Here is a 71,423-nt window from a genome sequence, read left to right on the forward strand (position 1 = left end):
TATTAACCTGTTCCTAGTGAGCTTGTTATTGACCTGCTCCTGGTGACGGGGCCCAGGGACAGCCCTCCCGCAGCTGCAAGTCCCTGGGGAATGGAAACGAGCTCCGATCCGCTTGGATCTCTTTGTCAACGAGAAGTAACAGAGCGTCTCCTGTTGTGAATTCGCAGGAGCGCTGCAGCCTCCTATCAGCAGTTACTGCTGCTACTACAGTCTGGTTCTAAAATTTCACTGTTTCCAGTCAGCGTCTACTCTCTTTCCCTTACTGCTTTTCTGATCATTGGTAGCTTTTCAACAGGGAACATCAAGACCATTCCTGCTGAAGTGAAACCTTCTTTGTAGTTAAAGCAAAGTGCATGTAAATCCTTGAAGCTTGCAGTGCTAATGAAAGGGTGGATTTATTCACAGGAACATTTTTTTTCTTGCCCTCTGCACAAGAAACAACTTTTCTTGCATTTGTAAAGCTTTTCTGGTCCATTTTCTAGTTTCCATCACGTTTTTGCTCCTGAGGTATGATGGCACATCAGGAAAAACCAACACATGCATCCTTAGGAACAAATGCTAATATAGATATTGAAATTAGACATTTAAATCTGCTGATATATTTGATGTAACTCAATCTAGCCACTGGTTTATTGTGCCAGGCTGTAATCTATAAAAGATACGATAGTTCTGTTATTCCAAGTTGTTTTCTATATGTCAAAAATATACTGTGTATTGATCAAAAGTTATTTTTCCTGTTGCCAGCTCTGCATACCCAACGTGTCCATCTGTTTGCCACCTTATTATCAGTCATGTCAGAAGTGGTGAGAGATCTCTTGTGGGGAACAAGCCTGCAAAGTCTGTAGAGCTGAGGGGAAAATAAGCTTGATGTGAAAGGAGTAACAACTAAATAAGCAGAGACATTCAAATAAGGGGCAGCTTCAGGAGAAGATGCAGATTTTGTTAGCTTTTAACTATACCCCATTAATACTAGTCAGTGGAGATTAGCCTGTTACTGTTTTTTTTTTTTTTTTTTTTGACTTTGACCTGTCACTCGATCGCAGGAAATTAGGGTATATTCTTAAAAGCTGCAGCATGTTAAGATGAGGTTATTGTGTTAAGTGCCTTGTTTAACATGCTTAGATCAGATTAATCACCATTCACACCGACTGCTTCATACTGTGTTTTTATAATAGTGCAAGTTCTATTTTATCACACTATGTGATAGTGAAAGATTTTTGGGAAGGACTGTTGCTTTCATTTGTATTGTTTCAGGGTTAAAATTTTCTTCTCCTAAAGGGCTGACGTATTTTGCAAGACTGAGGTGAGGCGAAGTGGACTTCTTCAGTTTATGTACAGTTTGCATAGTTGCTCTATGTTTACATCTGTTCTTTTTTTCCCTTCTTTTTCCTTAGTCCTGGAGATCGACTTCTCGGAGCTTGTTCTGGAGGAAATCATTGGCATAGGGGGCTTTGGGAAAGTGTATCGAGCTGTATGGGTAGGAGATGAGGTTGCTGTCAAGGCAGCTCGCTATGACCCCGACGAGGACATCAGCCAGACCATAGAGAACGTCCGCCAAGAGGCGAAGCTCTTTGCCATGTTGAAGCACCCCAACATCATCGCCCTCAGGGGGGTGTGCTTGAAGGAACCCAATCTCTGCTTGATCATGGAGTTTGCCCGCGGAGGATCCCTGAACAGAGTGCTGTCCGGGAAGAGGATCCCGCCGGACATACTGGTGAACTGGGCCGTGCAGATCGCAAGGGGCATGAACTACCTGCACGAGGAAGCCATCGTGCCCATAATTCACCGTGACCTCAAGTCCAGCAACAGTAAGTGCCATTCAGTGAGCAGCCAGCATGCTGCTGGGGTAGGATTTCAGAAGGGAAGCGTTCAAAGGATAACAGGAAGTAATGTTAATTTAGAAATCTGCTTTTGTGAACCACTGTATCCTCTAATCCATTCCCATGGGGGTTTAGTTTTCTGCAATATGGTGTTACAGACTGCAGGATATAAAAATTACTACAATGACTGGATGCCAAAGCAACTGTAATTGGACCATGCTTCTATAGCAGTTAGTATATGTGCAGTATCTCAGTTTTACTGGCTTCTCAGCAGATTCCTGTATGTTTAAAATGCAGATTTTCCTTTCCTCACTTGGAAGGATAGATGCTTCTTTGGAAAGATAAATGCTCCTAAGCTTAAATTTGACTTGTTAAATCCTGGTGTGGAAATGTAGGCCTGTTGTCCTTTCTGTAAAGAGTTTCCTTACCTCTGCATACATGGATCTTCTTTCTACTCTTCACTGAGCTGGTGTTGACAAAAACCTTAGCTCGGGTGCCAAGGAAGTGGTGCTCTGTATGGGATGCAGCTGACCCATTAGGCCATGGAAACTAAAACTTTCTAGAAATAGTGCTGAATCCTTCTGTAACACTGATACCAATGTCCTCTACATTTTGGTTTTTTTGTAGTATATATATTTTCCCAAACGAGAACTATATTGAAATCAAAAGCATACTTAGAGCCATATTTAAGGGTGTGGGACTAAATTGCTGCATGGTTTCAAGACTATTATCTTTCTCCCTGATGTATGTGTCCAGGTATTTGGCCTTTCTTTCTGCTTGTCCCTGCCTGGCTGGCAGACACGGGCATGGCAAACATGTAGCTTCAGTGGTTTAGTTAGGTGTGTAGATGAGTTCATGCAAGCTTGTTTTTATTTATGGCTTGAATTAGTAACAAGTGCTATGAATTGGGTGAATGGAGGCACATGTTTACTGCCCTCAAAGCACAAGGGAGCATCCTGCAAAGAGGTGACAGATGTGAGTTATTATATCGTAAGTAGGTCCTTCAGAGCCAGAAATAACTGTTACAGTGTTAGATATTTCTGTGCATTTCCAGTCCTTGTTGAACCTCCCGGCTTCTTCTTGGCTCAGATTTTGTGGCAGTGAATTTGCATAGTTGCACTTTGCTGTGGGAGGGAAGCAATGTATTATGAACTCTTCTTAATGAAGACAGAAATTGTGGGAGTTTTCAATGTAGTTTCTGTACTATTCAGGTTTCTTTTTTGTTGTTGTGGTTTAATAATGGAAATGTCTTTAAAATTTCTTAATACAAAACTTTTGCCTTCCCTTACAGTAGGCAGTATATTTATATGCATATTGATGAACAGTGATAAGTAAATTGATTAATGGATAATTTTAACTTCATTTCTGGAGAAAAAATAAATCAGTCAAGTATGGGACCTTTTCCCCTTCTCTAAGAAAGCATTTAGTCTTACTGATTTCATAAAAGGCTGCTAATTCTTTATTTTTTGATACTATCTGAACATATGTGCAGTTCAGAATGCAAGCTCTTTCTAAAATATGAATTACCTCCTGGTATTTCACCGTTTGTTTTATTAAGAAGCGAGAGACTGCTAGTTTGAACCAGAGTTCACGCCAACCTAGAGAGAGAAGCAGATGCAAAATGTCACTGACCAAACCCCATAATGGATGCTAGGAAACATCCATACCTTTAGCAGCAAGAGTAAATGTCTCTTGTCACTGTTAATCAGTTGTATACAACATGCACAGTACTGTAAATTGTCAATGAGAAGCTGAGAGTTTTGCTAGAGATAAATATATTGCTAGATTTTTGTTTTCTTTGGAAGAAAGCAATAGAGAATGAAGGGGAAGGGTGAATAGGAACAGCTGTGAGCAGTAAGGCAGAAGAGTTCTAAGTTTTCCTATGTTTGGGGTGGAGAGACATTTATATGGTGGTCTGGACCAAAGATGCTCTTAGGTCAAGTACAGAAATAGCCTGTATTTCTTTTTCTTCGGCTTTTCTTCCAGCCCAGCAGTGTCTGCAGAAAGGAGTAACACGGTTGAGAAATTAGATAAATGTAGCAATTAATATTAGAGAGAAGGACTCCAGTTCATTTTAAGTGAAACTTGCTGGCAAGTCTACTTTGAAATAAGACAAATTAATAGCCTCAAGCCTGAACTCGACATACTGCAGCTACTGTTTACTTCAGTTTATTAACATACAATTTTTCTTTCTGTTCTGTGTGGTGAATGAGAATTTTTTGAGGCTGGGGGGGAGAATATTCAAATATGTAGTATATTTATAAAACGAGTATCAAAGCTACCAGATTATGACAAAGATAAGGATTTGGGGGCTGGGTGGGAATCAGGAAGAGGAAATAAGTACCCTGTCTATTATCTGTATATGTAGATAACCATGACTTCAATTAGTCTCTAGAATAACAGCCTTGGGCTGCCCAAGTTGCATCTTTCCTGAGTTCCCTGTTGTGCTTGTGTCTCTCTTTCTGTATCTTACTCATATCTTGGACATGTTTCTGCCCTGTTTGCTGTAAAATGCTTTCTGTAAGTTTTGCAAAAGTGAATAGACTAAATATGTTACTGCATCCCTATACATATATATATACACATATATATAAAACCTTGTATTTTTTTGAGTGTGTTTTGGGGTTTTTTTTTCTGTACTTAAGTTTCTTCATTACTTTGCATAGCTGAGAACTGGCTAGTATTAGTCCATTTGTGACTATAGATTTCACATGTTGTTACGTGCCCTTTGCACCCACCACCTGAAAAGCAGTGATGGGTCTCTGGAGAAGTAATAGCTCTTGCATGCAAGTACCAGGGCAAGATTATTGCAGTGATGCTGCTTGTTTGTTAAACACCTGCAACTACTGTGGAGCAGTCATGGGAGCGTCAGTCACATCGATCTACTCATTTTTGCTGTCCAGGTTGATTAATAGGCAGTGAATTCTCAACTTGTCTCCAAGAACCAGGTAGCTGAGACCTGCACTATCCATCTGAGGAGGGGAACAAGGTCAGTTTGGAGCTTAGGAAATAAGTTAGGGAAATGAGAAAGAAGAAGGCTGCCTTATATTTAAAACCAAGTTTTCGAGTACTACAATAATAGCAGAAAATCATGGAGTTTGAGATGTCCTCGTATTTTTAGGCAAATAACCATATAGGCAAATAGCACTACTTAATAATGAATCTTCTAAATTGTCTTGGGTTATTTTGCTGTTGAGGATGTGAGTCAAATCTTAGCACAATTCTGAGAACTTACCCAATGATGTTTATATAAGGATTTGAAATATCCTTTTAAATGTGAACTGTTGCAACTTGGTCTGTGGACACAACTAAAGGGGCCAGAAAAAAACATCTCAGAGTAGGTCTCCACATTTTGGATGGCATAATAAAAGCACACAGGCTTTGATTGGTCTAGGAAGGTAACTTCATTTTGTACAGAGACTGAACTTGGGTGGATTATTTTGAAGATTTTGGGAGATTCCTTGAGGTTTTCCCAGTAAGAAGCACCCTCTAACACAGTTGTTTGTTTCACTTCATTTAGCCAAAAAGCATCTTGCTTCTATAGCTAGGTATCTTAAATTTAATGCTAATGTATTAATAGTATAGAAAGTATCTTGTAAGCTTAAAGTACTATGTTAATTTGAGGATTATGTGGGGAGATCTCAGAGGTTCTGTGAGCTGCTTGTTTTCATTGCTTTGTGGATGTTACCAGAAAATGAGCATATACAGACCTTTAACAAATAAATTGTACATCTATAATTTTTATGAGCCTGCGATCTATATTTTTAGAGACTCTGAAGTACTTGCTGAATTTCAGTTCAATTGGCAGTCAACTTAAGTCTGGTAGGTGGGTGTTGCGCTGGATCTTTCAATTGGGTATGCAAGTCCATCTGGAAGTATCAACTTGCAAGTCAGTCATGTAACTAACACAAGAGACTGAGGATAACCCAGCAGGCCTCAAATACCAGAAAAGCAATGTTGCCCTATTGTGCAAGCAGATATTTCTTCTTTGCATTTGATGGAAGAGACTGGGATTTTGTGCTATATAAAGAATTAATCATATCGACAGAATAGTCTCTGGCCTCTTTTTCTTCTCTTTATTTATTGATAATTGCCAGCCTTGGCTTCTATAGCTGCATGTTGGTGCCTTGCTGGGTGTGTTAGGTGATTGTTTATAGATTTCACCCAACAGGAACGTTGCTGAATAATCTAAATGTTGAAGCAACTGGAATGTTTGCTGAGGTTGACATCACCATGTAGTTTAGAACAGCCCTTGGAGTTTGTTATATATATAATATTTTATTAATATCTTTTTATATGTTGTTATTATTTTACATCTGTGAATCTGTATGTCATTTCCGGCCCCAGGAAGGTTTTTGGTATGTCGTGCTTAGGAAGGGAAAGTTTTTTCCTTTTTTGACTCGTCAGCGAATATGGTTATTCTCTGCACTACATTAAAAGGTTTTGTGGAAGATGTTCCTGACAGTTAGAAAAGTGCTTTTTAGAAGTCACTATGTTTGTTTTCCACAAAGTGGCACAGAAGATGAGCAGCAAAGTGACATGGCCAGTGTCAAAGAGTGAGATGAGAACAGAGATCAAAATAAAATCCAGCAATGCCAATACAATCAGGTCAGTAGTTCTTCCCTTCTGGTTCTTTGAAAATGTTCACCTCTCCTACTTTTTGGAGCACAAAGCTAAGTCTGAAGTATCTTGAGATTCAAAGCTCTAGCTTTCTAAAGACCTCCTACCTCTGCTACTCTTATTTCTGTTAACGCTGTTCAGAGGCCTTTTTCCTTTCATAAAAGCACTAATATAACTGACTTTTTATGGTTTCTGGACAGTTGTTCCTAGAACTTCCAATGTTCCTTACTTTATATATATATATATATATATATATATATATATAAAAGAATTACATATAAATATAAAAATATATATAAAATATATATATAAAGTACAGGCAGAATTTAGAAGCATGGGTTTCATACAACTAGTTCAAATCCAAATCAAGGGCAACAGAACTTGAATGCTACATACTACTGTTGATAATCTACAGTAGTGATGGTCTTTTTTGGCCCGGTCCCGTTCCTAATTCCTTTGTAATTGACCATTTCCTTGCTGGTCTCATCGAAGAAGTGTGAGAACTTTCTACAGACTTCTTGCCATCTCTGGCAATGCCACAGAAAAAGAGAGTTCTTTCGGGTCTGGTTAGAGCACCTTGGCAGGACAGTTTGAAAATCTGCACCGTGGTTGCTACTGCTAGTACAGTAGGGTAATTTGCTGACTAACTCCAGTCTTGCACCTTCTAGCACAGGAGATTACCTTTGTGCAATTAAGTAAGTGACTAGCTCTTCATGTAATGTAGAGTGAAACTGTTTAGGTGGCATCTAACTTCTTTACGCTATGAATTACTTGATGTGACCTTAGCTGCATGTTGGGGAACAGTGATGAGAATGTGGTTTTTCTGGACGACCATGGGAAGGTTGATCTCATGCAGATGTTTGCAGGCACAGCTCAAGGAGACCTAATCAGTCAAATTTTGTTTTCTAATAATTAGAAAAAGTTTTTCAGATAGCCTGAATGTTTTCCACAAGTCGATTAAAGCTGATATTTTTCAGGTTCTGCCCTTAAGCAATAATTTGGTACTATGGGTTTGCTATATAATATTGCCAATGGTGCATAAATCCTAGTTCTGATTTCTCTGTTTCTTCCTCTGTTATATGAGGATGAAGTTCCTGCTAGTAATGAGAGGCAGAGGCTTTTTGTTGAACCCAATGCAATAAAGTATTTTCATTTCATGTGTTATTAGCCTAGAAGAGGTAGGTGGCTTGAGGAATTATACCTGAAGGCAGTGTTAACTTTTAAGTGTTGAAATATTGGGAATTCACAGGAGTAAGGAGACAGTTTACTTTGTGTTTGTTCTTAGCTTGTCTAAATTAATGTAACTACTTTTCTGTCTGAGAGACTTGACAGGTGCTTTCATATTGCAGTCTTGCTATTCTGAGTAAGTGGTAGTAGATTTGTCGCTTGCAGGAGGTTTGTTTTCATTTTGGAAATGGTTTGTTTCAGTTAAATATTAATTGATGGGCTCACTGTGAATGACAAGCCAAAAATGGAAAGACTTCTTGCAATAACTTTGATAGTCACAAAAATGCTTTGAACCTCTCTGCCTGTCTGTGCTTCCTTCCCTCTCTCCCTCCATCCCTCCCGCTCAGTTAGCAGCAAGGCAGTGTCATGAATGGAGTCCCTTAATTTGTCTAGGCAAGAATAAAAGGAGTCCATTTTGTATTTAAGTAGTAAAATTATGTGTACTACTTTATAGTGTCGCTAGTATTCTTTTCATGTTTCTATGTCTCTGCGTATATTTTTCTGCTTTTACTTTTTCTCTTCACAAGAAAAAAAAAAAAGGTGTTGTGACAGTGAGCTCTCTCCCAGTTGCATGTGTGGAGAAGAGCGGATACCAACAGACTTCACCACCACCATGTGGGAAATAGATGTAGACATTTATGTGCTTCATCAAAGCCTTCACTGTGTGAGCATCAGTGCCAGAGCTCTGACAAACCTGTGTGATTTTCCTGAAATTTCAGTGCAGTAAGTCAGCAGTGAGAACAGCCTTGTGGCATTTTCAGGAAGTTGGAGTAACTTTTTCAACTGCATTTTGTTTGTGTGTTGCTCCCACCTCAGTAACCTGGTGGAATTTCAAGAGACTTCTGCAAGTAGCCTCATTTTTGCTTTCTCATCAACACCTCCTTTTGGATTTTGACATATCCAAAGTAAACTCTTTGCACAGACCAACTCTTGAAGCATCAAAAGTTAGGTGCAATCTTGCTCTTTGAAGTCATGCTTCATCACCCAAGATGATTCCTTAATTTTAAGCAGTATCTCATTCTAAAGATACCCCTTTGCGGCAAGATGAGGAAACCCTTGAGTTGTTGGGAGGATCAGAGACTATAGCACCTGATTTAGCAGCTGCTTTTGGGGCTGTGTTTACTTTCTGCTCCTGGGAGAGTTTCAGCTAGACTGATGTGACTTTGTTTTCTGAAAACTTGCCAAAGTAGCCTGGGATACTTGACAACAGCTTAATAGTCAGCGTGCTTATGGAAAACTATTCAGCCAGCCTTGCTGACCTGAGCTTTTTCCGGACAGGAGGCAAAGACAGGAAAGAGGTAATGGAAAACTCATCAACTAAGAAGAGAACTTATCAGCGTGTATCAGGATTATAATTATGCTTTTTTTTTGATTTTGTCAGTGTGTCCCTGAAGATCAGGGAGAATAGGGCTGACACAGTAGTAAATCTGAGTAGTAAATCTGCTTGTGCCAGCCTGTAGAAGTGTCATGGTGGTGATAATAGTAGCATGGTGCAAGACTGTTGTTTTTTTCCAAAAAGTAGGAGTCAAGGGTAGATAGCCTTCCCATAAGCTCTTTACGTGATTGCCATGAACAAACCTTTCTTCTCCATTCTACAATTTTTGTTAACTGACATAGGCATTTTTATAACACCAATTGTCAAAAACAAAGCCCAGAAAATCTTTAGCCAGTGCAGATTTCAAATAATCTCGGCAATCCTGTACGTGCTTTGCACAATTTCCCGCTTCGCCCCTGGGTGCTTTTCCGCACTGCCAGGCAGGCTTGCTGGTTGTGCAACCTCTTGCTCTGATGCTCCATCAGATAGACCTTTGGAATTTGGGTTGGCCCTTGAGAAACACCACTAGATTTGCTGTCTGTGTAAGTGCAGACCTTGGCTAAGGCCTGAGCGTGGCTCCAGCCCTGCAGACTACTCGGGCGCGTGGCGGCCCTTACAGTAATAGCCCGTCCATAAGGGTTTGCCAGCGCAGCCCTTCCTGCCCCCGAGCCGGGGATTCCTGCCGCCATCCCGGGAGCCCCTAAGGAAGCGGGTAAGCGCTCCGGAGGCGGCGTGTGTGCGCGCGGCGGGATGTGTGCGAGCGAGGCCGTGTCATCCGTCCGCTCCACCTCCCTGTGCTGCAGGATTTCCTGTTGTTTCTCCCCCAAGCGTGTGATTATGAAAAGGGAGCAGGGAGAGCAGCCGTCAGCGTCCTGTGACTCTGCATTGTGAAAGGACCCTGGAAATAAGGAAACTTCCGTAATTTTAATTGCTAAGAGAACTTGGCATGCCCAGTGCTGTTTGCTGGAGTGCTCTTTGTCTTGCCTTTGGGTTTATTGGTTTGGTTTTTATCATGGAAGTTAGCAGTCACATACTGTGTGCCTTTGACATGCTTATGGCCATCTGGTAGCTGCGGCACATTCCTCATGTGTAAGCAGGTACTTGTAGTCACTAATATTTTTCTCAGCACAGGCAAAACTGGTTTAGGGGACTACCAGAAATCTTAACACATCAGAAAGCAAAAGTTAACAGATTTCTGCTAGTTTAGCTGCATAAACTGTTATCTCGTATGGAATTTGATGCACAGTAGTATAGATCTGCTTTTTTTTTTTTTTGGGCTGGCTATTTGACCTATGTAACTATATCTGCTGATTTTTCTTCATGTTTGTTCAAAAATCTAATTGATTAGAAAGAAAAAAAGTCTGGTTTGTGCTGCTGCCCCGAAGAATCGGGTAGATTTCAAACCTACCAAGAAAGAGTAGAACTTGATGTTAATTATTTCATGGAAAGGCCTTAATTGAAACACAGGACGTAAAAAGTAGCACGTGGTTGTTTTCCTTTGGTTTCGTGTCTGGAAGTGGCATTGTTATTAATTTTCAGGAGGTCTCTTGAGCAACAATTAACATAAATGCCATTCGTAGGATGCTACTGTCCCTGCTCTGCCCTTTGCTTTTGCCCAATACTGTTTTTATACCTGAATTCTTACAAACCTTCAAACTGATAGGATTTGGCAAAGCACTGAGTTGGGTACAGATCTAATTATTTTTTTCCCTTGGAGCATTTAACTGATTATGAAGAGTGAAAGAATCCCCACCCGAGCGAGAAGGTTGTCCCCGCTCGCTGCACGAACCGTAGGCACTTTGCTGGGATTTAATCTGCCGCCAGAGCTGAACAGCTCCATTTTTCCAGGAAGCCGACTTGAATGTTCTCCAAGAGCATTCAAAGTGTTTTGTACCCGATCACTAAAGCGATAAGACTTTTCAGCCTGGCTAGGTGAAAGGATCGATGCTAAATATATCTGGCTCTGGAAGCCTTTCCTTTCCCCTCCCCCAGCACGCGCCAGCTCTGTGGAGAGACTGTTCTGCACAGCTTAAAATGCAAGAACTGCTGTGCTGTCACATCCATCACATCCTCCAGGTTGATAGAAGAGGACAGTCAGCCAGCTTTATGGCTTTGCTGAACCCTCACATACCCAGTAATTAAAACGCTTTTGCTTCCAAAATGATTTTTTTTAATATCAGTCATGTTCCTGCATGGCTAGTAATAGAGGGAGAAATACATGCTTGTTACCAGAGTCAATATTTGTATTCCTTGTTTTTCCTTTTAAGATGTGGTGTTTTTGAGAGAGTCTTACCAATTCTGTGCTCTGTAGGATCTTATGCAACCCTTAGCCTTCTGCACCACCAGCCAACAGCAGAATGAAGACGTGGTCCCCCGCAAGGAACAGCAGAGTATCCAACAGTAGGTAGGTAAAGGCTGCACATGTAATATGAAGTGGAAGCCCAGGCTCAGTCCACGTGCAGATTTGTTAATCACTTTGAGTACTTTGAAGGCGGGATCAGGAGCAGATTGCTCGTTATGTGGATACTTCTGAAGCAAAGCTGTGCTGCTGGCTCCTGGAAGGTAGAGCTAAAGTTGCAGTTAGACTTTGCAAACCAGTACAACACAAGATTGTATTTTGGAGTGATTTTTTTTCTGATATAATTTCCTAAAATGTAGTCCTATCCCTACAATAGTACTATGCTAGTGTACTACTGGTAATAGGAATTGCTATTTAACTCTGCCCTTCCTTTTTCCTTCCCATCTGAGTTCTTCTACCGTTTTTCTTTCAGTGGGATCTTAAAGTAGTGCTCTTCTCCTTCCTTCTTGGTCTAAACAAGATACGAGTAGATACAGCTGAGCAGTAGGGAAAAATCTCATACGAGTCTGCGTAAGGATTTGGGAGACTAAGCCTGTACACGTACTTGGGTGGCTGCTTAATGACTCTAAATACTAGAATTAAATGTTTCTGCAACAAGTGAAATAAAAGACGGCACATTGCTCCCATTTACAGTCCTCCTTCGTGTCATCCCTACCCACCTGTGGCTGCTGCTGTCACCTACCCCTTGGACTGTATGGGCTGGTGACGGTGGCTCTGAGGACACAGAGTACTGCACTGGGTAATCCATAGGGCTCTTGAGGGTGGGTGGAAGCAGGGTGTCCCTGCAGGCACTGGAGTTTGGTCCATGTCTAAAAACAACTGGTTTCCTGTGCCCAAGTATGTTTTCTCTTAAAATCTTGAGTGGCAAAATACTCAACCCAGGTGAGTGCTAACTTCACTGAAGACTAAAACAGCTGCTTAAATGCACAGGCAGTCACAGGTATCCAGCGTCAGATTTTTCAGGCCTTGTCAACTTGACATGACCAAGTTTCTATGTTTAGCTCAGCAGAGCCTCTAGAGGAGGTGCACTGTGAGCCATGCAGGCATTGCCTCTGCCACTGTCAGACCTGTTACTCTAAGTGACCTAGGGCTAACAGTATCGTCATTGTCCCTGCCAGGGGTTTTGGTGGCTCAGCAGTATTGTTGGCAGGGTGTGAGTTTTGGGCGGTTGCAGTCAGGCTGCTGAGTGTACTAATGGTCTTTAATGTCCCTGAGTGCTCTCATTTGGGGCCTCCACCCATGTCTTCTGCCCATGAGTTCAGGAGCTCCGTTTAAGCTCAGGCCTGGGCTCCTACTCCTTTCCTGTGCTATATTGTAAGTGGACTTGTCTCTTGTCCCCTTCAGACTGCACCTTTGGAGCAAGAGAATGATGGTAACTTCATGTATTGATGATGGGAGGATGAGCTTAATGCCCCAGCCTACTTGACTTTAGGGAGAGATTTTTTTTTTAATTCTAGTAATTACTTTATTGTGGACATTTGGGCATGTTTAAGCTTTTGAGTGATCTTATTTGAAGTATCTTTTTAATCACTTTTATTAAGTTTTTGGCAAGCAAGTTTCTGATGCTTCCTTCGAGTTGTTAGTTTTAGGGGTTTCTGAAACAGTTACCAAGCACTGATGAAGAGGAAAATTTCTAAATACAACCATAACTCCATAGAAAACGTGACTTAAGGATGTTACTTGATCACTGGTGAGCATCCCTGCCATTTTGTTGTCTCCCTAGCACTGCAGTAGCTCAGTGAAGAAAAGAAGGGCACGTATCACTAGAATTCCCTGTTGTCTTAGCTGGGGAAGAGTTATATGAAGGTTAAATGTGTCACTGTCCCTCAGTCTATCAGGTCAGTGACATCTCCCACAATACTACCAATAATTGAACCAACTTCTGCTTCTCTCGGTGAGGATCCTGGCCTGCTACCTTCCCCACTTTCCTGTTTGTTCTCAACCATCAGGCAGTGAATGGAGCTCCCCCAACTCCCCACTTAATGCCCATGAGCTGTTCATTGCAGGATTGAGGTTCATTAGCTAATAGGTTTCTGTTCTTGAGTGCCAGGCTTAGTGAGCAGCATCCTGGTAGGCAAATGACTTGGAGTCCGCTGTAAGCTGGACGGTACAAGAGGCCTTCACTGGTTTTATTTATTTATTTGTGATTTCTCTGCTGCTTTAAAATACAATATTCAGGCCCAGGGGACGGAACAGGAGGCTGCTGGTACTGCTGTTGGCCTAAGGTGCCACGGTGGGGGATCTTGCCTGTTATCTGTTGTGGTGGTGCTGTGCTGGAGGCTTCCCTTCCTTGTAGTTCTGCATTGGTCAACATTTGCCTTTCAAGCCAGTGTTGTTCATTTGGGATCTGTGCTAACTAAGTTAGTAATACGAGCAGTAGGTGAGAAGAAGCTGAAGATGATACAGCCAGGAAATTTTGATGTGTGTGGCTGTGTGCGATGGACAGGAGCCTCTTTCCCTTTCCTCTACCTTCATATATGATAATGCGGTATTTTTACTACGGGTGATAACTGTAATGTTTCCCCGAGGCCCTTTTGCTTTTGCATGATAAAAGTCAACTTTCAGCACAGGTCAAAGGAACATCCCATCCAGCATTACAGTATGCAGATAAACCTCATCCTTTCTCTAGATTGAGAAATTGGAAAAAAAGATTATATGACTATATTTTCCTGCCTTTTCAATTCATTTTGATAGATATTATATATATATATATATATATATTTGTTACTAGCAATTGGATCAGTGTGAATTAAATTAAATTTTCCCCACTCATTTCTTCCCGTGCTGGCTGGCCCTCTAGAAAGTGCGAATGCAGCTTTGTCTGACCGAGCTGTCCCAAGTGTGTGCCTGAAAAAGAAAATACCCTAAATGAAACAAACGAGCAAAAAATTTCTCACACTGCTCCCGCCTTCCAGGGAGAGCTGAGGATAATGTAACTTGTCTTCTTGGCTCTGCTAGTGTGATATGAGAAGGACAGAGGAGCAAGTCAGTAGCTGTTCTGTCCGGAAGGGGAATAAAGGGTTTCTTAATTTCCCTTGTGGAAGCTTTCCTGCTGGGGAAGTTCTCTTCCTGTTTGAACTGTTTTTTCCACACGTACCAGAGGCAGCAGTACAGTGCTAGGTGAGTAACAGCAGATGCCTTGCTGAGGTTTCACTGAGTGGCAAACCTAGAGCTTAAGTCAGCTTTCATCATGTGCATGCTATTGATCAGATTGAAAGAAGGTGGTTGTTGCCCATTGATGTGGGACGAAGGAGTGTGTTTGGAGAAAAGGTAGATGGCTCTGAAATTAGGAAGAAGGTGAAAGGAAGCAATGCAAATTGGCACACTTTGGCAAAAGGAGGGGAGACAGACAAATTTGTTTCATTACTAATCTGACAGAACAAAAAATGTTGCAACAGGGATGCTCATTTTGGTTGTTATCATCCATAAGGATGGACAAGGAGGGAAGGGGAAGAGGTCTGCATTTTAAACACGTGAAGGTGTGGTCCATATACATCTGTTTCATTTATGCAAAATGGAATTTTATCTTCCCAGAAATGTGTGCTAGTGAAAATTAAGGTGAAATTCCAGCTTTGGAATTGTCCTTAAAGCTCTTATTAAGCCAACTTCAGTCTTACCTCCACTGGTCTTGCAATAAATAATGCTGCCTTGTTTAGTGCCCATGGAGCAGGCCTCTCTGTAATGGCTTGTGACAGCATAGCAGAACTGGAAGATCCAGTAATAGCATTTCTGTGAATGTTGAAGATTATCTTAGAAATCTTGTTGAAGAGTATCTTAGAAATCATACGTTGCTTTTTTTGTGATGCCTTAAACACTAAGGCAGCATTTTTGCACTGCAACCTAATGACAGAATCTCCTGTGGAACAGGATGGGGCGGTAGGAAAGGCTAACTAGCCAGTGTCAGAAGCTCTTGGCAGTATTACTGTGAATCCCTTTTCTGTGCAAAACTTGATTTAAATAAGAAAAGCAATGAGTTGGCCCTAATTATGGGGTGGAGTGTGTGTGTGGATGAGGAATCTCTCTCTTGCTCCTTTTTCTTTTTTTTATATTTTTTTATCTTACAAAATTGTGTATTGCTGACATTAAAAAAAAAAATCTTATAAAATTGTGGTCATCTCCTTGAGGGTCTGTTATCCTGGTTGGGATCTGTGCACTTCTTAAGGCTTGCTTACTTTCAGTAAGGCTGAGATTTCAGCCTGTGAGAAGCCTATTAGCCATGAGTGCACAAATGGAATGATCCTTAAATAGGAGAAAATAAACTGGTGTCACTTGACCTCAAGAAGTGGACTTCCGTCACTCAGAAATAACTCTGGGCTAGAAAAGCAGCTATCCTGGACCACAAATGAGGATAAACCAGGAGGATGCAGGCACACTTTGTGCACATTTCTGAGACTGGAGTGATAAACTCTGGTGGAAACAGAAGAGTCCCTATGATATTTCTGTTTCAGCATATGGTATTGCCTGCTAGCAGAAGGGCGTTAGACCTGGTGAGAGCTCTGATGAATGGCTGCCCTCCAGAAGAGCAGTGTGTACTAAAGGTCCAGGCTTTATCGATCCTCACAAGCTTCGTCAATCTACTTCAGCTCTGGCTTCTTACCCCTTCCTTCAGTTGTCCAAGTAACTAACTCAGCATCTTAAACACCTACACTTTTCCTTCTGAAGAGGTAAGTGCTGGGATGTATTGGCCAAGGATGGTTTTTTGGATAGTGTGGAACTTGGTTGCCAAATTTGCTCATGGCCACCGAGGCAAATTAAAGGAGGCAGTTGAGGACGGCTGACTTGTGGTCAGGATGACAATAAAGGCCACGAAAATGTCGTGAGTGCTGCAATTAGTTCTGTGAGCATGAAGGTACTTGTAGTTGTCCAGTGGAGTGTCGTAGTCACGAGCACAGGACATCTTAAGCCTTCAGAGGATGAAGTATCAATTGTGGCCAATGGCTCTGAATTGCTTAGTGAGAGGACTGGAAAGACAAGCTACAAAATGCCTTTTTCTTCTTTTTTTTTTTTTCTCCTTCCTTGCGGCAAACATTTTTCCTCAGCAGAGACCAAAACCAAAACCAAATGCAGCTGATATCCTCTGCTGCGAAGTACCAGAGTAGGGACAAATTTTCCCGTTTCTGGCAATAGTTGGTTACTGGACTTGCTGTCAAGGGTGACAGGATAACTAAGAACTGCTGCAGACTTGGTCTATCAAGTGGTCCCTGAATTCTGCCTTTTGCTCTTCTCCCAGTCAGTTTGTCTTGTCTTCCCACTGGTAAATGTTGGTCCATTCCTTTTTTATAATACATTGCCTGCTTAATGAACTTGAGGAAAATTTCTTACACGAGCCTGACATAAAAATACCTTTTGACTTGCAAAAGGCACAGAAGACATCTTTAGAGGGGAAGTTCATCAGCTGAGCTTTATAATGTTATTTTGCTGTAGCGGTTGACATGAAAGCTGCCTGAACGTGCTTGTAGTACCCAGGTAGCTTCACCAGTCCCTTTTCCTGCCTCCAGTTGATTTCCCCTAACCTCATCTTACTTAAGGTCAGCTGCATGGAGGCAGGAAGAAGGTTGTTTGGTGTTGTTACCAGCAGTAGCCAGGAACATCCCTTCATGTAGGGCCTGCCTGGCTCTGCGTGTGCGTGCTCGTAGGAAGAGGCCTTTTTGTCTGCGTCGTGCTGGAAGAAGGAAGTGGTGACTGACTGAGGAGCTGACGCCTGTTCCGCCTGTTCCTGCTGATTCAGCGCGCGCCCTTCTCCAGCTGCCTGAAAACCTGGCCCAGGATTTTTGCTGCCAAACCATTTACCTCCTTAAGGATGGGAATGGGAAAGATTTTTTTAATTAAATTTTCCACTTTTTTCAACTTCTTGGCCTCATATAGGTCTTTTAAATCAGCAGACCAGAATGCCAAGGATTAACTCTTGGTGAATTAGTTGGATTTTTTTGGTATAGAACGCTTGTCTTTGTGTAATTATTATTATTATATTTTTATTAGACTTTTTGATAGCTTTGTTTATCATCTCTCCACTGTTAGTTCTGTCTTGAGTGATCAGATCCATTAGAAGATGGAAAGCTGTGTTAACTCTAACTATTGTTGACATAGGAAGTATGTTGTTGAGTTGTGATATATATAGTGTGAGACACCACAAAGTACAGAAGTAGTTCCTGCAGGAGAGAATTTACAATCAAAGCAGTAACCATGGAGGGTGATAGTTGGTTGTAGATAAAGCTCAGAAGAGAAGACTGTATTGATCAGCATGGCAGGTAAAGTGCATTTGCAGCATCTTTGCAACCTGGATTGGGCGCTTTTAGGCATCATCGTAAAAGAATTTAAAGGGGAAGCTGAACAGTTAAAACTTCCTCTGTTTTAGGGATTCTTTATTCAAATGGGAATGAACACAGGGAGAGTAAAGAGGCTGTTGACAGGAAAATCTGATAGGTTCCTAGTCAAAAAAAGTCAGTCTTCTACTACTGAGATGAGGAGAACTGAAGTAGATGCTGGAAAAAGATATGATTCTGAAAGGAAATAAAAGAGGAGCCTAGGATGTAATTCAGGAATCAAGGACCCTGCAATAAATTCAGTTCTTCTATTATTTTTCTTTTGTCATGGTAATTTATCTTATAGCCCGCAGTTGAAGAAAAAAAGGTAGTAGTAAAATTCATGGATATAAAAGGTCTGTGCAAGTACTAATTATTTTGTTAGATCCGAACACAAATAAAGGTAACAAGGTTTAAATAATCCCTTGCCAGGAGGGTATAGCAGCCCAACTGTAATATCTGGCTCCCTGTCCTGCTATGAGATGATTCAGACAGGATGTGATTTGCCTTGTAAAAACAAGTTTGCTTGTCACTTGTTGCGCTTAGAGGAACAAAAGAAGATCAAAGCACCCTTGCTCTTTTGTTTCAAAGTTTTACCTTACCTTTTCTACCTCACTGTATCTTTCTGTATTTCTATATTACCGTGTTTAAATTTAAGATTAAATTATACCTTTTCTGACTGTTCTATAGATAAAGTGGGTAGATGCTAGAACAAATAAGTCCTAGGAAGCTTTTTACATCCTTGTAGCCGGTAACATTTACTACTATTTTTGGATAATAGTTCTTCATGTGCTATAAAGAAGGAAAAATTAAGTTAGGAAGAGGGATAAAGATAGGCTACTTATGTACCTTCACCTCGTTTTGTGGTTTTCTTCTATACTGAAGTGTGGATCTAGAAGCATATAAGCTCTTTCCTAAGGAACAAGAGTGTGACTTCCACATTGCTTGTCCTTTATTGTTGTTAGAAAGCTTCACAGAGAGGGGTCACTTGAGCATCTCCGTATTTGCCAACTTGTGTTTTCAGGAAAGTCTTTTTGAAATTGTGATGGCATTTTTCTGTGGAGCAGGAACTTTGGCCTTAATTTCCTCTTTCCTCTTAATGAAACGTTCAGTAATATTAGAAGAAAAAATAGCAAAAAAATAGGAAGTAAGATCACAGACCTTGATCGTAAGTCGATGTATGTTGGCCCATAGAAATCAAATGCGTTATGGTCTATGAGGTGTTGTAGATGGGATTGCTGTCATATGAATTTGAAGAGAAAAGTCATTTTAAGTTTTATATAATAAATAGAATATATAAGCAATGAGACTTGTATTACATAATATGTAAAGGGCTTCAAATCATTCATGATTTTTATTTCATGGACATTATGTTTTGGTTATTGAAGGGGAGGTTTGTGTTGGGAACACATAACAATTTTTTTATTGTAAGATTTTTTTTTTTCAAAGCAGCCATGTCAAATCTCAGCTGACTCCTCTTAATCTATTCATGGACTGCCTGCTAAAAATCATCTTGAAATTAATTCATATATTTACTATAGTTATTGCAGAGTGGTTTTTTTTGCATTCTATAGATATCTTTATTGTATATAATTGTCTTACTTTAAGTACTTGAGTATGTTTAAAAAAAAAAAAGAAACCTAGGAGCTGCATAATGATGTTTAAGTAGCTTGATACTGTTTGATACCAAGTCAATGATACAACTTCTTTTTCATTGCAACCCTTTACAAAGTGAAAATAGTTTCAAATAGTTTCACGACCTTATAGCTACTGCAGTTATACAAGTTTAGTAGCCTATTATATACTGTGATTTGATCTTACATTGCTCTACGGCTTGTGTGGTTATTTTACATCAAGATAGAAGGGTTAATAAGGTTACATTTATTTCACTGTGGTGTGGCCTGCTGGGTGAGGGGGAATGTGTGCCTTATACCAAAGGGTTCTTGAGTTCTGTCTCCAGCTGTTTTAAATTATTGCTTAGACTTTTTTTTTACTGCTATTGCACAGTAGAAACTTTGGCAGCTGAACTAAATATTTATATATTTTTAATGATGAGAAGAAGAGTTGATAACACGTCCAAAATCTTGGATTGGGTATTCTGTTGCTGATCATTAATCAGTTTTTAAAAATCACAACTTAAGTCTGTTTATAGCCCTTCCACTCCTAGTATATTTAAGTGAGGAGTACATGTAGCCCATGAGTGTATCAAGGCTTCAAAAAAGCCGTCTAAGCTGTTGAAGACAAAGATGCTGTAACTGGCTTGCAGAGAGAGGATTAAGAAATGTCTCCTTTTATCTGGTTTTCTAGAAGCTACAGTGGTTCACTTCCTCTTGGCAAACAAGTATTATATAGAATGACGCTGGCAGTACATTTAGTTATTATCTGTTTGTTCTTTAAGGCTTGACATTTTGTTTAATTAGAGCTACATGTTGGACAGCTGTTCCCTTACTGGATGACAGGGTCAGCTTGAAGAACCTTAGTGTGATATGTCTGAATAACCAAACATCAGGGAGAATCTTGAAATTTGGGAAATTGTTTCTTTTACCGGGAGGATCCATTTTGCCTAAATTCCAGCCTGACTCTGAATCCCTTTTCTTCTCCCCCCTCCCTCCCTCTTCTCCAGTACTGATACTCGAAAAGGTGGAAAATGGAGATCTGAGCAACAAGATATTGAAGATCACGGATTTCGGCTTGGCCAGGGAATGGCATAAAACTACCAAAATGAGTGCGGCTGGGACATACGCCTGGATGGCTCCCGAGGTCATCCGCTCCTCCATGTTCTCCAAAGGCAGCGACGTGTGGAGGTATGGGTTTGGCATTAACTTGTTGCATACCAAAGGGTAACTACACATGCCAGGAAAGCTTTCCTACCACTTTGTGCTTAGAAATGAGTAATGATGAACCAAATATTAAAATGCTTGGCTTAAAGCAAATAAAACTTCCTTACATCTGCCAGATTCTCAGTCTACTTTGAGACTAATTGTAAACCTTTGCTTTATAGAAAGTGGTGGGTTCAGCTCAGGTATGCCTCTGAATCTTTATTGTTCCATAAACTTATATTGATTCATAATACTTGTCTTACTATATTAAAAAAAAGTTTTGTACATTTTGTACTATTTGGTGTTGGCTGATGTAATCAAAGACTAGACTGAGAAATGCCTACAGTTACTATTTGTTTTACTGTTTTTTCCAAGATCAGTAGGATCATTTTATTTTCTGGTATCTATTATATAAGCTGTACCTGATCATGTTTTTCACTTTTGTACTGTGTGAGTAATTTTCAACCTTTCAGTCTCTGGCATAAAATCGGAAGTCTCTCCTGTAGCTGAATCTAAGTTGGGAATCCGTTAAGTAATTATTCACATGCAAATATTGCTATTTCCATTCAGGCACTAGGATTTCTGAGACAGGAAGCTGTTTTGGTGGGAGGTAAAGATTGGCTCATAGATTTATGGAAATTGACTCTTTTAAGTAAATTGGTAAATCCCAAATTCAGTAGGTAGCCTTTGGAAAATGAGTTTTCTGGGTGATATATGGAATTAGCATTAAACATTTAGAACAGGCAAGTACACAATTTCAGTTTTCTTGTGGGGAGAGATATTGACATGTCAAGGTGAGTGGATCCAGAACAGCTGGATCCAGTGGTTGGTGAGTAGTGCTCCCACAGAGAGTGTCCGTACTGTGAACTAGATCAAGATAAAGAAATATCCCAGCTGGAAGAATTGATAATATATTACTTGGCGTAGGTCTGTGATCTTGGGTTTTGCAGATGGTGGTAGTCCTAATGGATAAAATTTGAAGCAAGTTAAACCTCTAGTTAAGCTAAATGGAAATGTATAACGGCTAGTGGTTCTGTTTTGTATTGTTTCTTATCATATATATATATTATTATTATATCAGAAAAGATGTTCTGAACCAGTCTGAGTCGGCCTCATTTCGAAAGAGATGTGACCTAGTGGACTGATTGGTTTGTATGAAGGTAGCTCAACAACCTTTATAACCATTTAAAAATATCAGTGTGGTCATTGACTTTAAAGCCTGTAAATCACTTCAAAATCTTTGATAGTTCTTTGGATTATTATAATTCTGTTTTAAGGTTAGGGAATCACTTTTTTATTTATGGCTACCACGTTCTCCTGGAAACAGGTTGATTTCTCTAAGTGTTCTTTCTTACACAGAGCTCATGGCTGTCAAGAAAGCTGCATCATGTTGTCTCCCTAGTGGCCCAGTACATTGGGCCACAGCTAAAGCAAGCTCAACAGGTGCCTAAAATAAGCCGAGTAGATCACTCGGTCTGAGGCATGCCTGCAGAGGAAGATGCTGCTGTGGTCAGTGTTTGACAGCACTGGATTTTACAGAGCAGTTGTGGACAACTGTAAGAAATCCTGTCCCCACCTGAGAATGCCACTGAAGTTCTTAACAGGATGAACTTTTTTTATCCTATTAGATATAGCCCTCCTCTTGTCCACTTTAAAGCTCTTGGTTAATCACTAGAGCTAAGGGATCTTTTTGCCTGATGAGCAATCTTCCATTTAGTCTGTGCAGCATCAACAGCATTGGCTGAGTCTGCCCCTGACATTCACACACCTTTTTATTCCCATATGTTTTCTAACAAGCCTATTAAAATAACACTGCAGGAGGTCCTAGCTGAAGTGTTGCCCAGCCCTGTAACAGATGCCTTATTCCACTTGTGTCCTTGCTGCAAAAATAAACAGATAGTTGCTGCAAAAAAAAAAAGTGCTTGCCAGGGCTATTATTTCCTGATTCAGTCTTTTATCTCAGCACAAACAGCCACTTCATGCAATTCCTTTCAAAAATAGATCAAGTTCCATTTATTTTTTTTTCTTTTTTTTTGCTTTTCCCCACTCTGTTGGGTGGCAGGCAAAGAACAACAGTCCAGTCACTCCAGTCTGTGGCCAGGGCCTTGGCCAGTGTAGAGCCCACTCTTAGTAACACTCCTTAAGCCCTTCCTGCTAGGGTCTAGAGTAAATTTGTGGTGTTATCTGGTGTAAATGTGCTGTGGTTGGTGGTGTCGTACGCCTAGGTGGTTTAGGTAAACAGCTAAAACTCGGTACTTAAATTGCACAGAGAAGGAAGAAGATACTTTTTCACTTGAAAATGTCATACTGGTTCTATTAGTCTAATGATGTGTTTGAGAAGAGAGGGATTTGTTTTGTTTGGGATTTTCAGGAGTGAAATTGAAGCACAGAGACTGTAGTTTCTCCAGTATTGCACAGCCAGCAAACACTAGTAGGCATATAATGCAAATTCCCCTGGCATTTTAACTGCTTCAATGTGTTTCATTTTGGCTTCTCACTTCCCCATTTTTCTCTTGTGGTGCTTAAAAGAGAAGCTTTTTTTGTGTTATGTTTGGCATACACAAGTTAAGGCCACCGTACCCCCTGCATCTTATTTCCTCAGTTGAGGATATAAGATGCATCTACTTGTAAGATGTATCTACTCTGAGAAATACAGTAAAATAGTAAGGAGTTAGATTTTAATTTAGGAACAAAATATCAGAACTACTTAAATATCTGATTAGCAGATCAAGATAGTCTAGGATGTTAGTGGTGGGTGTAGAAACTTCAAGCATTAGAATATTTCATTTGAATCAAGTGTTGTGCATCACTTTGATCCACAGCTGGCCACTTGCAGGCTATTTGTTGGTATTTGTGTGTAGGGACACAAGGGAAGGACTGTTGAGAGCTCAGTTCCTGGCAGATGAGTGCTGACAAGCAGTAGTCACAGAAGCTGATGTGGGAGAAGCACACACAGTAACTGACTGTGTTGACATACGCAGGAGACGTCAGCTTCTGCTCCTGACAGTCCCATAATATGCCAAATGCAAAGTGCTAATCGCCAGTAAAAATGGTTAACTCCGAAGTTAAAATTTCTTTGGCAAAATGATCTTGTGGTTTCTATTGTTGCTGGGATCCCCTTCGTGGACAGATGGTTCCTTTCTTATGCAGAGCCATAAACCTCAGGAGATGGCTGAGAGGAAGCCAAGGTACAAATGCCTTTGAACAATAACAGTGAGAAAGGAAATGAGCTTGTCCTTTTTCTTTCTTTCTTTTGTGAGTTCAGAGCGTTGCAGGGGAGGTGGCAAAATCACATGTGAAATCCTGCAGGCCTCCAGCCTCCCTCTCCCTGACAATCCAGTGAGTAGGATTGAACCTGATGTTAAATGGCTTAGAGGATTACTGGATCACCGGGAGATGGTTAGTTATACATATAAATGTCAGTGGACTTGATTACGTGGTCAGTATCACATGGCTCCTGCTGTAATTGAAATCCAGAGATTAATACCATTTAGTAGAAAAATAAATTAGCTTCACCAGTTTTCCTTCCTGTTTGTGCGTGAGGAGAGCCCCTTCTTCACACTCCTTTTTTTGTATAAATCTCTTCTAGTTCTGGCTTTTTGCTTTGTGCTTTCCAGTCTCTTGCTTGCAAGGTAACAGAAAACACTCTCTTCAGCACCTCCTCTGCTCTCTATTTGCTGCTTGCTGCCCCAAAACAGGGCTTTCTTCACAAGTTGTGTGAAGCAGCGTGCTCAGCCTCGCGCTGCCAGGGCATGAGGAGGAGGTGGCATCAGGTTTGGGGTCATCAAGGAAGAGATCTTCTCTGCAATAGGTACTTCTGACCTCGTGGGAGAGATAAAGACCTGTCCACTTTGTCTCTTGAAAATTAACTTGCAAGAAATGCTATGGGGGTATCAACCATTTCATTAAGTAACTAATGCATACTTCATGCTCAACTGGTAAAATAATCTATTTATTAAACAAGCTATTTATTTGTTTTCTTTATTAAAACAGGCAATTTGTCCTAACTTTTCATATCAAAATTTGCATCTAAACTGAAGGGTAATAGGAACAATCAAATTTAAACAGGACAAACACATTCAATTCAGTTGTTCTCTCTGTAGCTTACGTAGGAATCCTAAGAGGCCAAAAAGAATCTTTCTTTTTCTCTCTTTATTTTAAGAAATAAGGATATTAATGTGGTAAAAAAATTGAAACTTGTTGAAAAGAAATAATCATTGGGCCATAATGTCAAAAGTATTAATTATACAGGAAAAATAAAAAGGTTGCTTAGGTGAAGAAATGATATGTCATATTTAAGCTATCTGTGTCAGCAGGGAAGATGGAGTCTTTAATGACTGAAACTCCCCATCGAAATAGAAAAAATGCAGCATTAAGTTTAATTGTCCAATGAGGATGTCAGCAGTTACAGTGACATATTAAAGGCTTGTTGGGGCGCAGAGAGAAATTTCAAAAATGCAGGATGTGCTACTAAAAATGGTGATTACACCTCTGGGCCCAAAATGGATAGAGCAAATGTTACTTTGAAACACGAAGAAGAGATTAATGTTTTACCTTTCAAAAATGACATCTTCATGGAAGAGCCATTTGGGGGCTTTTAGAAGAAGTACTTTTTCATTTAGTCTGCAGCCATGTGTAGGATGTTCAGCCTACTGCTGTGTTACAGTGGTCAAAGTATACTTAATTTCTATATATTTGCAAGATCAATAGACAGTCATTGCAATAGTGTTTAATCTCAGGGAGAGGAATGACACCACTGAAGAACTTCATTAAAAGCAAAAGAAAGTGGTACACAAGACAGTGATAGACAATGTTGATATCATTTAAAGAAAGCACATTAGAATTTAGAATAAACATATAGGAAAGACTTGAAAAGAAGGAGATTAAAGAAGAGACTATTAGAACTGAAGACATTCTTCAAAAAGTTGCAACTGTTTCCCAAGTTGGGAAAACAAGTCATAGATTTAAGTGCTGGCAAGCTGTGTGAGAACTGTCTAGCAAAAAAAACCCACAAGAACAAATAAATTGCTTCCAAATACAGCACAGATGAAAAACCTGCTGAAGAACCTAAGGCCAGGAAGTTATCAAGATGTAAAAGTGCAAAGAAGATAAGACTTTGGTAAGTCATTGCATTATGTGCCCCAAAAGGGAGTACTGCAGGCCTTGGAAGTTGAATTTTTATCTTTAAATGAACAGTAACAGATCATTGAGATTTACGGTAACATCCAAGAGCTAAAGGAAGGTGAAGGAGCAATAGGCGAGTTAATCATTGTGGTCTGTAATCTGTGGCCCAAAGCTGCGTTAATACCGGAGAAAGGGAAGGTGACGAATGTGATGCCAGCTCTCAGAAGAGCTTCATGGGGCATCAGTAAGTCTGATGAGCATTTCTATAAAGTGGGAGAAACATCAGTAATGAGTGAAACTGGTGGACATATGGACATATGTGAGGGATGGTCAGCTTCTGTAGAAGGAAGTCTTGCCTGATGAACCTATGAGACTTTTTGAAGGAGTCTTGCAGAACATGTGGACAAATAGTATTATTGCTTATAACATAGTTCATTTTCTAAAAGCTTTTCACAAATTTGAGAGCTTTTAAAGCAAATAAATTGATGAGAGAAAAGAGAGAAAGTCTATGGTTTCCCATCAGTTAGTCAACTTTCAATCTACTAAAGAAATTTTTTTTTTTAAAGTTGGGAATTCTGTGTCCAAAATACTGATGAGTGATTTAGCATTGTAATGAAATGGTTAGAAAACACCATTTCCTGGTGATATGAAGTGATCCAGGACGGAAAATAAATCCACTGTGATGATCTGAGGAAAAGTTTTACTCTGTATGATGAAATAGTGGCAATTTAATGGTAATGCACATGGGAGTGCACATGGGATTAACGTAGTGCACAAGGGAGAAAATTTCAAGTGTACAACGACAGGTACTAAATTTTACTTTTATTATTCAGGAAAAATAGTGCTGGAATTATTGAGGGTAGCAGCTAGAAGGAGTCAGGCAAGTGTAAAATTGGGAATTAATAGGAAAGAAATAAAGAAATAAAACAGGAAGTACAGTACCCCTTCCTGCAGAAGGGCTTGTTCCTGTCAATTCAAAAACGTCCGAGTGGAATGAGAAAGGGTGCAAAAGATGTCAAGGTCAATCAAAGGTATGAAATGGCTTCTGTTCAAGAAAAGAGCAACTAGATTAAGATTTAACTAGATTTCAGGCTTGAAAGAAGAAGACTTAGGCAGGATGTCATAGGAGACTGTAAAATTGTGGATGGCATGGAAGAAGCTGTTAGGAAACATAGGTTCGCTCCTTCTCGTAATACAAGAAATCTAGGGAACAAATGAAGTTATCAAGAGGTAGGTTCAAAATAAATATTTGGATTTTTTTTCCTCTGCATAATTAGTGGAACTCGTTACTGCAGGACGCAGCAGAGGGTGAAGGGATTCCAAAGAGTGAGATAAATCAGTGAAAGAAAAAATTGTCAGGCTACTAAATATGCAAAAGCCATCTCTGATTCAGGGTTTCTCAAAGCAAAGGGAGTGTTTTGGGGCTCTGTCTGTCATATTCGTACTGCTATTTGCCACCAAAGGCGAGAGGCTTGAAAGGACCTTGGTCTGGAGGAGCAGAAATGGTGAATGTTAATGTTGGCACAGGTTCAGGACGAGGGAAAAAGAGCTGGGTATGTGCTCTGATGAGCTGGTGCTCCACTTGCTTTTGCAGTGAGACAGGAGAGTCGGGCTCTTCTGTCAGAATTTGAAGCTTGAAGGAATTCACCCTTTAACCTTGGGCTCGTAAAACTGGATCATGTTCTAGTAATTGACAGCCTACCAATACTAATGTATTGGCCTCTGCAGGATGTCTTTTCACCTTTATTTTCTTAAACCTGTTAAAGAAGCACATTAGTGCACTGCGTGTTTCAGTGGCAAATGAAGTTCTCAGTACGCGAGGTCCCTTGGGTGTTGGATCTAAATAATGCTAAAATGCAGAGGTTCTGACTGCTGCATCTGTGTGCGTGTGGCTGGTTGGAGGGGTCACCCTCTAAAACGCAAGCTGTTGTTCTCAGCCAGGTGCTGCTGTAAGACATCCAGCACTCTGTGAAGCAAACAGGTCTGCTCATTTCCCTATGAAGTTAGGGCTGGCATTGCCTTGTAATCCTGAAGCAGAACTCGGGAAAGAGGAGTGGGAAGGGACAGAATGCCCCTCTGCTATCAGCTCTGCTTCCGGGGCTGAAGTTACCCTATCAGAATCTGATTATTTCTGTTACCGTTACAACCAGAAATTCATTCTCTGGGGCTACTTTTTCTTCTAGTCTCACCATTAAAGGGACAAACAAACAGAAACAAATGCTGAAAAATAAAAAACAAAAACTGAGGCCTTCTTTCCAGTTACCAGTGTATATCTTGGAGATACCTTGGAGGTTTTGGTCTTGGAGGTTTCAGAGGCTGCAGCTTTATTGGTGTGTAATCAAGACAAGGGGCAGGAGGTGGGTGCCTCGGTTCCTACCAGAGGGCCCCTCGTGCTATGAAGTGTTATCAGATGCGCCGGGCGCTCGCTCGGCGTCGTGCAGCCCCCCGGATGGAAGCGCCGGCGCTGACCCCGCAAGGTTCAGCGGCGTGGAGTGAAAGATGGGAAGTTCCTCTTGTTTTGAAAAGAAAAGCCCAGTGTGATGCGATTGTAGAATTAATTAAACAAACAAGTGACTTCCACCCATCCCCTCCCTCCAAAAAAAAAAAAAAAAAAATATATTTTGCCATGTTTCAGCTCTTTGGAAACAAATTGTCAAAGCAGTTTTCACACACTGGGAATTTGAAATACAAAATGACCACAAATCAGGGGAACTGTAATAAGAATCTCATGATTTATATTTTTGGAGAATGTGTATATTTGAAGATCCATATGATATGATTATGTTGGAATGTATATATTGATATTTTATGCAGCAGCATGTGAAGGCTAAATAAAGAACAAGGAAAAAAGTTGAAAGTTGTAGAGATCCAGACATGACTGTAGTGAGTGTTCTGTTTCTAGAAAGGTTCTTTAAGAAACTGAAGCTCTTGAAGTGGTTTTTTTTTTGCTTTTTTTTGATGAAAATGAAATCTGTTAAATAGTTTTACTTTAAAATAGTAGTTTTCTACTTTATTAACAGTGCATATTTCCACTTAAGGCGTTTGCTAGATCATGTCTTAAGTTGAGGAAAATGAGATTACCATGGAAAACACTTGCTATAGTCCTGTAGAAGTTGCCTAAAGAAATAGAGAAGGCTGGACTGGTGATTGATTTAGACATAGAAATAAGTTTGTGTGTTTGGGAGTAGACATAAGTAACTACCATGCATTTTAGTGCATTAATTTATTTTCCTTTTTTAGGAACAAATATATTCAGCTGTGATGAATGTCTACCTGTTTTTTTTCTTTACAGGAAATAAGACAAAATCTTATTACTTTGTTTTTAAAGCTGAACAAACTCAGTTTTTTCAGAGGGACTTTTTTTATATATATTTAAGTCATTCTTAGGCCTAAGAATGACTATTTTGGGAGAGAATGCTAATAATAAAACCTTTGTCATTGTTGACTGTAGAATTCAAGAGGGAGAATCTGCCATATAATCACTTTTGTCAAAACAAAACAACCTCTCACCCAAGCATTCACTGAGGCCGAGTATGCAAAAATCTCACTTATATTGCTTGATACTTACCTGATGCATTGAAATTCAAGATTAGGAGTGAAGGGCTGGGGCCCATGTGACTGCTACTCTTTCATCAGACTTATTTGATGATGAGATGTGCTAGCAATTAAAGAGGGGAAGCTGACACCTAGCCTGTTGTACATAGGACCTACCAAGGACCTATTCTGATCTGTGTCACTATTTAAGCGATTCTGACGTTTACACTGATAAGCTTATTTTAGATCTTCAATTATCATAAAATGCAGGTAAAAATAAAGCATTTTCTAGCTTGACTGTCATGACAAATTTGTCCAGAAAACAGGAATTTTACTTTTTTCACTATACCTGATTTGCTCTGATAGGGGCTGTTGTTGTTGCTTAACAAACAATGTGCTAAAGTCAGGCACCTAATCTCTTTTCCATTTCCTTCCTGCTAGCTATGGCGTGTTGCTCTGGGAGCTGCTAACAGGAGAGGTACCATTCCGAGGAATTGATGGTCTCGCAGTTGCGTATGGTGTTGCCATGAATAAACTTGCCCTTCCCATCCCTTCCACGTGTCCAGAGCCTTTTGCCAAACTCATGGAAGGTAAGCCGGCCGTAGCCCCGTGGAGCATTGCCTCCTTGCATTGGTTTGATATGTAAGAGTGCAGGTATCTTGGGTGGTTTCATTTGGTGGCACAAGTTGTTTTGGGTCCCTCCATGGCATAGTGCTGTGACATGACATAGTGCTTTCTTGTTGTTTTAGTTTTTATCAGCAGGCTTTATGGTCAAAGTGGGAGCTGTGGCTGTCACCTTCTAGCTGTTTATATTCCCTAGTGAAGATGCGCAGACAATGAAATTTCACTTCCATGTCTTAATCGGTCCCCCTTTCCCTTCCAGTCAAACTTTTAATACATTTTTTTTCCGCTGGCTCTATTCCCTGGGTTTTTCAAGTGTTCATATATATTAAACATTTTTATCTCCCATCTGCTAGAAAAAATTACCAAGATAAGTAGAAATGAAATGTATTTTCTCAGTCTCAGTGATCAAGTTGTGAGACTCAACACAGGACTGACGTTCTGTGACTCCCAGCGGTGTTTTTAGCCCCAAGACAGGATTTTCTTTATGCAAGAAAACATCTCAGGTTGCTTTGCTTTGGAATGTTCTTGCATTTCTGCAGTCTTCTGTTGTAGGTTTGGGATTTTAAATGAAGCCTCTAATTCCTTAAAGTCTTTTGCTAAAAAAAAAAAAAAAAAAGAATCGATCTCCAGGATAATAAACAGCAGTAACTGGGAAGCACTGTACAGCAAGAAGCTGCGCCTGAAACATTCACGGATCTGACAACTCTGAGCTGTGCCAGGGTGTTTTATTTGGACAAGGCTCCCTATAACTCAGGCCGTGGATTTTTTTTAAATGTGATGTGCCTGTTGATGGGGTTAGAAATGCTGCCTTCTGCTGGGGCAGGCAGGGAGAGGCGTGTGGCCTCTGCCTGAACCCGGCACCGTGGGGTAGGCCCCGGGTGGCTCGGCAGTGCTCGGCGCCGGGAGGAGAGCAGGGCAGGCAAACAACTGCTGCCTGCCCCTTCCCCAAAGCCGCTCTGCCGAGAGGCCGTTTCCTTTCCCCGTGAACTCTTCCCCCTAATGCTGCTTTTCCCGCTCAATTGCTGCCCCGGTGGTCTTCGCAGAGACTACAAAGCTGAACACTCCTCATCACAGGACAGATTTGTACGTTACAACAGTGCTCATTAGTGCAAATAATGGCAGATCTCTGCCCGGGAAAATGAAAACCAAGGGCCACCTGCGTAGTTATCCTGTTCTCTCACTCATGTATTTGGCTCTGGCATTTTGTTTTGCTGTGGGTCACGTTTGCTTTGCTGTGCTGAAAACTTGGCCTAGAGGGCCCGGGGTCGTGGCGCTGGGAGTGCTGCTGTATCCCCAATCGCTGCTAATTCCAGCAGCAGGGGAGCCTCGGAGCGCTCCGCGACATCCCCGCTTCATTCACCACCTCGCCAAGAGAAGCAGCTCGCAAGGCGTGAACACAGCTGGGCTCTGGGTTCGGCCTTCTGGAACCTGGTCAGGTGCTTAAATACCAGCGTCTTGATGCACAGTTTCAGCACCGAAGCTCCCCAAAACAAAGCCATGTCTACAGATATGTCAAGTTTTTAGTATTTCAGTCCACAAAACTGAAAAGTGGATGGAGACGTTCAACAGTTAGTTCGACCTGTGACATTCTGTATTTTAACAGCTTTTTTTTTTTTTTTGTGGTGATGCCCAACAAAAGGTCGTTAAGATTGCTTGCTTTTGTTCCGAATATAAAGGCTAGGAAGTTTGGGTAACATTTTCAGAACTCCTGCTTCTACTAGTGACATGACATGTCTTGAAGCCAGTAACCATACAGACAAACAGCTTTGTGTGCATAGAGAGATACTTATATGCTAGTTACTTTAACCTCTGCGCAAAAGCTGTATTCCTTAGCTGTTAGGAATATACTTGAAGGTGGGTTTTTTTTTGGTTACTATTTATTTGTTTATTCTGTTTGATTCTTGCCAAATTTGGTGTGCGGGAATGCTACAAGAGGAAGGATACATGTTGAGCAAGAACCTGCATAAATGCCAGTATGGGACAATATAGAATGAGAAACATGTTTTCTGAAGAAGTAGACATGGGTAAAATTAGAAGGGAGGATTGATTGAGTAAGAATTTGTTTTCAAAAGTCAAACAATTTAACTTAGTGGCTTTTAAAAGCAGGATCTTGATGATTTCATAGCTTGAGATGTTACTCCATGCTGTTTTCTGTTCCCATATATGGTTGCAGTATCACTTCCTCTCACTGTTAGGAGGAGGTATCTTCTTGTATTATTGCAATTTGAGCTGCTTATTGTAGTAAAATGGGTACTTTAAATTCTGTATTCCTACAACTCTCTAACTGATTACATCTTTCATTACATTTTAAAAGAAAAGGCTTGTTTATCACTGTTTCTCTTAAGAACAAAAGTCTGATCAAACCCAATAAAATCTCTCTCTCTTTTCCTCTTCCCCTCCCATCCCCCAAAAAATAAAAAGATAAAAGCAAGTGGAAAATGCCCAGCATTTGGTGTCACTACTGACTTCCATCTGTTACTTTCACTCAAGTTGTGCCTAGCTTGCTTTTTCATGAAAGAGTTTCAACTTGGTGATTGATAATCACTTAATTTATAGAGCATAGCATTAGAATGAACACTGTTAGATACCCTGTGTATTTGTGTTTAGAGTAGCTGTAATACTCCATTTAACTCCACCATATAAATATGATAAAAGAACTATGTATAAAAAAGTTTTATATATAATCTGTATAAGAGTAGGCACCACATATGAGAACTTGCAATTTAGACCAAAATATTTAACAAAACTATTTGATTTATTTTTAAATATACTTGAATGTATAACTTTCTAAGCCCTTACTTTATTTAGCATGTTATAGCAGTAGAACCTAGAGGTCAGCTAGTTCAAGATCTTAAGTCACACTGGATATTGTAAGTGCATAAAAGCACTGATTCCAGACTCAGCCCTTGCTTGGACAATAGCCAAAAAAGTGAGAAATGGGAAAGACATTGTAGCACAAATAGTATGTATTCCGTTCTTAGCCACAGGGGATCCGTGAAGTACTGAATAGTTAAAAACCTCCTTATTAATAGAGATGTTTAATAGTTTCTCGTCTTTTTCTTGTTCTAGATTGCTGGAATCCTGATCCACACTCACGGCCTTCCTTCACCACCATCCTGGACCATCTCACAGCCATAGAAGAATCTGGTTTCTTTGAAATGCCCAAAGATTCCTTCCATTCCCTGCAGGAAGACTGGAAACAAGAGATTCAAGAGATGTTTGATCAACTCAGAGCCAAAGAGAAGGTAAGTAGAGAAAAATATTCCATGATTATCCACATCCTTTTCGGATTGTGATTCTGCCGTTTTGTAATCCAAAAAGGGATGATCTTTTAGTGTCACCTAGAGTTGATTTTTCGATGCATTACTGGAGTTTGTAATGTCTTTGAATCATTGTTCTGATAATGGATGGACGTAAGTTAAATAGGCTCTTGCCTTGTGGACTTTGCACCTGCTTTGAAGAAAGCTTTGAATAGCAAGCACAGAAGTCCTTTATGATTGTTTTACATCTTTGTCTTTCAGATGAGTCTTTAAACAGTGGTGCTAGCACTGCTGTGAGCCCAAATCATTGCTGCTGTACCTTCAAAATGGGAAAAGTTGGTCTTAAATCTATTTTGTGACTTGGGGCTTTCTTCCTTCTCCTTCCTGATCCTCCTGCAGGAGCTACGCACATGGGAAGAAGAGCTGACTCGTGCTGCTGTTGAACAGAAAAATCATGAGGAGCTGCTGCGACGGCGGGAACAGGAGCTGGCAGAACGTGAGATTGACATCCTGGAAAGGGAACTCAACATCATCATCCACCAGCTCTGCCAGGAGAAGCCCCGGGTGAAGAAACGCATGGGGAAGTTCAAGAAGAGCCGGCTCAAGTTGAAGGATGGCAATCACATCAGCCTCCCCTCAGGTTGGTAACATCTTAGGCAACATCAGGTGAAACAGGAGGAACAGGTGAATTCTGTAGCTTTAGTGATTTCTTTGCACTGATACTTAAGCATTAGCAGGTACTGGATATAGTTGGGGGAAAGAAACCATATCTCTTTGGCATGAAGAAACTAAATTTTTATGCCCTTGTGACTGATATGTTCCTGAAAGTATGAAGGCCAAAAATGAATTTGAGGTTAATGAATGAATAGATAATTCAGGGTAGAGATGTTGATGTTGTGGTTTAGCACCACAATGATACAGATCGTCAATTTAATGAAGTACGTTAAATTGACACAGATTCCTGCTGTGGGAATATTTTGCATAATAGTGCAACCGAAGCAATAATCTATTGGATTTCTTGCTGGAGAAATCTAGTTAAATGATTGAAAATGTTCTGGCAACTAGAGGATTGCAGCGCTACTACACTGCAGTGTGTGACACCTATTGCTACCTTTCTGGAAGAGATGATAAGTTTTGATTCAGGTGTCAGAGAAATGATTCTCAAGAGGGAAGATGCTAGTCTACAAAAGTAGCATATTCTCAGCCTTTCTGCCAAGGATTTTGCATGGAAATAGGTGTAAGAACAAAAGAGAACAAGTTTCATAAATCACCTAAGGCTCAGTGTCATCTTAAGGATGATGGCTTGCACAATATTCCCTGTCTTCTGGGGAAGACAGAAGAAGAGTTAAGAGCAGCAAGGATTATAAACTATTCAGATCTGTAAACACCTATTGCTGGTGGTTTTGCTCACCTCAAGAAATGTGGAGAGATAAAGATGAAAAGGAAAATAATACAGGGATATATTGGACATAAATGTGAGCTAACGTGTGGGCACATATATATATGTATAGAGAGAGAGAGAGAGAGGCATGCGTGTGTTAGTCACGTTCACAGGTACTTTTTCATGGTTATAAGTTGAAATCTTTGGCCTGAAGTAATTGCATGTACAAAGGGGAAAAAGGGGAAAAAATGCAAAACTTAGATGCAAACTTAATTTCTACACTGTTCCTGTAAATTGCTCTATGCAAAAGTTACCATAAAGATTTTTTTCTTCCATTTAAAAAAAAAATGAATTTTAACTGTTTTTTTTTCTGTTTTGGTTTGAAATTTTGTCTTTTGTTAAACAGATTTCCAGCATAAATTCACTGTGCAAGCTTCTCCAACGATGGATAAAAGGAAAAGTTTGATCAGTAGCTGCTCCAGTCCTCCTGCAAGTCCTACCATTATTCCCAGACTCAGGGCTATACAGTGTAAGAAACTCAATGTAGTATTGAATATAGGATATGTGTGGTCTATAAACATGGTAAGATGCCAAGATCCATGTTAATTATGGGACTATAAAAACGTTTCTAATATTGCCATTGTGCCATCCATGTATGCCTGTAGAAGTAGAAAGAGTGCATAGGGGAGAAGCTTCTTTATTGGAATTTGAGCATTACTTACCCAGGTTTTTGAAATATTGCTGCTTGAGTATGTAGAAAATATTCCTCGGGTGCCCTGACTAGCTTTTAAAATGTACAGAATAGGTCTCCAAAACATTGTTGAAATGATTTAAGGTACTGATATAAGAAATAAGAAATAAAAAAAAAAAAAAAACACTTGTCATGTAAAGATGGAGATCTCATAATGGCACAGAAAGCGGAGACAAGCCTGTGTTAGAAGCCTATGTTAACTAGTGTTTAGTGTTCCTATTGGATAACATGGGGCTTGTTTCTGACATCAGATCAGTAGCTCTAAAGGAGAAGCCAGTGATGAATTAAAGCTGTAAAGCCTGACTAGTCTCATTTTGACGGGACGTAATAGTTGAATCAATGTTGACTGGTGCTGGTTATGAGAAAGGAATTTTTCATTAGCATTCCTCTTGTGGCTTGTGTGTTATTCTTTGCTTTTCTGTGGGACCAGTTCGTTAATCTGTTTATCTGTTTTCTCCCATTTTCCTCTGCTTGTCAAGTGACTCCTGCTGAAAGCAGTAAAACATGGGGACGAAACTCAGTCCTTCCAAAGGAGGAAGGAGGAGAAGAAGAAGAGAAGAGAGGCCAGAAGAAGAAAGGACGCACCTGGGGACCAAGTTCTCTTTGTCACAAGGAGCTAGGTGCAGGAGAAGATGGGTAAGAAGAGGGGACCTGGGATCAGACTGATTTTCAGGTTCTTAATCTGATTATGATATCTTGGTTCACCAGATATTTGCACGATCTCTTCCAAACACTTCTTTGCTGACATTTATTGGCTGCAGCAGAGACATTAGAGTTTCAAAACAGTACAAAGATAGATTGTATTAAATCTCTCCTAAAATCCTTGCACAGTTTTTCTATTTTTACTATGTCTACTATTATCCTGTTATGTCTGTTTTTAAGCAGTGTATTTTCTTTTTCTTAAATATGCTAGACTATTTCTCACGTATTTTTTCTTTATATTCAGGCTCAACTAACTACATTTTCATGTATCTCAAAAATCTTTTTCTTCAACTTATACAATTATTATGGATATGCTTTTTCTTCTCTTGCATGCTGTTGTTAGAAAGGATATGGTAGAGCCAGGCAAATATCTTCAGCCTTTTAAAAGAGGCATTTGCACCTTGAGTGAAATGATGCTTAAAACAGAGGAGTATTTAAGTAATATTTTAGAAGAACCTGTGAAATTTGAACGCTTGTGGTTTTACTGAAATTTGAAGCTCTTTACTGCTACATGGATAGTTTGGTATTTACCATATTTTAACAGGACAAATGAGACATCTGATTGTAATTTATCTTTAATATTATGCGCTCAGATGTGAAACTCAAGGAAAATAGCTGTTTACATAATGCAGTACTGCTGTATTCCCCTACAAGAAGGCCTAAATCTGGGTAGTCTAAGGATGCTAAACTATTTTTTGCCTTAAAGGTGCCCTTGACACATATTAGCAGAGCAATAGGGAGGAAGTTTCTCTGGCTACTGCCTATGCAGCATTTATCTGTTCTATACTTTAATCATTCTTCAGAATTAAAGCAAAACCATCACATTTTATAATCATTAATTATAGAGAAAGGGCAGAAAATCATTGAAGCTGGTACAAAAATACTTTGAAACTGTACTTTCAGAATTCTGGGAGTAAAACTCTTCAGTTTTTCATTCCTCACCGAACAGTTTGAAGCACTGAATTGCTCTTGGCCACAGACAGCTGGGAAGTAGTTCCTTGCTAGGAACTGCCAGCTTGCTGTCCATAGTTGCTATTAACATTACCCTGCTCACCCCAAAACTGAGGTGCCCACCAGTGTTGATCACATTCTCCAGGAAGAGGCAATAAGGCAGTTTAATTAACATGTCATGAACCACTGCTGCTCATTGAGATCATCCTGAACTGCACGATATGTGGAGAGAGTAAGGTTGTATTGCAGTAAATATCAAGGACTCAGCCTGATTATGATTTATTTATTATTAAGGAAGACAGCAAGATTGAAAAAGAGAGCTAATTGAAAAACTAGACTTAGGATAGAAAAATCTGTTTTCAGCTTTTACCATGACATTGTTCTGGTAGCAGCTTTCCTGCTGTTCTGGCTGCTCACACAACCGTGGCCAAGGCAACTTGAATCTCTCCCTCTCATCACTTTCCATGTGTTCTCCACAGGAAATGGTTCCAGATTTATGCAAGGATTTCATGATGGGAATTGCAGTGAAATTCTCTTCCATGACTCAATTGACCTATAAGTAAAATGAAGTAAAGTCAGGCATGAAAGCCAGGCACCCAGCCCTCTCTATCTATCTTTGTACATAGGTAATATGCACAGCATATTATAGATTATTATGCACAGCAGAACAGGCCAGTATGTTTGCCTGCTCAAACTGCTGAAGCTTTAGGTTGGATTAGTACTGTGGCAGTTTTGTTTGGTATATATATATATCATATATCCTTATATATGATGAAGTCTTTAATGTCTTTTTTAATTTGAGCTCTGCATTGCTGAGCCTCTGCCTGTTGCAGTGAGTGGCACAGGTGCTTTTCTTTTTCTGCTTAAGGAGTTTTCACGCTGGTGGTGTTCCTGGTTTTGCTGAAGGTCACGCTGGATTTGTGGTAGCCACAGCCCTTTAGTTGTTATCTCTTCAGATCCTGTGAGCTAAATAGGGCTAAGCCTGGGAACAGGCACTTATTCATTGCAGTGTCATATTAGTGCCTTAACGTGGTGTTAAAAGGGGAGTGTTAAGAAGACATTGATGTTGTCTTTCAGCTGATGTTAGTTAGGGGTCTTTCACTATTTCCAGAGGAAATAAATCTTGCTGTATTAGCACTCCTAAAATAGTCAATTTTTGACCTCCTGAGAAAAAGGATGTAATGGACAAGTCAAGTGTAGTGCAGCAAATGGAGAAATATCCCTTGCAGGGCTTAACCTCAGTAGATAACAGGCCCGAAACCCCTAGGTGTCTGAGCGGCCTGTTCGGTGCCTGACAGAGGCTGCTCTGCTGCTGCCCCTTCCGCAGCCCTTCCGTGGGGCCTGGCCGGGAACAGGGCCCGGCACCTCCGGGATGAGCTGAGTTGCTCCCACACGCGCCCTGCTGTCTGGCAAGGGCATGTGCAGCACCCTGAGGCTCCCGGGCATCCCCTGTAACTGCTGCCTGGAAGGGGATGACAGGGAGAGAGAGGGTACAGGTAAAACACAAAAAAAACATTTTAAGGCAGATCTAGAAAGCTTTTCGAATATTCTGGTAACTTTTTGTCTTTCTGTTGAGAGCAAATGATGCTTTTTCAGTGACAGGAGACATTCAAGGCATAGTTTTTTTGTTATCTTTATTGTTTTGTTTTATTTTTGTTTCTGTTCAGTGTTGCTTTCCTCTCAAGGGAAGGTTATGCTGAGAAGCCATAGGTCACCCTTAATGTGCTGCCCCCTTCTGTGGTATTTATCCCAACTGTGCAAGCTTTACGTTTGAGTAAGTTAGATAGGAGTTACATAGTCTGACAGGCTTCATCACACACCTGAGGGTACTTTGGAGTGAATGAATTGGGACAGAGACTTGTATGTTGGATTGTACTTCTGTTGTGAAATTGCATAGCACTCTATGTTGACAAGTAAGATCGGGCATTGTGCTGCCAGGATTCAGGTTCACAGCAGCGTCCTGCACACGCCAGAGTGGCTCGAGAGGAGAAAATGTTGAACTTTCAAGGCAGAACTGTACAGAATGCTTTTGGTGTATTGGAAACTATCCTTGAATGGTGGGAATAGCAAGAGCATCTGAAAGGTGATGTCTAAAGCTTAGTCAACAACCAGCTGAACATCTGCTGAACCAAGTTCAGACCCTGTGACCTTGCCACAGCAGTACAGTTCTTTGGTGACAAGCTGGGCGTGCTGGTAGCTCAAGAATAGAGGTAAACTGCATACCAAAGTGAGGAGTCTGACATAATAAACCTTGGAAATGCAGGGATAGAAGCCACCGTAGAAATGCAGAGTGATTCTGGAGATAAATGAGAATCATGAGGAAGAAATCATCTTGCACTCATAGAAGGCATTGTTGAGATCCTTTGGGAGGAGGAGGAGATTATATTTTAATATGCTGTAAAGATGTAAAATGTCTTGCTACATCAGGGGCTTTAATCTTGTATGAGTTAAGATGGATATGTGGATATCCTAAACAGACCAGTAGAGAATAGAGATGGTTGGAAAGCGTGTTTGTTGTCAGCACTGCACATTATTTTTCTCATCTTTCCATTTCAGTCTGAAAGCTCTGGTAGAAGGATGCAAACAGTGGTCTTCCAGTGCTCCAAACCTAGGGAAGATTCAGAGAACTGTGCCTGCTTTCCCAGGATTTACCAGCTTAGCAGAGATGGGTAAAGAAATTCCCTGGACTTCATATCCTCATCCTCACTTCCATTCACGTTTGAATGAACTTCTTGTTTCCTGACCTTCACCTGGTACCTTACAGCAATGGTTTTATTTTGGTTGCATCTCATCTTTGTTTTATTCTTTGCAGAGTAGCTACTTTCTCATGTCTGCTTTTGGATTTTCTTTGGGTTTATCTCTTTATTCTTGCTGGCATTATTTGTCAAGATAACAAGTTTCTCTCAGATTCTGCCTAGCTCCATGCTACATCTCAAGTGTTCAGCATGAGGACCAGTTACACCTTCACTTGCCTGGAGAAGTCCTCATTTTCCTGTGTTTTCACTCCTCATTTCTGAATATATGAAACTTACTCTGGAAGTAACATAAGTAGATTTCGCGAATTGATTCCAAACATATCAGTCTGTTATTCATAAAGTCTTCTAATTCTGATAATGTGCCCAGCTACTTGTCTTAACCTGTCTGCTTTGGAGAGAATAGCTAACTAGTATTTGGCAATTGGTGAATGGTGCTTAAGATGACAATATTGAATCTTCTGAAGAGAAGCTTAATCCTCATATTTTTTTTTAAGGCATCATAAAATTCTTTTTGTGAAAATATTACATCCGTGCCAAGTGTCCCTTCGTTTTCTTTCCAGACGATGAAGACAGTGAATGTTTTAATGGAGAGGGCAAAGTGCACCCTTCACCTGGCCCCAACCAGTCATACCTCTGCATCCCGTTTCAGAAGAATGAAGACTGGGATGGGCCTTCTAGCGATGCCAATGAGGAGTCCACTCCTGTGAACTCTGCCACCAGCACCCCACAGCTGACCCCCACAAACAGCCTCAAACGCAGCGGCTCCCACCACAAACGGTGTGAGGTTGCTCTGCTTGGCTGTGGGGCGGTGCTGGCTGCTGCAGGCCTGGGCTTTGACCTGCTAGAAGCAGGGAAGTGTCAGCTGTTGATTGAGGAGGAGCCAGAACCACCCAAGGAGGAGAAGAAGAAGCGTGACAGCATTTTCCAGCGAGCCGGACGTCCACGTAGGAGCACGAGCCCACCTTCCCGGAAGATCTTCAAGAAAGAGGAGCCCACGTTGTTTCTGGGCGAGCCATCCACATCCCTGACCCTTCTTTCCCTGTCTTCCATTTCTGAATGTAATTCCACCCGCTCCCTGCTGCGCTCGGACAGTGATGAGATTGTGGTGTATGAAATGCCTGTCAGCCCCGTGACAGTCAAGGCTCCCTTGCCAGCCATTAACAACCCGCTGGTCAACGTGCAGATTGAGAGGTTCAAACAAGACCCCAACCAGTCCCTGACTCCCACACACGTGACAGTCTCTTCCCACCCGCAGCAAGGTGGGCACAGGCGCACACCTTCCGACGGGGCCATCAAAGGGACCGGACTCCTTGTCAATGGATGCCCAACCAGCGGGTGCCCTTCCAGTAGCTGCTTAACTGGAACGCTAGGAGCAGGTAGGTTTTCAGCCCTCTTCCTTGACCTTTTCATAAGAAATGAATTCGTAAAATAATTTTCTGTTACAGAAACTTGAAGCAGTTAAGTCTGGATGTCTCAAGTAGTTTGGGGTTGTTAACTGTAGTCATTTGCAAGCAAGAGGCATCTTCCAGGCTAGTGTTTTTACCATTACAGTCTTTAAGCGGTTTTGAGGTTTGATAACTTAAATGCTTTCCTGTTTTTTCACTCTAGTAAGAATTCAGGAAAAAAGAGAACTAAGATACAAAACTAAAATCTGACTGAAGTAGACTTTTTCCAGTCGCAGAACAGAACATAAATGTATCTGCTGAATGAATCTGTAGTAGAATTTAGAGCTGAGAGCTCTCATTTAAGTATTCATGGAGACTACTTTAAAGCTATGTTGTGTTTTTGAGAAGAAAAGGAAGAACTGCACAGAATTGTCCACGGAGACGATTTAGTCAGAGCATGAAGAAAGCAATTGAGACAATGCACAGGATGCTCTGCCAAGTGAAACGGGTGTTCCTCAGTAATGTATACAGAACAGGAGAGGAAAAAAAATGGAAAAGAATCTCTTGAAACTGGTTGAAGGTTACTGGTAAAGATGCAAAGGTTGTGGCTTCTGAAAAAGAGGCTTTCTACCTTGAAAATGTCTTCACAGTGCGAATAATAAGCTAAGATCTGTTGAAATCTGTTGGAGCTGTTTAGCAGTGATACCTAACGTGCTTTCCTCCTCTTTCATGTTCTGTGTGGCGGACAGGTGTATTAAAAACACCTAGTCCAAGCCGAGATCCGAATGAGGTCCCTCGCCTGCCAGACCCCAACCTGGTTTTCCCTCCGACGCCGAGACGCTGGAACGCGCAGCAGGACCCTGCCCTGGAGCGGCCCAAGACGCTGGAGTTCCTGCCGCGGCCGCGGCCCGCGGCCAGCCGCCAGCGCCTGGACCCGTGGTGGTTTGTGTCCCCCAGCAATGCCAAGGGGGAATCCTCTGCCAACAGCTCGAGCACTGACACTCCCAGCAACCTGGACTCTTGTTTTGCTAGTAGCAGCAGCACTGTGGAAGAGAGAGCCGGACTTCCCGCGCTGCTTCCTTTCCAGGTGGGTCTTCCTGTAGAGGAGCGGACGCTGTTGGACATAGATGCTGAGGGGCAGAGCCAGGACAGCACCGTTCCGCTGTGCAGGAGTGAACTTAACACACACAAAACTGCAGCGTATGAGCTCAAGCAGGAGTTCTGGTCTTAGTATGAAATCCGCTGGGGACAGGAAGCCCCTTTAAATTCAATCCTACTTCTTGCACTGAGAATGCACTTTGAAGACAGAGGAAATGGAGGGATGCTACAGAGATCATATCATGGTGCTGCCTCTGCTGAAGATGTGTTTTCCGACTGCTTGATTTTCGTGGTCTGCAGCTGGAAGTAACTTGGCAACTCAAAGCTGCTGACTTTTGCTGTGGGGCTTTTCTGTAGTCTTCCCTGTCCTTACTGCAGGTTCAAGCTGCAGTAAACCAAAATTACCATATCAAAACCTGGTTACCTGTAGGATTTGGTTCTTGCAGTATATTGGTAACTATCCTGGTATTAATCAATATTTCCCAAACTCAAGTATTACACTACAGCAGACACTAGCGTTCAGTGTTTTCCCAAGGCTTCCAGCATGTAAACAAATAAATATTTGGCAATTAACCTCTCTGAAATGCTTTCAGATCATGAGATAGGCCTGGGAATCAGAGTGCCCCCAGTGAAGGAGCAGCAGCTACGTTACACTCCCTTGCCCTCATTGCTCACGTGCTAGATGCAGCTTGCCGAGGGAGGGTGCAGAGTCTCTGTCCATGGAGAACCTGGAGAACAAATTCAAGTGTCAGGAAGGAATAGGTGTCCGTGAGTCTGCTCTGAGGCAGGGTGGATGGACTTCGATGACCTCTTGAGGTCCCTCTCAGCCCTATTTTTCTATGACCCTATGCTTTCAAAGTGATGAAGGGGGTTGGTGTGGCTCTTTAACTAGCTTTTTGGTTTTGGGCTTTGGATCCACCAGCCGCCACCTTTTCCTGTATCCCAGGCTCGTGATCAAGCTGCTTCAGCTCTGGGAAGGGAACTGACTGGCATTCTTCCTTTAAAGCTGTGGTGACTTGCAGAAGCAAGTTCTTATGTGTCCCCTTTTCTTTTTTTTTCTCTCATTTTTTTGATTTTTTTCTTCATGTTTTCTCTCTTGTTTAACCTCTCTTCTCATGGTTTTTGTTATGAATCAGCTTGGGTCTTGACATGCAAGACTGTTCTAATGCACACTGATTTTTCAGATGGAGACCGTGTCGTTTGGTAGTTGGATTGTGCAAATAGGGATCAAAACAACTGGATTCTGTTCAGATTTGCCACTGACTCACTGTGTGACTTTGGGCAAATAATGTAACCTCTGTGCCTGAATTTCCCCATCTGTAAATAATAGGGATAATACCTACCTCACAGGGGGTGGTTTAGGACATTTGTGGTGTGTATAAAGTCCTTTGAGATCTTTGCGTGGAAGGCACTATAGACATGCAAAACATGCATTATTCTTGTTTAAAAATAGTGAAATCCCCCAAGTCTGGAGCAGGAACAGGCCCCTGTCCTGAAGGCTGAAAGTCCCACAGCTATGGGGTGCTGCAGCTCAGTTTTCTGTACAGACATTGTGTCTGTGCCTGTACAGCAATATCTTATGGGCTTGAGGGAAGAGCTTCACCCTTTTCCCAGGCTCTCTGGGTAAGGGATGTGGCCTTTCCATTAGTATTTTAGGGTAGGCTGCTTCCTTGCAAGGTACAGCAAGGACACACGAGAGAGCAGATGTTTGTAACCTAAAAGGCAGCATGTGAGGGGAAGGACGGGGCTAGGATTGAATTTGGGGTTTGAGGGCTAAAACCAGCATGTTGCCATTAGCCAAGTACACCCCCTTTTGGGGCAAATACTGTAGGTTATCATGCAGAAAGGGCACATGTTTCTCACGTTCTCATCACGTTCTGTGAAGGATGGTTAATGGCAGAGTTGTTTAGTGCTGCCTTCCCCATCGTGTGCTCCAGAGCTAGCACTAACGATGCTCCACTAGCAGCAGCTGCTGCTGGATAGACCACATATTCTGGTGTAATTCCGGGGGTGAAATACTTACTTGAAAATGAAATCTGCTGTGTCTGCCGTTTATTTTGTTAAAAGTAGGCTTTTAGCATTATTAATTTCTTACACATTCATCCTTTTGCTTTCTATTTCTGTACCCTCGATTTATTTGTGATCCAGAGACTTAAAAAGAGGGGAGAAAAAAATCACAAGCAGATGGTTAATTTTAATTGTGCTGTAGAAACAGACTCGAGGAAAGCCCAGCCAGCGGGTGTGTCACAGGGACCGTGTGGAGATGAAAACCATCTAATTTGCAGTTGCCTTTATCCTTTAAAAAATCTGAAACACTGGATTAGCTGTTCTGAAATGTCACGCTCTCCAATTTAAAAAAAAAAAAAAGGAAAAAAAAAGTCATTGCAAAAGTCATAGAAAGCAACATCTGCTCTGCAAAGGCATCACCTGCCATAGCTCTGTTCAGACAGCAGTGTTCAAAGTCCTTCAGCTTGTTTGGAAAGGGAGGTCCCCCACCTTCCAGGCGGCCCTGCTTTCGCTCAGCCCACGAGCCCTTCCTGCCGTGGGCCAGCTGCTTTTGCAAAAAAGAACTGGATTTTTTTATCCATTTCCCAGTAAGCAAAACATCTGTACAACCCTGTTATGTCACCTTTTTTTGCTTCGGAAGTTGAAAAGCTGAGAGGAAATCCCTTTCCTCTGTCTGCCTTTTAGATAATGAGCTGGTGCTCGTGGTGTGCAGCTATCCTGTTAGGAGGGTTTTGCTCCGAAGGGCATTGGCCACTAACCACAAACGGCCAAAAAGAAGCCGTGTAGGATGGATCTGGAGTCCCAGCTCCTACCAGGATGCTCCCTTTTCCTCAGCTGCCGGAGAAACCGAGCGGGAGCCCCAGGAGGTTTCTTAAGCACTTCTTGGCTGTGGGATCCAAGCACTTCTTGGATCTTGGGATCCAGCCTGTGAGCCTCGGGCAGGGAGAGGGGTGCCAAGGCCTGTCGTGCTCAGAGACCTCTCCTGATGCTGTCACCAGGGCCAGAGGCCGTGTGCATGCGTGACTTTAGGCCGTGACGTTTCCCTGTGTCCACCTACCCCGACCCTGGCTTGATTTCTCTCCTGCCCTGATGTGTTTTTTCCCTGTTGCAGGACTGCTGGTGCTCCAAATCTCGAAAGAAGTGCTTCGCTGTAGTGCACTAGATTCCCGAGAAGATAGAAGCCAGTCAGAAAAGCTCCCAAATCCCCTTCTCCTCCTGGTTCTGGAGAAGCATCTTAGGATAAAGTTCGTTGATATCCTCCATAGCAGTGTGCTCTTGAGAGAGATGGTGAAAATCTTGCGAGAGATGGTGAAAATCGTGCTATAAAAATATTATAATAAATGTACCCGTTCTTCAGTATCTGAATAAGGTGCACATGGTTTTTTGCCAAGAAAATGAGGAAAAGATAGCACGAGAACATGAAACCACTGAGCAAAGATAAAATGGCAAAAAAATGGAGTGAAATATGTGAAATACAAGACTCGCAAAGCAAGAGGATATTTTTTATTACCAATAATAACTAACAGCAGCAAACAAGATAGTTGCTGAGAAAAAAATCTCGTCTGGAAAAACTTACATTCAGTAATTTGTGGCATTAATGTATTAATTTAGGAAACGGAAAAAGTTTGCCAGCCCTTAAAAATATGCTGTTCTTAGGTCTCTTTTCTCCTGTAAAATTGAAGGGAAAGCACAATTATAGCAACCAATAATAAAAAAAAAAGATAAACTTTGGATACACTTCTACTGGTTTCACCAAAGTTGTGTGGAACAGATAGAGAGAGAAAAGCATTTATGTCCAAACCCAGGTGCTGATGGCTCTGGGCTTGTTCTCCTAGTATTGTTCCTCACGGGCTGCACAGTGCTCTGCTTTGCCATCGGGTAGGTTTTATTTCCTTTAGCTCCTTATTAGAAGTGCTAATGTAACTTTTTGTATTATTTTTTTGCTCTCCGGTTATTATTTCAGTGCGTTATCCTCAGTATGGGGCAGGGAACCTCAGTGCAAATCTTCTTTTTGCAGTGGGTTTCCAACAAAGTGAGTATTTTCAAAGTCAAAATTTTTGTCATGGGCTCAGCAAGACCTCTTCTGGTGTAGCATGCTTTTATGATGAAGTATTTTTCCGTACCCCTAGGAAATGGGGTAGTTGCTTTCCTCTCCATAGCATGTTGTTGTCTTAAGACTTTATATGGTCAGTACTGCACAGAGATGTACTTCACTTGTCGTGAACCTGAATACCTCGTGCTGTTGGAGGTGAGGCAATAATCATCAAGTGTAGAAAGGTCTTTGCTGTGTGGGATGTTTCATTAAATGGAAGATGATAGGAAACCTCCTCCTTTGGATCAGCTTTCTTCCTTGAATGTTGATTTTTTTTAAATTTTGATTTTTATTTGAAGCCTAATTGATCCCTGTGGGATTAATGTGGGAGCTGGAGTCCCATTGGATATATGGAAACAAATGGAATACTGTATCCCGAAATTCAATCGTTGCCTGTTACTTTTATAAGTGGTTTTAGGCAATATTAGGATTCTTGCTTCTTTGGGTGTTTTTGGTACCCTTCTCTGAAAGGATATTCATCACTTTCTGCCCTGTTTCCATGCAGTTTAAAAACAGTCTTAAAAACTATGACCAAGTCTGTGGGGAATAGGGAGGTTTATGTCTTGCACAAAGAATAAGGATCCTCCTTTCAGCTTTACTTTTTTCAGCATGGAACAAGGAACCCAAAATTTGTAAATGAAGATTTGGGCCTAAACTTTTTGCTTTAGGACAATTGTTTTCCTTCCGCTATTACAACTCACTTAAGACAGCAACTTGGTTAAAACTGGACATTGAACAATACCCAGGGGAAAAGACCTGTGTTAAGACACATATACATTTGCACAGAAGGTGTGCACAAGAGAACCAAAATAGACTCCTGCATCACAGAGAGGAATTTTCAGACTTTATAAGCCTTGGTTATATAGCAATGGTATCTTTAAGAAAGATGCCTTCCTGCTTTATTCTGCTAAGTGTATTATTATAAGCCTAAAATATGATGGTGATACGGTCAGGAGTAGATTAAAGTATAGTAGGCAGTATGGCCAGTGGTATCTATCTTGCTGCTCAGAAAGGATTTGTAACCATTTTTAAAACTGTTTCTATTTCCATATCCTCTTGGTGGGTTTTGGTGATCTGGGGTTTTTGCATGTGTGTGTGTTTTGAAATTTTTTTTTCCTTTTTCCCTGTTTTTGTGGGTTTTCCTTTTGGGGGTTAATAAGCAAAAGACTTTAACTCTTTTAGGAGAAACTTCAGCTGGTTTCCGCAGCCCTGCTTTCGGCAGGCTTTGCAAGGCAGCGGGCAAGTGCGTTTGCAGCCTGTTCTGCTGCTCCCTCTGCTGAGCACGGTAGGGGTGGGGTATCACGTGCTGCAGCCCCCGTGTGCATTTGCCTCTGTCTCCTGGCACGTCAGCCCTGCAGCAGCTCTGCCGTGCGCTAGAGACGAGTGCAGCTTCTGAAATGCCTTGGTTCCGAAATGCTCTGAAATGCTTTCTTTTCGTATTTCCAAAATAGTCATTCCAGTACTTGATTTTTAAGATAATTTGTTACTTAAAATCACAACAGGTGACTGGGGATTGGGCCTGATGCAGCTCCCAGGGTGTTTCTTACAGTATCCCATCCAACAATGGGTTTTGTTTTCTCATTTTGGTTTTTTTTGCTGTGAGAAATCTTCAGCATTTCATTGCTGTTCTATACAGAGGAACACATTTCATCCCATTCCGGACGTGAGTAGGAGGGTTCTGGTGAGAAACATCATTTTCCTTCACAGTGCAAGTTTTGGGGTAGTCTTTTCTTTCTCCTTTAAGCTGTGAAGTAGGTTCATCCTCCATTCCTAGGTGCCTTCTCTTGCACATGCTTCCCAGATAAGGCTGTGGGTTGTTTTAGTTTGGAAGAGATCCAAGGTTGTAACTTGAGTGTTGTTCGTTGCGCATCAGTCCAACTACCACCAGCTCAAACATCTGCTGTGTCCCATTCACTGGAGTGCAGACCCCTCTGCACCAGGTCTGCTGTTGGTGCCTCTCCCTATCTCTTGACTAGACTTCAAAACAAGTGGTTTTACTGGCTGGCTCTACCCCATCTTTATTAGTTGCTTATTCTTGGTATCATAGTATTTTGAGGCCTAAGGCAGGAAAGCAGTGGATTGTGTGCATGTTTTAGGTGGATTTAGATCTAAAGTGCTCCAGGAAGGTAAGACACGACAACTTGGGGAAGCAGAAGCAGAGGTTATCAGGGAGGAAAAGAAATACAAGAGTGAAACTACCATTTTTAGTGCTGTAAGCAAAGTCAGAGGATCCCGGCCACCTGGGGACGGCGTCGCATCTCCTTGTCACACAGGGAGGCTTTGGGTAATGGAGAAGATTTGAGTCGTGTCGTGACTTTGTTCCTGCCCGATTGGCTTGATTTTACCCTGAGCTACCTCAGTTGTAGAGATGGAGTGGGAAGAAAGTGTAAGAATTGCATTAGATACTCAACTTATGTTGGCATGATGGGAGGGCAGAGGTAAATACTTGTATCTGGCTCTTTGACGTTCAAATCCGTGATGGAAAATAAAATCAGCAATCCACTTAAGAAATATATATATATTGAAAATATTATATTTGCTTTGGTAAATGACAAGGCAGGGCAAATTTCCGGAGAGTTTCTGATCTATGGAAGAGCTGATTGTCCACAGTCCAAACAATGGTAATTTCATGTTGGTCATTATTGCTTTTAATGATAAAGATCTGTAAAAACAGGCATTTTTAAACAGTCTTATGAAGTCTTAGGTGAACCTTACAGACAGCCCTGAGTGTTTTCCCACATTTGCAGTACTGATTTCTTAATATATCTGATCCTAATGCAGTCATCATATCTGAATGCTAATAATGTACAAATAACCCAATGTAGCAAATACTAAGAAACGATAATGTATTTTTAGTGTATAATGCACTGGATTCATAAGGCTGGCTTGAAGTGGGCTACTATTAGTTGTGTAGCTGGTGGGTCAGATGGATGCACAGATGGCAAATGGGGGCTTAAATTTGCCAGCAGAATATCAAAGTTGCTTTTACTTTGAATTAATTTAAAAAACAATCACGTTGGGTGAAAATTCCCCTCCGTTATTCTTGAACAATTTATTCAGAAATATTTTCTTTCTAGGATCTTGTCCATGCTGGGATTTTATCTTCCAGCGTATTTAGTGAGAACCCACACGATGCACAAAACTTCCTGGCCGTGGCCCCATGGTGACACCAGGATAGGGTGTTCTGACTTTGGAGGCTGGGAGGGACGGGCACCCGCTCCCTGTCCTCGGTGCCTGTTCCAGCTGAGCCTTTGCTGCAGAGCCGAGGTTGGGTAAAAGCCTGAGAGAAGCAGCGTTGTTCTAGCCGCATCCTGGTGTCTTCCCGTTCAGTCTCCAGCACAGAGGTTACAGTGGAGAAGGAACACGCTGGTGTTTTTCCAGACGTCACTGACAGCAGTGCTGCTAGCAGCAGATTTCGAAACTTAAGTGGCTACTTAAGTTCCCTGGGACCCCTTGTGTTTGATGACTTCTCGTTGGTTCCACAGCAGGCCCAGCCTCTCATCACAGATGGGAGGAGCTCCGAGGCACACTGGACTTTACTGAGGAGAACTGAGCTGCTTCCCTGCTTTCTTCTGGAATCTGTGGCTGTGGCCGCTTCTCGACCTAGGGGCAGGGTGGTGTGATGTTTTCTCCCAGGCCCCGTCTCTGTGTCATACAGTGAGTTGTTGCCCTTGATTAATTGGCCGGATCCTCAGAGCAGAGTTTTCTTCTGTCTTGCATGCGGTAATGAGCAGCACTTCAGATGCCAGGATGGGTAGAATAGGCCAGTATCCCTTAGCTGCCTTTTCAGGCCGCAGTTCAAGCAGATGTTAGTGCATCGGTTTTGCTGTTTTCAAGGTTATCTTGACATGATGACTGTAATATCTAGAAATCCTAGGCTTTAAAGAACAAAGCAGAGGGCAAAGTAAAAAAAAACCCATCATTCCAGGGCTTGTGAGCTGAATCATGGAGCTTGGCTCGGTTCTTTGCAGAGAGTGAAAGGCCTTCTGCAGCATGGGTCTCTTTGGGGCATAAGTGAGCTCTAAGTGGAGCACGTAGATTCACTTTAATAGGCACCATTGCCTCCCAGGTTGGACTGTTTTGATTTAAGGGGGAGAGAGAGGAGAGAGAAAAAAAAAAAAAAAAAAAGCCAGGAACATCTTGTAGTAAAAGTTCACATTTAGGGGACCTTTTCTTAGATTCCAGTGCTGTTTTTGCGGTCTCGAGGGAAGACGCTCGCTTTGGAAGAGCTCTTCACCACACACTTCAACCTTGCTGCGGTCAGTGGAATGTATGTGTGGGCCTTTGCCCGAGCCAGCCCCGCGCTCTTGATCCGAAGCGCAGGATTTCTGCCCCGTAGGGAGCAGCGGGGAAGGAGCAGGCTCCGGGCTGCTTTGCCGGAGGAGACACGGAGGGCGCTGCAGGAGGCGGCTGCTCCGCCAGCCTGGGCAAACACCGGCCTCACCCGCGCCGCCTTTCCACCCTGCCCGTGCGGCGCCTGCTCCACTGCTGCTGCTTACCACAAGCAGGGAAAGCCCCGAGAGAGAGAGAGGGGGTTGTTCTTGGCTTTTCCTGACAGAACAACCGCTGCGGCAGCAGCGGAGCAGCCCTCGGGGCCGGTGCGCGGAGCCGCCGAGCTGGGCAGCCCTCGGCGCTGTGAGCGGCTCCCTGCCTCCCCTGCAGCCCGAGCCGGAGACACCCTGAGAGCCTGTCTGGCGTGGAGCTGTGAGACCCCACCCTAGGGTGGCCAGGGCACCGGCGGTGAAAAATCAGGGACATTACCAGTGCTTTTAACTGTGTCTCTTCTGTGGCTTTGAAAGTCCAAAAGTTTCTCAGCCAGAGAATGTATTTCCTCCCTCTTTTTTATAAAACTGTTTCTTTCTTTTGCCTTATTAATTGTGGATCTGCTCCTGCTTCTATTTAAAGCCAGTTGCAAAAAAAAAAAAAATCAGTGACTTGACTTTTGTTGGTACAAAGTTACAAATCTGAAAAACTGGGCGAATAGATTAGTTTTAAATCATGGCCCCATGTCCATTTTTTGAGATATGGGATAGTTCCTGCTCCTGTTGAGAGGAAAAAAAAAAAAAAATCAATGGAGGATGTTAGGTACTTTGTAAGGATCTCCAAACAGTGCAGGACTGGGATTCATCTTATGGCTTGTTATGTATTTCAGTCTGTGCTTTGGAGGCCTCTCTGTCTCCTCTCCTGTTAATAGTGTTCAAAAGTCTCTTGCTATGGGAGTAGCACCTGGACGGTGCTTTGGTTTTGCCCCGAGACCCTGCACCGAAGCAGTTACCTTGGCAAAAGGTAAGGTACCCCCGAGTCGAGTAAATTAACTGAGGCCACCAAGTTTACCTTGTTTGTGTGATGAAATGTTGTCAAATGAAGTGATTTATTGGAGCCTTCCTTTAACTTCTGTTCAGCAGTAAGCTTAGAGGAAAATAAGATTGCATTATTTTTAAAAAAAATAAAAAGCTTTATTTGTGACCCGGCTGTTGCCTCTGACCCTCCTGGGCTTAAATAGTTAAATTATATTAATGTCCAGTTTGTTTCACTGTAGGTAACACATCAACTGAATACTCTTGTGCATAATCTACTGTATCTTTCCTCTGTTCTGTGTCAATGTATTATGTGTATTTGGATTACAGTTCTTTTTTTGTATTAAATTATTTTATGTTATAGAACAATATTTAAGTGAAGCAAAGAGCTAATGAAAGTTGTTGGCGTGTTGGGGTTTTTTCTCTTTGCTTTTTTTTTTCTGGATGTACTGTAAATTGTAAACCAAGGATGCCAAGCAGGCTTGGTTCAATGGCTAAAATTATTGTATTACAGTGTAATGCTGATCTAGGCCTTGTCTCAACACTAGAGCACACAGACTTGAATAAAACTGTTATAAAAGCAATTGGCTTTAGGTCTCGAGTACTTTGTTTTGCGCTTCAGATAATTGCTAGCGGGAACTCATTGATTTACCCAGTGTCACACCAAATATATCTTTTCTGATGGACTGTTTCAGCTCTAGATCCTCTATAGGGTTTTGGCTATCTGTGCTATCAGGGCAGCTTTGTCCGTATACGTGACTCCTCACACACTGTAGCTGCCTGCCAATCCACTTCTGCCTTTCCTCTCAACAGGTTTCTTGAGTCTATATATTTTTTTTCCTAAGGTTAATATTTCTGTTCTTTAGTTTAAGGTTTCCCGACTCTTTATTTCGCCTCCCAACCAGAATGTGAATCTGAATGCGTGGACCTGTGGCTGATGAAGTAACACCCTTTGTGCCCGATGACATTTGGCTCATGTTGCCTGGTTTCACTGTTGATGCTCTCTCCTTATCCCTTGCCCCTTCATCCATTCAGCAAGACGTTGCTGCTTGAGCAAGCAGCTTTCCAAGCAGCTTTTCATGTCTGCAGTTAGTGTGAGGGTCAGAGCAAGGAGGCTTTGATTCCTGGGTCTGCCTTTGATTGCCAGGTTGTGCTTTGCTCCTCTGGCTGCCACATCATTGAGCTTTGTGCCCTTCAATGCCTGGAGCTGCACGGGTGAAGGGCTGTGCGCTGCAGACTCCCGAGCTGCACAGGGCTCTGCGAGAAGGGACCTTTCTCTCTGATAGGAGTATGATTAGTCATATGTTCAGCTCAAGCTGGTCTACAGAGGCCTTTGGGAATAGACTGGAAGGAAAATGGAAGACAAATTTAATGAAAAATGATAGCATGCAAAATGAATTCCATTTTTCACTTTTGTTTTTACAAATATGGATTTACAAAAATAATTTAATGGGTTGTCCTAAACTGTCTCTCTCCCCTCAGATCCTGAGCTCCTCAAACTAAGTATCTCATTTCTACCTTATTCGGTAGTGTCTGGCAGAATGGGATTCTCTTCTAAAAGATTTCCAAGCTGGAGCTGCTCTGCTGTCACAACCGTGAGCTAATAGGGATGCTCAAACTGACCTCGTAAGGAGCAAAAATCCAGATGCATCATGGCAGGTAAAACTGCTGCAGCCTCTGCAGGAAACCCCAGAAGCCCAAAGCACTGCAGCAGCAGGGGAAGGTAAAGCGTGAGGTTTCCAGCCAGGGGGAATTGAGCTGCTTCTGGCAGAGGGGGAGGATCCCAAGGGGAAGCTGCTGTGGTTAGAAGAGGCGCAGAGTAAACCCCCCATCAGATCTTCTAGGCTGAGAAACTTGAGCTCTTCAGTTTGGTTGGTGTGGTCAGTTTGGTTGGCAATACTCTGCAGATCTGTAGGAGGAGCGAAGTTACATATTACTTGGGTTAATTTCTCTCTCAGAATTTATAGGGAATATGAGAACTGTATTGGATACTGTAGAAACTGGCTGTCTTGTGAGTTTGCCTTCTGGCTTCTCTTCGGGAAGACATTTCCATGTCTAAGAAACATGGAAAATGGTGCCTCTTGTATGTGTTGGGTCCAAACTGAACTACAGCTTTGTGTCAAGTGGAAACTAGAACCAGAACCTGAAATTCCACCTCCTTCTCAGGCCACATCTCACGTTTCAGGGACAACTAGTCGATTTTTTTCCACATCTGTGAGAATTTTTCTCTCAATTGTTTCTCGCAATTTGAAAACCTCATGTTCTGGGCAGAAAAGAGCAGTTTCACACAGTAAAAGAAGTTTTAGTTTTACTGGGTAATCGCATAAAGAAAGAAGGATTTGTATCTTATTATATTTATCTACAAACTTTGCAGAAAGGAGTCTGTATATTCTGTCGGCCTTTCAAATAAATTTCAACACGCTTTGTGGCTCTCAAAACTACTTAATATGAAATCTTATTAACTAGCATGTGACTTGGTTTCTGTTAAATCCTGATAAATTCGACAAAGAACAACTTGCAATGAAAAGAGGTAAGATCAACTGATGGTCGGCATAAATATAAAGTAGAACAAGATCATAATCACATTATTAGATATAACTAAAACCCATTTACTTTGCGCCTGCAGAATTTGCTCTGAATTTTATTCCTTTCTACTGCAATCATGTTCCAGCATGTCAACCTAAATACTAAAATGGGTTTGAACATTCAAAGGAGCAGTGAGTGAATGTCATTACCTGTTACAACTGCAGATGATATTAAAATAGACAGCTCTATTAGAGAGATGCAGGTGTCGGAGCCCATCATGTTGCCAGCCCCTGGCACCCTGAGCCAGCAGTTGCAGAGCTGGTCATTGTAAGAAGCAGCAGCGAGCTGCGATTTTGCAGCCATCCGATGTTTTTTGGGTTTGGTCCTTTCTCCCATTTTCTCTGGCTCTCCAGCCTCTCTGGCTCCGCAGTTTTTCCTACAGCTGCTCCACCTACAGGCTTGAAAGGGGCTGATCAGAGCAGTTTGGATGCCAAGAAGTGGGGGAACTGCAGGAAAAAGCTGACAAAAGCCGTGGCCATTTGACGCGGTCTCGTTAGTTTATGAAGCGCTGGAGCTGGTGCCCAGCTCGGCTCTGCAGTGAGCCGTGTCACACGAGCACGGAAGGAGCTCGGATACTGCACAGGCTTGCACAGCAGCATCACATCCATCCCAAAAATACTCACAGCTGCTGTGTGTTAATGACTGTTTTCATGGGAGCTCTAGCTACAAGTGTTTATGTGGTGAGGATAAAAAGAAACCTGCAACATGGGAAGAAATTAATGTTTCTTGTGCTTTAGAATTTCTTCAGTGGGTAATTTCCAGGCATTTGATCCCGTTTTATACATCAAAACCAAAGTGGCCCTGACTATAACAGAGAGGATGGACATCAATATCCTACTAACCTTATGCAGGCAGCCTTATTTGTTTTAAGCTATGTACTCCGGGATACAACTCTTAAATTATGGAACAAGACCTCATTTAGGAAGCAAAGTGCATTCAATCATATATATATATTCTATATGTATATATGTACATATGTATATACATATATACAGCTATATATGTATCTTTAATATACATTATATTCCATATGTATATATTCCATATATGTGTATCTTTAATATACATTATATTCCATGTACATGGAATATATATATACATATGGAATATAATGTATATTAAAGATACATATATATAGCTACATGTGTGTATAATATGTATTTGTAGTTACAGCTATTTCTAGGCGCCTCATTTCTCCAAGATTCAGGAGAGGCCTGGGACTATGTTTCCTTTCCTATCTTCAGTTTCTGTCTCTTCCATGCAAGTGCTACGAATCTGCCTCTCTTTCTGCTTACAGCCTTGAGGATGATGCTCATCAACTGTCTTAGCCACTTGGGTGAGTGCTCCTGTTCTTGCTCTTGTCCTCCATCTGGGAGGGATTTAGATTCATCTGCCACTTCCTCCTTTAGTAAGGAGGCAGCATGGGAGTAGAGGAGTGGAAATGAAGAAAAAGCCTCTTGTTTTTTTTTGAGATAGAAAAGAAGCAGGAATACAAGATGGGAAGTGTAGAACATGTGACACTTTCAGTTGAATGGAGAGCAAAGAAAGTCAATCAGACAGCATGACAAATAGATTTGTGGGTGTATTTTTACACGAACACTTAATAGACGTTCTCTAAAGGCGGCCCTAGACTAAGAACACCCTGGAAACACTCAACGCTCAAACACAGGTCTGTGTCCGAGTTCCGTGGCGAGTGCAAGGCTGTTTGTAGGAGGGGAAGGCCCTCTGCATGGCATCCTTGAACCCCTGACGTCCAAGAGCTAAGGAAGAGCTGTGAAACCTCCCTGTGAAACGTGGGAGGTGCAGGGGCAGGATGAGAGGCTGCAAGTCTCTGCAGCAGGCGCGATGCTCAGAGTGCAAGTCCCGAAGGATCTGATATTGAGCAGATGGGTGATTGTGTGCAGGTAGGAGATGGAGACCATGCCCATCGTCACAGCAGCTTGTGTGCCCCAGCTTGTCAGGCCGTGTTACTCCTAAGGGGCTGGGTATCTGTGCCTGCCAGGCTGCGGAAGCTGCATGACATCTGTGGCAGTCGAGCAACCTCGGTCACAGCAAGGAGCCTGCAAGCACGTGCAGAGCAGGCGCAAGAGGAGAAGTCCTGCTCTTGGCGCAGCTAACTCAGGTTTGTATGTTGGAAATGGTCGGGCCAGCCTTGCTGAATCTTGTCTTGTAGAGTCAGGAAGAGGTAAGAGGATCTTCTAAGCTGCTATGATTTCTAAAGGAGGAAAAGAATCGTTGCAGACATGCTCTAACTCACATCTTGATCACTGAGTCTTAATCCAGGTAAACTGGGTTTGTAACCATATTCATTGTGTTTCTTGGGAGATAAATCTATCTGTTGGCATTGCTAAAGGTTTTGCAAGCACTGCCTATGACCTGTGGTTGGGTTTGTGCTCTCCCCCATTTGATGCTTTGATGGTACCAGCTGTGGCACAACAGCGGAGGGAATTTGGGTTTGTCGATATTTATTCCTCTTGTCCTTCCTCAGATATATCTCCATGTACTCCTCCCCTTCCAGAATAGCTGGACAAGGAGTAAGGTAAAAGATGTGGATGTACCAGCAGTTTCTCATATTTTTGTGTATTTCCCTCTTTCCAGCCCAGCTTATCAGCGCACGTGTGGCTTCGCCGACCACCCGCTTGGCCATGAGGAGCGGGCAGCGCGGGGAGGCGCAGGGCTGAGCGCGCTGGCAGTGCTGCCGCTGCGGGCGACCCAGGCCCCTCGCGGCCCCAAGGTCCCCTCGTGGTCTCCTGGGTCCCCTCGCGGCCCCAGGGTCCCCTCGTGGTCTCCTGGGGCCCCTCGCGGCCCCAGGGCAGGAGCCCTGAGAGCCCAAGTTCCTCCTAAGCCTGAGCGCGGGTCAGGCCTGGCCTGCGCGCCGGCGCTGGAGGCCGCGGTTTACCCTGCGCCAGCCGCGCTGCCGCGAGAGGGAGCCCGGAGGCCGGCCGCAGCAGCGGGCCCTTGGGAAGGGAATGGCTCTTCCTAATTCCCTGTAATTCGAGGGAATTTGCCTTCTGCCCAGTACCAATACACCCGGGTCCACGCAGGGGACGTGTGTAAGCTTCTGAGCACAGGTAAGATGACAGAAAAGCGGCAAGGCTGGTCCAGAGTGCTCAGGGAGCATGAAGCAGAGCCTCGATCCCTCGGTTTGTCCTTTCCTCTCGCTGCTCTTCTGAGAAACACGTGCCCATCGCCAACCTCACAAGCAGTGCAGTGCCTGAGAGCGTGCAGCACCCCTGAAGGTACACATATATATATAATATATACAATCATATATATATATTGTTTGTGCTTGCCGATAGCTGTGATAGCAAGCAGGTATTTTGAATAGCATGCTTACCGTGTGTGCTGTGCGTTCTGCAGAACTACTATTGGCAACTGAAAAGCAGAGCCAGTGTGACCGTGTAGCATCAGTGCTTGCTCCATGCAGCTGGAGCTCCCGAGCCTGCCCTGAATTCCAAGCGGGAAGGCAGCAAACTGGGAAATTTCTGGGGTCTGCAGCAAGGCCCATGCAGGGGGCCCGGGCTGCCCAGCCGCAGGTGAGTCAGAAATGTGCAAGTCCTTCCCGGCACATTGTTCTCGGCGTCAGGCTGACACCAACCTCATACGCTTTAAGATCTGCCTCATCAGCCAGTTACAGGTGTAAGTAACGTCACCTTTGGTTTTCAATACAGCTTGGTGATGATGCACTTTACCATTTTTGTGATAGCAATGGATGAGGCTCTGTTCTGCTCTGGCCTCATGTCAGGCTGGAGCTGAGGTGTGGGGGTTAAGTGCTGCTTCATAGTTAAAGGGACAGGTAAAATACTTGGATCTGACCATGCGAGGGGGGATAGGATTCTTCTTCACCTGCCTGTGTCAAAGGTTGCATTAGTTTCGCGCTCATGACATGTCAGACAAGATCTGCATTGGGGCACCCTGAAAGTCACTGTACCATCTAGATAGCCGCCTTGCAGAAGGAAAATGCTCTGGCTAACGTGATGCCACTGCAGCTGGGAACAGAGCTTAAAATAACATTGAGCCTCCAGCGCAGATCGGCAGCCTCTGGCAGCCGCGGCTGCCGATTGCCAGGAAGCAGCAGTTCGTGCTCAAGAAACTGTAGGGGATGTTCTTACTGGTGCAGAAATACTGTTAGTTGCTAAACATTTTGTGCCATAGCAAGCTTGCAAATAGGTGATTTTATGTAAAGATGCAACCTGGGTATAGAATTTGTGCTGCTGTTGCTGCTGTGAAGCTGGATGACTCAGGCTCTGACGGTCTGTGTCCTGCTTAAGAACTTGAGAAGGACAAAATTTGCTGCAATGACTGTTTTATTTTTGGCCTGTCACGAACACAGGGTAGCATTCAAACGCAGATGTGGTGAACTTTCCTGGACGTTAAGTGACAAAATGAAATAATCTGTTGTTATTGCACTGGCATCAGACAGCAGGGAAGGGAAGCCTTCTCCAGACAAGCCACTGGCTTTAGTGGGGTACATGGGGTAGCCAGAAGACGTTCTTAGGTGCCAAGCATCAAGTGGCTGTGTGTTGTGCAGAGTCGGCTTCAACACACCTCCCACTTGGTCACAGGAGACAGCACCCCGTTGAAGAGCCGTTCTTAGACATCTTGCACCACTGCAGGATGTTTTCCTGAGGGACCACAAGTGGCCTGTTCCTCAGCTCTGCTCCCACAACTGCTTTGCAACCCTTAGTTGAGCCAGTTAACTCACATGGGCTTCAGTTCTCCTCCCTGTGATACAGTGGGAGATTCTGCTCTCTCCTGGGAGATCTGTGGTGATGGAGAGCCTTCTGCTGAGCCTCTCTTGGGCCCCTACTCTCCACTGGTAGGTTGGGTGGTGATGCTGAATTTTGTTTATAATAGATTGCTTGCTTGCTCTTCTTGCTGCTGATAGACTCATTCCTGGGCCAAACTGAAGGAAACTGGATGGGGCTGAAGGCTCCTTGTCCTCATGAGTGTGCCCTGGCTGCAAACATCATTAGAAGGTGGATGCAGTTACCACAGAATCCATCTTGCTTGATCTTTCTGGAGTTTGTATAGGAGGAACAAGAGGACATTTCTGCTTTGTTTTTAGTTATGTCCCCTGCCCCAATCCCTCATCTTTTGGAGTATTCAGCCTTTATTTTAAGAACAGATTAAGAATTTCTTTGATGATTAGTGATGCTAAGCAACCAGCTTTCCTGTAGCTCATTCAGTGCTGGTCAGTGTAGGTAAAGAGGAAGGAGACAATTCACGAGGCGCTCCCTAGTGCCATGATGTCCCTTCCATTCAGTGTCCTTTGTCACCTGCTCGTAGTGGCTGGTGTCCCCAGGGTGCTGAGCTGTGCAGTGACTGCACAGTAAATCCAGGCTGTTCTCCAGCTTTGGCCCTCGCTCCCAGTGAGGAAGCTGCTCTGTAAGGAAGTGGCTGTGGGCTCTTCCAAGGGTCATGCAGCTCCCCATCATGGGCAGATGAGGGCTGGGCACAGCAGGGAAGCTCCATCGAGCCTCCGATGTCTGGTGCTGATAGAGAGGCCCAGTGATTGTTCCTTGTCGGTGCCCACATGCCTCTCTGGCAGCTGAAAGATAAAAGGGCTTCTATGTATGGAAATAAAAGGAGCCTCGTGCAGGGTCTCAGCTCTCCCAGCCGTGGTGGAGCTGAGCTCTGAGAGGAAGAGATGATGCTGAAGGGGATCTTTGGGAGAGATGGGCTCGGCTCCGGCCCGTGTCACCTGGGCAGGGTGATGGGAGCCGTGGCCACCACGCAAGGAGATCCAGGCCGTTGCTGCCCTCTTGTTATCCAGCACGCAGCTCCTGTGGAAACCGTGTTGCACTGAGGGCTCGGGGCTTGAACTTCACAGCTGGCACCTGGCAGCTTGTGTGTGTGCGGCCTTCCGAGAGCCGTAAAACGGCAGCTTCCCCAGGTGCCGCGGAGCCTGCTCCCACACGCCAAGCAGCCTCGCGCCGAGCACGAGACTCCTCAGGGGCTTCGGCAGGTCCCCGTGTGGACGCCACATGGACAGCCCTCTGAGCTGCTGCCTGGCTCTGCCATTCCTCCCCGATTCCCGCCCGGCCTTCCCTCGTGGAGCACCGCTGTCCGTTTCCGCGGGCCTCATCTGCCATCACGTGGTTTTGCAGCTTATTTAGCCGTGCCGTTTTCTCCATTTGCTAGTGAATTGGAAGTTAATTGGTGTAGATCACGTTTATTTCCACCTGAGATGACTTTTTATATTTATAGGAGCTGATCACAGGCTGGTAACTAGGGACAAAATAATCATCAGGCTGAGCCTATGGTCCTCGCTGAACTGGGCTCTGTTCTCACAGCTGCTCAAATATGACTCTGTAATGGCTTTTCCTTATTATTATTTTTATTATTATTATTATTATTGCTTTCTCTCCTCCATTTCCATAAAGGCTTAGAGGCTTTTGTCAGGTCTGTTCTAGGCTTAAGCTTGAGCTGATCTTGTCCGGCAGTGATTATCATGGTCTAAGATTCACCCTTGCCAGTCAAGTGTCTTCAGCTCCCCCCATAGCATTTTATAGCTCAGAAACAGAGGCAGAAATGGTGAAAAACTTTCCCAAGGTGCAAGATATAAACAGGACTGAAAGCCAAGCCTGGAAGTCCTGTTTCTTAATTCCTTTCTCTGACCACATCCCTCATTTAAATTTTTCTACGAGTGGTCTTGTTTCTTGTTTGAAGTACACATTAGCTCACTGTCTTGAACAATTATGCCCTGTTGTTGGCAAGGGTAATCATATTAAAACAAAATGGTTGGATACCTCTAGAGAGCCACAGGGAAATATATGATGATACAGTAAAAGCAGCACTACCAGGAAAATGATGAATGTCGTCGTGAGGTACCCAGTGAGTAATGCAGTGCAAGAACCACTCTTTTAATGGCCCATTAAGGAGAAGAAGAGGCTGCTTTTTTTTTTTTTTTTTTTTAATAGTAGTTTCCTAAGAAAATATTGCCTTTTGCCTAGAGCGCAGTGAATTTCATGGGCTTCAGGTAGTAAAAGGGAAGAGGCTGGAAGGCTGCCATAGGATGTGTAAGGAGAAGATATAGATGGGTCTGAACTTTTCCTGGGGAGGGATCATCATTCTTCCTTTTAGCACCCTCCAGGAAACTTTCATCCTCTTCCCACTGTGGTTTGGCCCATTGCCTGATGTTCCTGACAAGGGAAAATTAGAAATCCGGGTTTAGAGTGGTCTTCTGGGGACTGATACTAGACCTCTATAATATGATATTGGTGCTACTTATAATAGCACATTATGCACTTTGGTACTGATAGTGTGAGGCTGGTGTTCAGCACCCCTTTTTCTGAATAAGTAATTCCTTAGATAAATTTGGTGGAACTAATGGAATTGGATACAGTGGGAGAAGGAGAGCTACCCAGCTCAGCATCTCAAGGACCCATTAAAATAACGTCCAGGTTTTATTTTCATTATCTTCCTTAGCATTTCAGGTGGTTAATCAGACCCACAGAAGGGAAAAAGCTGGGTAACCTCAGTGCTTGAGGAGAGAGGAAGTCTATGAAATCTATGAGCTGCCGCAAAGAGAAGGAATGAATAACAAGAAATTCAGCGAAACAAATACAGAGTGAGGGTTTTCCCCCAGCAGGCTCCTTGCAGTGCTTTGTCCCAGCCACGGGCCACGCTCTGCAGTTTTTCATTTGAGGATGCAGCTGCTATGGAAGACACCATTCTAACTAAAGCTGTATTGATTCAAAGGGAAAGAATGAGCTGTATAGACACTAAAGGAGTGGGGAAATGCTGGTTGGGAAGCAGAACCATGGTAGAGGATTTGAGGCTGGAAGTAGGGATATCTGCAAATGAGCAAAATAGGGCTACCACAGAAGGGAAAAGGGCTGAGTACCAGCTGGTGGGGAAGTGGCAGGGCTTCCCTCATAACATCCATCCTTTATAATCTCCAACAGGGAGTTATTGGTACCTCAGCACTGTGGCAGACCAGCTAAGAGTGAATTTTGTCACTAGAGAACAACCTAGAATTGATGCTGTGCATTTCTCCCCATTAAAGAATCCTTCGGCTGAGATTAGAAAGCACAAATTAAGAACAAAGCAAGAATGACACTGGCCCTCCTAGTTACACCTGCCTCTTATGGAATATAATTCAAAGGGGCATTTTGCTTTGGCTCTTTTTTTTTCCTTGACTCTTCCAGGGATATCTGTTTTCAGGCTTAAGATTTCATTCAGATTAAAGGAGATGGCAAACCCATCCATGAAGTGTTTAGCTGCTTTCTGGATCATGTGGCATGTACCTGCTTCCATGAAATGGTTCCACAACAACAAGAGTGCAGTGCTTAGGCTGCACCAGCTACGCTGTCCCCCACCTGCACCCCTGCTAACGTGGAGGGGTTCAAGCTTAGTTCTAGGAATCTAAAATGCCATCTGGTTTAGTAATCAAGTTTGGGTATAACATACCACGCCATGTGGGATGGAAGTTGTAAATGTGGTGGAAATCTCTGGGTGTCCCTCTAGAAAAGCTCTGCCTGTGGAAGGAGACTTTGAAGAGTTTAATCTCTTGGGAAGGGAAGGATTCTAGCACTGTACAAAAAAACATTGAGGGGCCCAAAGTGTTTCTGCAGAAATGAGGGGTACAGCATGAAAGGAGCTGTCACACTTCCCACCCTTGAGCCCCGGGGCTGCAGCGTTATCAGAAAATCAAGTTATGATCAACTCTATTTCTCGTGTTGCAACAGATGACAAGACAATTTTTCAGCAGATATGCAATTATTGTATGAAATAGAAGGTTGAGCATAAGGGGAAAATTCCCATTTTAGATAAAGCTGTTCTTCACTTGGGACTTCTATAATCAGAAGATGTATTTGTGGCAGCTGGATAGTCCAGTCTGTGAGAACTTTCTGGATCTACATCAGAATTTCAAGGGTACAGGCTTCTTAAAATACCTCTGAGATACCAGGCTCTAAAGTCAGACTAAAGTATGCAACATATTGCCATGTAGATACGTAGTAAGTAGCACCTTTCCAACACTGTCACTTTCTTAATAGGAACAGTTAAAAAAAAATAGTGTTCCTTTTTCTGCTGAATGTCTCATCCCTGCAGGTGAAATGTGCTGGTTCTACAAGGAGGGAGAATTTGCATTCCCGCTGTTGCTGCCCTGGCCCTGTCCACCTCCCGCTGCCCTTGTGGCTACCGGCTTGCCCGGCCACACTGGGACCACGTCAGCAGCCTGGGATGTTCTCTGGCTCTCCTGCGTTTGCAGTGGGCACCAGCTCACCCCGCTGCTGCTCTCGGCCACCTCTGCACAGGCTGCGCTCCTCTACGCTGCTCTGTGAAACTTGGCAGTGGCTCTTTGGACATGCCGAATGTTGCTGATTTATTGAGCAATGTTCCTGTAAGCCTGGACTCCGAAGGGCATGTTCTGATTCCTTCAAGGCCTGCTATGAACTGATATCCTGCTTCACCTTCCAATCCATCTCCATGCTAGAAGGAGGTTCTTTAAAGTTAGAAAAGGGAAGGATTAACTCCTCCTCAGGTCATTTGGGTTTGTCTACCTTTGTCTCTTCACGTATGTCCATGAAACAGGGGTTGTCCAAAGCTCCCAAGTCCCACATAGCATCATTATCTTCTCTGTAAATCCACCACGGCAATGGCAAACCCATAACAAAGTGCCAATATGAGCCAGATTGGACAGGTAGGAAGATCTACCAAAGTAGATCAATACTGAGCCAAGAAAGAAGGCTATCTGCAAGCTTTGTAGAGTAAAAAGGCATTAAAAAGGAAGGGGGTTTAACTGAAAGCCTCCAAGAATAAGTACCTGAAGGGGAAGCAATGGGAGACTTTTCCACTGTTCAGAAATATGGAGGTTCTTGGGTTCCCTCTATGCTGTTGGGGATCCAGGGCTAGAAATAGTTGTGGTGCTTTCAAGTTGAGCATTTACCTGGAAACAAATTATCTGTTTAAAGTATTCTCTGCAAGCCAAATCAGAACAGATTATTCATGATATTTATCCTGCAAGTATATATGTGTGTGCAGGCCTATGCTGGAATATATTCAGAATTGCTGAGATGTTAACAGAAAAAAAATTCTCACAAGAAAGTCACTGTTTACGTTGATGCTGAGATGTTTGGTTCACTTTGGGTAGAGCCAGCTTGTCTGAGCAGCAGTGCTGCAGCCTCCTCGTTGTGCCAGCGCCGCTCCAGAAATGCTCATGTGCAAACAGGCTACGGGGCTGTAGCTGCCCTGGAAGGAACATTGGGAAAATCCGGCTTCAGGGGAAGAGGAAGCAAAATCCTCTCTGTGTTTCTTGGGAAGGGGGATATGGGCAGTGGTGCAATGACCCAATTTTCTGTTGTCTTAAAAGTGGCGGTAAAAATGCCAATGGAGAGTTTCTTGCTTATTCTTCACCACATCATATTCTCAGTCATGTGTGTTTGGCTTACAATTAAACATTGCTTTTCATCTTAGTAGAAGAAATGCAATGCCGGAGGTGGCAACCTGTTCAATCTGCTTCTGCCAGCGTCACCTGCCAGAAAATTTCTGCTGTTAAAGCTTAGATGACCAGACCACGGAGCTAAATCAGGCTGTTGAACAGCTGAACACCAGTTTGCTGCAATGCTGAGTCTACCTCTGCCTATTGCAGCTGTGCTGATTCCTGCAGGAGGCATTTCTTGAGGAGCTGGTTGGATTCTTTCCCATTTAAACACGTATATGAGTAAGACTAAACGGATGGGATTTTTATCCTGCAGTGTAAACCTGTGCCTGGTGCAAAGCCTTTTCTTTCTCTGATATCTAATCCTTTGCTTTGGCAAAGTAAATAATGAGATACTTCTGCAGATCTGATTAAGCTTCAAGTCCCCTTTTAAATGACAGAAGATCAATGCTATTACCAAATCCATTAAACAGTTCTTCACACTTCAATTGTGCTCTCTCTGTGATATATGAGAAGGAACAGAGGGGTATTTGGGCTATTATAAAGCAGAAGTTCTGTACTGACTCTTCTCGTGTTCCATTTGCTCTCTCTGGCTCCCAGACACTGGCAGCTTCTAGGCTCCCAGACCCCTGAGTCCCGCCTAAGGGGCCAGAATTAGGATGGGGGAGGGATTTTGTCCTTAGATCTCTTCAAGCCAGGTTCAGATCTGTCGGTAGTATCTGGAAGCCGCATCTCCCATCTGATCTATGGTAAATGGGATGAAGTAGGACTCGGTTTCTGCTTCAGTTTTTGCTTTAATGTCTGTTTTCTGCTGGTTTGCTGATAACCTTTCCAGTCCCCAGGAAAGATTCAAGGCACTGCAGCTCCACACATACATTACAGTTCAGTTCTGCAAGGGTTTTCTGAGGTCTTGCATACATTTTCAAGCCAATGATTAACCATGTGTGAGCATAGTATATATACATATTTACCCATAGAAATGGATTTTCTTCCCAAACTAGAGCAGAGGGAGTTTTTCTGCATGATTTGATGCAGAGCAGAGACTTGGCTCTACTGCTCCCACACTGCAGACCAGCCTCGGGACGAGCTGGTGTCTTCTCAAACAGATCCCTAAGGTAGGGAATTTCCTTCATGTTTTTTCTTTATAGAGACAGAAAGTTTTAATGTCCATATCATTGTTTGCTTGATGGCAATGAACACTGCTCCCCATTTTAACAGTAAAGAAAAATAATTTTCATGTGATGTGACCCAAAGGACGGTACCTCCTGGTCAGCATTAGTTACCATTAAAAAGAGTTTTAAAAAGAAGCTGTGGACATTGAATTTCCCCACTACAGATGGAACCTCCCCCCAAATCCGAATTTAAGGCTCTCAGTCAGATATAATTGAGACATAATCAATTTACTTTAAGAACAGGAATAGACACAGATAGAAATAGAGTGCTGAGGCAGCCAGGAATAGCAGCTCTGAGATGACTGGGATCTGCTGGTACCTTGTTAGAAAACGTGAATGAGGGAAATTGGTATTAGCTGCAGCTGCTCTCAGGGACAGTGTGTGGGAACGGTCCCTTGTTATTAGGGCAGGGGCCAGCAAGCCAGGACCCAAGATGTCCTTGTCTTGCAAACGGCTCCAGCACCACAAGCAGTTCGGGTAGGGTTTGGCCCTTCGTTCACGTGCAGCACAAGGATGGGAGCTGCAGGGCTGTTGGGAAGGCACAGGTAGAGTTAGAGGCTTTGAGATCTCAAAGGCTGAAGGCAAAGCCTGGTAATAATTCCCCAAATGAAGTATGCAGACGGCTGCATCCTGATGACACCACCGCCAGCCAACCTGGGAGCTCCATCTGCACCCTGCTCTCGGAAGCCGCTCCGCAATTATGGCTCATTGTATAGCATTTTTGTTCAACAACGAATGAATTATTCAGCAGCAGATTCTGTTCTTGTTTTTAACAGCAGCAACAATGCTGCTTGCTCATAGGAACCCTTCATGAGTCTGCTGGAAACATTATTTGCTAAAATCTTCTGCCTGTGTTATAAGGTCATCCCTGGGTTCGTTCAAGGCACTGAGAAATGAGGCTCAGCGCTGCTGCCCAGTGACACTCAATGTCATTGCGGTGACACAGGCCAAGTGAAACGGGGCTGCAGGACCAGGTGAGAAGTCCAGCTTTTACCTTCCGAAGCTACTCTCCAGCAGTGCCCTTGTGGGCCAGGATCTCAGCTGCTAAACCAGCATCATTTCCTTGAATGAGATACTCAAATTTGTATGGATCCAGTCCTTGTTTTCAGGATGGCTGCTTAGCATTTTTGGGATGACTTTAGCTCATCCCTGCCAGCACAAGTGGTGAGTGTTTGGATCGTTTCTCCTCTGGGAGAAGCTGAGTGCCACCAAGCTGGGCCCTGAGGACAGAGTTGGCACGTGCAGCACTTGGTCTGTCTGAGGAAGGTGGGTTCTTGTTACTGGCCTTGTCACCTGCACATCAGAGGTGCTCCTGGATCCCCTGCTTGCCTCCAGATTTCACCTACCAGCGTCCATGGCCAGTTCATTTCCATTTCTGTTCATCAGCTTCAGAGTTTCTGTTCATGGTCAGGAGCATGAGCTGCTAAGAAAACAAGACACCCAGGAGAGCCAGGGATTCAGATCTATAGCTTACAGGAACTTGCTGGGTAAGATGAGTAACACAGTAGCAATAGATTACTGAGCTATTCTTAAATGAACACATTTTCCTCAGCCACTACTAACCCTACACATTTTGGAGAACTCGTATATGCCCGACTTGCCAGAGGGTGGTCTAAAAGGGCAGGAGCTGCGCTGTGTGATGAAGCTGTGTTTGCTATAAGTAGCTGATGTTCCTAAGGGAGAGCAGTCCCTCTTCCCAGGCGCTGACCCGAGGGCCAAGCCGTGCAGTTCCCTGTAAGCTGCAGAGCCAGGCACACAGCGCCTCGCTTTCTTCTCTCAGAGCAGAGCCATTTCCAGAAGCCAGTCAAGGCAGAGTAAATCTTGGCTCCCCTGCTGTGCTGGTCCACCACAGCTAGTAAGGGAGTTACTGAAGTTGAAATGTCACTTTTGTTCCTTGAAAAATTGATATGATGGTGTCTCCTGCTGATTCTGGCCGTGGGGATATCACTGGACGTCAGGCTTTGCGAGCCCCTCCGCCCTGCCAAGCTGGTGCTGAGACAAATCCTCAGGCTGAGAGCCTTACTGAAGCCCCTTGAGCAGCAGCTTGAGCTTGCCAGGTTTGGATGGAAACCTTAGTTTGGGGCTGCTGTGACAGATTTCACATTGGTTTGGTGATGTCTGAGGCAGGTTTCTCATTTGTTCAGCCTTTCCATCTTGCTGGACTGGAGACACATAATGGGAACCCACTGACAGGATAACTATTTTCCTAGGCTTAAGTGAAGGCCCAGGCCTGGCTGACATTTTGTCAACAGAGAGCATTGCATGCTGCAAGCATTAAGAAATCTCTCAAATCCTGATGGCTTAAAAAAAAAAGATCTCAGCTTTTCACAGTTTGCCTGTTGATGTATGGAGTCCTTGGAGGTTTTAAAGGGCTTTTAGAAATAGGGCCGTGCCTCTGTGTCAGGGCGACAGCCTTGTCCCAGCAGCAAAGCACTGAAGACCTGGGGAGCTGTGAGAAAGCTGCCAGTGGGATTACACCAGTGAGGACCAGTGCCTGGCCAGGGTTATTTTAGGACCTCCATCTCACTGAGCTGTCCAAGGGACCGTTCTCTGGACCACAAACGGTTCCTGCACCTGCTCTGCCTGGAGGATGCCAATGCTTTCCACGGGCATCCTGGCCAGCGCTCACACCTTGCTGGCCATCAAAGGGACCCCACGGAACGGGTCAGCGCCTTGGCTCGCCAAGCTGCTTTCAGGGAGCGCACGTATGTGCCCTCCCTGAGTCAACACAGAGCCTGCCAGCAGGACGCCGAGCCCCGCAGATAAGCTAGTGCGTTAGGCAGGCGTTGGCTGGAGCTAATTCAGCCTCAGGAAGAGGCCAGGGAGCAGCCCGGAGCCAGGGAATATATCATGTACATACGCGTGGCCACTTTTCTAACCAGACACTTGTAGAAGATAATAAGAAGCAGCTGCGTTTTTATCTGCTGCCAAAAGACTTGGTGTAACCTAATATGTGCTGCTGCGTGAAGTGGAGGAAGGCTGCAAAGTCTGCAGCTCGACCGGCCTTTCTCTGCGAGCTGATCCCATGGTCCTTGCAGCCCGTGACTCTCTCCTGAGCCTGTTCCAGGCTTGTGTGGTTTGGGGTTGCCAGCACTGAATGGGAATGGGTGACCTGGCCACCAGGTCAGCTGCTGATAATTCACTCTTGCTCAAAGAAGTGCAAATCCCTGTGTTTCTAACCGTAAATCCCCCAGCTCTCCTTGATAAGTAAGATCAGAGGAGAGCTTTGTCCATTCTGAGTAGCCTGAATATATACTTAAAATGCACTTAAATCCTTGCATCACCTGCTCCATCCCGGGGGCAGCAGCATTGTTTTGTGCCGAACCAAAGCTCAGGATGCACCCAAACATGAATCCCAGCTGAAGCAGAGGCATCTCTCTGGGCAGCAAAACCTCCCCGCTCCAGCTCCCTCCCTGGCGAGCTGGCACCGCAGCCTGTGTTGTTGGGCTGGGAACTTAAATTGATCAAGGAAATTAAACTCCCTTATCAGCCTTAGGGAGAGAAAAAAAAAAACGAAAACATAAAAAACAAACCCTTCTCAGTTGCTTTGTTTCAGGTCCTAAAATAACTGTCTCCAAAGCAGATAGTGAAGGTGAGTTATCACTGGTTTTTCAAGTGGTGATCGTATGTGTGTCCCCCCAGTGCTGCTGCCATGTGTTTAAAAATACACCCAGGCAAGGGACCTTGTTGTCTTGTTTGCCAGGTGGAAAAGAAAAAGGCAGGGGAAGGGGTCCGGCAGTCCCAGCCTCCAGGTCTCCTTCCTGTGTCCTCAGGAAAGCATCTGTCTGTCTGCTCTTGCTCACGAGTCTCCAGGACATACAGAGGGGTCCCATCGATGGAAGCCCACGTCCTGCCTGGCAGCCAGCAGGTGGCTCAAAGGGAACAGTAACAATGAGCTCCATCTTTTCATCCTTTTAGCATGTTCCATATCTCTGTTTCCTCTTGCTTTCATGTTTTACTCCCTGCTGTGCCTCCTATTCCAAAAATACCTCCTCCCTGCTGGAGCCAGAGCCCTCACTCCTGCTGGGCGCTGAAGGTAAAGCCTGCAAACTGCCAGGCTACCAGGTATGTCTCACTTTCTCCCTTACTCCTTTTCCCACCTAATCTCTATCTAGAGGGGCTCATGAAAAATCTTCTCCAGACTTCTCTTCCTGGCAGCCTCCTACTTCTGCCTTTCTTCTCTCTGACCTAAACAGGATCTCAGGCTGTGAACTGAGTCTGCTCTGGTCCATTTTTGTGAGCCTTTTCATTCACACCAGTTTTCACTCAATTCCCTTTGAATTCCCTCTCCCTGTGGAGGGAGCAGCAATGGGCAGTTACATTCTATGCCGCTCCGTGGCCTCATGGAATTTGGCAGCACTGGGAACTCGTTAAAGCAGTAATCGGTGACCAAACATCTGCTCTGCTCTCTTTTCTAGTGAGTCACCTCAGCTGCCGGTGGCTGGGCCTCACCTGCTCCAGCACCTCTTTTCTTTCTCCCCTGCTACTCGGCAGTGAAGGTGGCACATGCCTTTCCAGTATAAACCAGTGGGATTTCAGTGCTGAGGAGAACACAAAAGTGTTTGGTGATTTTTTTTTTTAATATATTTGCTGCACACATCCTGGTCTTCTCACCTTGCTGTATATTCTCTTCGCAGAGTTTAAGCGCTGTCTGGGAAAGAGAGAGGATGGTGCTGCAGCTATTTACATTGAATTGTCCAGTTTGGAACTCAGTAGACCTTTGGGATTTATGCAAGAAATTTCCATGGGGAAATATGTTCTTTGAAAACCCTGGAGAAGTGTCAGTGACTGGATATTCTAACAGAGAAGCTCCAGAGGGAAGACTTCTAAGAAACGAGAATAGAACTTACTGAGAATAGAACTTTCTCTGCACTCCAAGACTTTCCCAGGATGCCATTCCAGCTCAAGATTTCTGCTGCTTCTCCAGCCATCCAAATAAACTGGTTTTGTTTAAAAAAAAAAAAAAAAGTGATTTTTGGCTGACTAAAGTGGTTGCTGAGCTTAATCCTCCGTTCAGAGTGGGTTCAGGTCCTTCCGGCAGGACACAGGCCTAACCTCTAATGAAGAGGTGGGCAGGCACCCCAACACAGAATTGGGGCTTTTCAGGAATGCTTGATGTCAGGGTTACATAAAGCCTGGAGTCGACAGCAAACTCCCCACAGCCCAACCCCAAGACAAGCCGTTTTTCAGCACCAAGCCCACTTGCTAGCACCTAGTGCCATGTACTTACTCCCTGTTGCTCCTCCTCTCTCCTTGCACTGCTCCTCATCTTTATTTCAGCTACTGAATTTTCATGTGCTGTTCAAAAGAAGATAACGCTTCTGTTAAGTCAGCTCCCAGGAGAAAATTGCATACAAGGAGAAGACATTGGAGAGCATTTCCCGCTGCTTCTCCAGGGTGTGGTGGGCTCCTGTGAGCACCATTATTGCAGGACTCTGTAAGAGCCTGTGCACTCGTAGTCAGTGACGACCTGGCGGTACCATTTGTACGAGGACTGGTGTTGTCTCCCCAACGCCAGTGCCACGTTCATCAAGCTATTGCCTAATCCCCCTGCCCGATCCAGCTGGCTACGTTACAGGCTGTTTCCTCACCAACTTCTTTGCTAGAGGCAGCTGCTGCCTGGCACGGATTCGCACTGCCCTTGGGGCAAAGCAGAGTGAAGGGGAACCCTCTGGAAGGAACAGAAAGTTGCAAAAGTTATTGCAGAGCTGCAACTAATTATAAAGCTCGGCTGGCAATCCAGGCTCTAGGCAGGGCCTATGAGGTCAACCTCACAGTGCAGCTTCATTCTGTGCTCCACAGTTGAATACTGGAGCACACACAGCTACACACTGGTCTCTTCTCCCCACACAGC

At 43.2% G+C, this 71,423-nt stretch overlaps 1 protein-coding gene across 1 annotated transcript; it reads left to right on the forward strand.

Moving 5' to 3' along the window:
- The first annotated feature begins 1,511 nt into the window (after positions 1–1,511).
- Positions 1,512–45,981, forward strand: MAP3K9 (mitogen-activated protein kinase kinase kinase 9). The gene is made up of 11 exons (XM_026038610.1): positions 1,512–1,808; positions 20,267–20,447; positions 29,562–29,710; positions 32,814–32,989; positions 33,404–33,644; positions 34,792–34,914; positions 35,616–35,772; positions 39,346–39,458; positions 40,106–40,921; positions 41,680–42,017; positions 45,147–45,981. The coding sequence occupies exons 1-11, from the start codon at positions 1,577–1,579 to the stop codon at positions 45,195–45,197; spliced, it is 2,577 nt and encodes an 858-aa protein (XP_025894395.1). The 5' UTR covers positions 1,512–1,576; the 3' UTR covers positions 45,198–45,981.
- The last annotated feature ends 25,442 nt before the right edge of the window (positions 45,982–71,423 follow it).

This window comes from Nothoprocta perdicaria, unplaced genomic scaffold, assembly GCF_003342845.1.
Source record: "Nothoprocta perdicaria isolate Ctin4 unplaced genomic scaffold, notPer1 scaffold_213, whole genome shotgun sequence".
Classification (NCBI taxonomy): Eukaryota; Metazoa; Chordata; class Aves; order Tinamiformes; family Tinamidae; genus Nothoprocta; species Nothoprocta perdicaria.

Bases quoted from the DNA above. Each gene is read 5' to 3' on its own strand.
- MAP3K9 (XM_026038610.1), top strand. From the start codon at position 1,577: ATGTTGAAGCACCCCAACATCATCGCCCTCAGGGGGGTGTGCTTGAAG. The intron at 33,645-34,791 runs GTTGGTAACATC...TTTGTTAAACAG, and splicing joins TCACATCAGCCTCCCCTCAG to ATTTCCAGCATAAATTCACT. The intron at 34,915-35,615 runs GTAAGAAACTCA...CTGCTTGTCAAG, and splicing joins CAGACTCAGGGCTATACAGT to TGACTCCTGCTGAAAGCAGT.